Source organism: Megalops cyprinoides, chromosome 4 (genome assembly GCF_013368585.1).
Source record: "Megalops cyprinoides isolate fMegCyp1 chromosome 4, fMegCyp1.pri, whole genome shotgun sequence".
Lineage (NCBI taxonomy): Eukaryota > Metazoa > Chordata > Actinopteri > Elopiformes > Megalopidae > Megalops > Megalops cyprinoides.
The window spans coordinates 5,155,179-5,224,714 of NC_050586.1; the positions used below are offsets into that span (position 1 = coordinate 5,155,179).

The 69,536-nt window shown below is 47.5% G+C and overlaps 4 protein-coding genes across 6 annotated transcripts; 1 reads left to right on the forward strand and 3 right to left on the reverse strand.

Annotated features, from left to right (window-relative positions):
* Positions 1-20,380: 20,380 nt before the first annotated feature.
* Positions 20,381-24,782, reverse strand: asb6 (ankyrin repeat and SOCS box containing 6). The gene is made up of 7 exons (XM_036527534.1): positions 24,767-24,782; positions 23,682-23,827; positions 23,190-23,371; positions 22,632-22,738; positions 22,373-22,481; positions 21,714-21,800; positions 20,381-21,621 (listed from the first exon to the last, which is right to left on the reverse strand). Exons 2-7 carry the CDS (start codon positions 23,786-23,788, stop codon positions 20,879-20,881), a joined length of 1,335 nt encoding a protein of 444 aa, XP_036383427.1. The 5' UTR covers positions 23,789-23,827; positions 24,767-24,782; the 3' UTR covers positions 20,381-20,878.
* Positions 24,783-25,806: 1,024 nt separating this feature from the next.
* On the reverse strand, positions 25,807-32,831 carry ndor1 (NADPH dependent diflavin oxidoreductase 1). Its single transcript, XM_036527373.1, has 15 exons — positions 32,564-32,831; positions 31,989-32,124; positions 31,612-31,689; positions 31,327-31,424; positions 30,818-30,916; positions 30,503-30,604; positions 30,080-30,289; positions 29,316-29,443; positions 28,820-29,031; positions 28,067-28,174; positions 27,708-27,822; positions 27,233-27,379; positions 26,843-26,961; positions 26,506-26,600; positions 25,807-26,099 (listed from the first exon to the last, which is right to left on the reverse strand). The coding sequence occupies exons 2-15, from the start codon at positions 32,121-32,123 to the stop codon at positions 25,955-25,957; spliced, it is 1,791 nt and encodes a 596-aa protein (XP_036383266.1). The 5' UTR covers position 32,124; positions 32,564-32,831; the 3' UTR covers positions 25,807-25,954.
* A 74-nt stretch (positions 32,832-32,905) lies between these two features.
* LOC118776423 (FK506-binding protein 15-like) lies at positions 32,906-51,012 on the forward strand. Of its 2 annotated transcripts, XM_036526770.1 has the most exons (30): positions 32,906-33,133; positions 36,290-36,396; positions 36,555-36,633; positions 36,934-37,003; positions 38,245-38,319; positions 38,470-38,568; positions 38,703-38,852; positions 39,318-39,386; positions 39,853-39,996; positions 40,251-40,393; positions 40,704-40,752; positions 40,888-41,007; positions 41,200-41,290; positions 41,612-41,724; positions 42,113-42,200; positions 42,646-42,749; positions 42,837-42,935; positions 43,111-43,205; positions 43,875-43,977; positions 45,322-45,354; positions 45,648-45,819; positions 45,925-46,061; positions 46,406-46,561; positions 47,828-47,980; positions 48,387-48,479; positions 49,122-49,232; positions 49,345-49,452; positions 49,832-50,439; positions 50,627-50,747; positions 50,932-51,012. In XM_036526770.1, the coding sequence occupies exons 1-30, from the start codon at positions 33,084-33,086 to the stop codon at positions 51,010-51,012; spliced, it is 3,621 nt and encodes a 1,206-aa protein (XP_036382663.1). In that variant the 5' UTR covers positions 32,906-33,083. The 2 variants fall into 2 exon arrangements, with proteins under 2 accessions (XP_036382663.1, XP_036382664.1); XM_036526771.1 differs by lacking the exon at positions 45,322-45,354.
* A 3,745-nt stretch (positions 51,013-54,757) lies between these two features.
* Positions 54,758-58,301, reverse strand: LOC118777060 (DNA polymerase epsilon subunit 3-like). 2 transcript variants are annotated; one of them, XM_036527779.1, is made up of 5 exons: positions 58,235-58,301; positions 57,605-57,681; positions 56,797-56,882; positions 56,550-56,668; positions 54,758-56,230 (listed from the first exon to the last, which is right to left on the reverse strand). In XM_036527779.1, exons 2-5 carry the CDS (start codon positions 57,668-57,670, stop codon positions 56,037-56,039), a joined length of 465 nt encoding a protein of 154 aa, XP_036383672.1. In that variant the 5' UTR covers positions 57,671-57,681; positions 58,235-58,301; the 3' UTR covers positions 54,758-56,036. The 2 variants fall into 2 exon arrangements, with proteins under 2 accessions (XP_036383672.1, XP_036383671.1); XM_036527778.1 differs by having other exon boundaries at positions 58,140-58,295.
* Between the last annotated feature and the right edge of the window lie 11,235 nt (positions 58,302-69,536).

Consider the following 69,536-nt stretch of genomic DNA (forward strand, 5'->3'; position numbering starts at 1 on the left):
CAGTGTAAACGGTCCCCCCCCTCCAGCCCTCGCCTCTTATCTCTGCCGGGGCTGTGGAGATGCAAACAGTTTGCCATCTCCCCCGTTCCCTCCCCACGCCAGGCTGACAAACACATGAAAGGGAAGGGGGGAGGGGCGGAGGACAGGGGAACAGGAGTCGGTGGGGGGGGGGGGGGGGGGGGGGGGGGGGGGGTGGGGCGGGGTGGTATTTAAATTCCAGCTTTGTTCCCTGAACCCCCCACCACCACCACCACCACCACCCAGCCAGCCCCACCCCACCCCCCACCCCCCACTCCCAATGCCCCCTCCCTCCAAATCCTGTGAGAGGGAGACACAAGCAGGCGCACGACTGAGGCAGTGTGTGTATCTGTGTGTGTGTGTGTGTGTGTGTGTGTGTGTATGTGAGTGAGTGAGTGTGTGTGTGTGTGAGTGTGTGTGAGTGTGTGTGTGTGAGTGTGTGTGAGTGTGTGTGAGTGTGTGTATCTGTGTGTGTGCGCGTGTGTCTGTGTGTGAGTGTGTGTGTACGCATGTGTGAGTGTGTAAGTGTATGTGTGTGCGCATGTCTGTGTGTGTGTGTGTGTGTATGTGTGTGTGCGTGTGGGGCTGACTTCAGGCTCCTGTCCGGCACTATAATGTGTCTCCTCTTCCTCTCTTTCGCTCATATCCTCTCCAGCACCGCAGCTTGAGTTCTTCTGAGCTTGTTTATGACCAGCACCAGTACCAGTACTGTCCTCTGCATGTCCAGACTAGAGTCGGTCACCTCGAGTGGCTTTAGGAGTCATCCACTGGGACGTCCGTCCGTTGGCCCCACGGCACTGATTGGATTTCAACCCTGGTGACGTAAAAATTGCCAAGCAACAGAGACAGAAATCAAACTACCCTGAACGGTAGAGTGGTGGGGAGAAAGCCGCATGGTTGCGGTGGGGGCCTGTGTGGGAGACGCCATTCACTAGAAGGGAACTCTATAGTTTTATTTCTTGTAATCCAAAGAAAATAGCACCTTGCTGTGGAAGACGTTTCAGACTACCAGCCTCGTCACAACACACCACTAATTTCCCACATTGCCTTCTGAGTGTCAGCCACTGTCAGAGATTATTTTCCAGGCATGAACGACACTAGCATAATCTGTCTGTACTGTGCTCTGCTTCTGCACTGGTGTGCATGAGATGCGTTCAGCGATAGCAAGATGTTTATTGTGCACGCAGCGCAAGGGGGGACGATTCTGGCAATATTTTGATCAACATGTCACACTGGTCAGATGACTCACTTAATTAAATGTTACCCATACTTTTATAATAGAATCCAATTACGCTGTCTGTCAGCGAGGAAGTGAGGGCTGATGGGTAATTAAGCTGCCTCCTCCTGAAGTCTTCCTGGGAACTCAAGATGGCGTTGACGCTTTTTGCCGAGCTCCGTGTTGGTTGCCGCTGGCCGTCATTCGGAGTGTTTCCCCGCGCCCGTAACTCTGCCACCTCGAGGCCTGATCCACGCGTGTTCGCCGGGGCCGTCCGTCACGCAGCCACGGAGAGGAATGCCACACTAACGCTGAGCACCTCTATTCTCTCCGTGATACACTGTATCTGTGTTTATTCCTCTGAGCAGAACATAACAAACGGTAATCTCTCCCCGTGTGACGTGACTGTCGGAGATTAACATTACTGGCAACGGGTTCTCGCTCTCTCTCTCTCCCTCACACGCAGACACACACACACACACACACACACACACACACACACACACACACACACACACACGCACACACACACACACACACATTTATGTTCCACACTGAAAGTGTATCGGTAATAATTGATAAAAAAAAAATGATCAATGACAAGGCACTTATTGGCAATGGATTCTGTCTCCCTGTCTTGTTCCCTCTTTCTTTCCCTCTCTCCCACACACACACACACACACACACACACACACATTGTCTTAGTCTGTTTTCCTCCCTGAAAAATTTGAAATAATAGGAAGAAAAGCTGGTGGTGGTTTTCGGGAAGGGGGGAGTGCTTGGCAGAAGCGCTGTTTTTCTGCAGGAGTCAGAACCCAGTGAGTCACAGTGAGCGAAGACTCACAAAGACTCACAGCTCCGTGGTATTCACACTCCAACCCACTCTGGACAGAAAAAAATAACCATTTGCAGTCAAAATCAGTTTGTGACCTCAGATAAAACACTCCTGTGAGCCATCGGTCTGAATCTGGGAGTTGAGCGCTTGGCACAGCTTAACCATGTTCAGAGCGGTTGCTATATTGGTGCATTAATGTTGACTGATAAAGTCGGGAAGATAAACTTCGCCTCTGATTGAGTCAGTCGTGCTTACACTTCTCCCCGTGGTCGAAAAACAGCTGGCTGAACTCTGAGCTCACCTGCCACATTGGTCACACGGTGGTCACATGATCCAGCCAAGATGATATTTGCGAAAAACAGTTAAGTCATTCATGTTAAGTAAACCATCCCAGCTGATTGGTGCAGATATGATGACGGTTGTACAGTCCCTTATCTATATTGCAGACAAGTTTTCTCTTCAAAGAGAGAAAACAAAAACGGCCACCACAAGCCACCACCCTCATTGCACCTCTCATGTTCCCCGCCATTTTTAATGTCTTTTTTCCCCATTCACGCAAGCCTAATTTGGATTGTGTATATTATACTTGTGTCACCATGACGACCTCTGCATTTGCACAGGAAGGAGCGCAGAGGCATGACGAATGGAATCACACGCATTCGCACGCACTACAGCGGAGCGGGCGCTCATTGGACGACAGCAGTGACTTCGCTGACGTCATCTAAGCGAGATGAGGGGACCCTGGCGGTGCCCACCCCCTGTACCAGGCAGAACAAAGCCAGTTTGTTCCGCTGCCTTGGTCTCCTGGTAACCATCAGCTGCAGGCACAGTTGAGATCAGACCAGGGCCACTGAGCTCAGCTTGTACCCAAGGTGAGCGCCTTAACCAGTGAGGCACTCACAGGCCCATTTTGCTCCATTTTTAAAAACAGTAAACAACCACCACAGACCAATCAAATTTCAGCAAAAGTGAACACTTTTGAAAAATACATGAAAATGCATTTTGGCTATAAAATGGCTCAGTTGTGATTTGGCTGTTAAATGTTAACAAACACAGCACCTTCCTATACACAATATACAGCATGCCTATGGTGAACTGCCTGGTTCTGCATCTTCATGACTTTTTCTGCTGTCTGACTTTTCCTGCTCTGTCTTAAAAAAAAACCCGCCTGTCGCACCAAAACGCCATTCTTGCACATGCGTAGCTAATGGAGGAAATAGAAAGAATTCCTGACCGTACCCCAGCATAGCTGTTCCTGCCAACCCACATGAATGGAATAGCTACAAAGGTAAACATTTAATTCTAACAATGGAAAATGGCTGTAAGTCTGTTGCACAGACTGCAGCCTGCTGTTATGTTGGTTGTGCTGAGCTTTGGAAGGACACCATGAAATTTTTTTTTTTCAGCGTTTCAGTTTTTAAAAAAATCACAGGAACCCCAAAACACAAGCAGGGTAATTATTAAACTGTCAACCTGTTGGAGAAATTCATGCTGGTTTCAGCTTGTTCATTTTCTGTTTTATCCTGCACTTGGAATCTTACTGTACATAAAACTACGTAACACCCAGAACTGCACTCAAAACATTTCCAACTCTAACATTTAATGCTGAGAGAAGCAGGACCTCTTGGCAGGCTATGTCCTTACATGTATCCAGCTGTTATTGAATGCAAGTAACAATAAACAAACCTATTATTTTACAGATAAAATGTTCAATGCGCTAAGATTTGAGAGAAAAAAGCAGAGGGAAACTTATTTTTCACCATTAGCTTACATAAGCTCTTTAACACTCTGTGTAGCTTAGTCACCTGTTGCATAGTGACACCTGGTGGCTCTTAGTGGTACAACCATCAAAAACACAGAAGAGAGGGCCATTGCCTCCTAAGATTACGACGCACTTGAAAGCTGGGATATTGTGGCAAAAACCCAACAGAAAATCCCTGATGCACTACATCAGTTCTCATCTTAACACATGTTGTGTTGCTTTTGCACTGTGGCCAACGTGAACGTGTTTATGTTTTAAAGTGTGGTTCATGGAGGAATTATCAGTGCATGGTTTTGTGGGTTAGCGCAGAATGAGATTGCACATGACCGAGGAACGTCAATATTTGCTGTTGATTCTGAAAATTAATGGTATTTTTCCACCTCCAACTTTTACGTAGGCGGGACACTAATGGGATTGTGTGATATGAAACAGAAGCAGAAATATTACTTTTAGAAATTACCACTGAAAGGGGACAGAGACAGGTCTGCAGTAGCCTGGGGGGGGGGGGTTACAAACAGGTATTTTTACAGGTGTGGACATCTCTGCATGGATCCATCTGGCTGTCTGTGTGTGGGTGTGTGGTATTCTGAGCGCATGGGTGTTTTCATGAATGTGTGCATGCAGGCATGGATGTGCGAGTGTTTGTGTTGGTGTGAGTGTGTGCATGCATCTGTGTGTGTGTGTCTGTATCTGTGCATGTGTGTGAAGGTGTACATGTGTGTGTGCATCTGTGTCTGTGAGCATGCATGTGTGAGTGTTTGTGTGTGCATGAGCGTGCAGGAATAAGTGTGTGCGGCATGGATACATAAGTGTGTGTGCGTGTGCATCCGTGTTTGTGAGTCCAGCACATGCGTGCATTTACACATGCATGTGTTTGTGTGCATCTGTGAGCATGCATGCATGCGTGCGCATGTATGTGTGTGTGTTTATGGGATGCTATAAAAATGTGAGTGAGGCCATGATAGCAGGGAATATCTCTGACTCCCTGCTCCAATTACTGCTGCATTTATCCAGCAGCCTCTCCTCCCAGCCTTTTGGCCCTTCAGCCACTTTGAGTTATAGCAGCTGTTTGTGGGAGGCTGGAGTGATGCGGCCGAGAGAGAGGGATGGAGGGAGAGAGAGAGAGAGAGAGGGGGACAGAAAGAAGGAGAGAGAGTGAGGGAGGGGGAGAAAGGGAGAGAGGGAGAGAGGGATGGAGAGAGGGAGGGGGACAGAAGAGGGATGAGGCAGAGAGAATGGCAGGGGGAATAAGTAGACAGAGGGATAGAGAGAAGAAGGGGAGGAAGGGTTGGAACAGGAGGTGGGAGAGGGAATTGAGAGGGACATTGACGGTAAAAATGAGAGAGGAAGAGAGGAGGAGAGAGGGAGGGGGGGGAAGGAGGGATAAGGGAAAACAAAGAGGGAATGGGGCGAAACAGTGTAAGATCGAAAGAGGAGAGAAGAGGTGAAGCCAGAAAATGGTTGCTGAGGGGAAGACAGAGCTTAAAAGAATGAGACAGAGAGAGAGAGAGAGAGAGAGAGAGAGCGAGCGAAGGAAAGAGAGAGAGAACAAATGAAAGAGAGAGAGAGAATCAGCAGAAGGGTTTTGCAGTCCCAGAGCTTGGGGGAGAGATCAATAACTAATTTCAGTGCTGAGCTGCAGCCGGACTGTTTTTCCAATAAGCGCTGGACATAACGAGTTAGCTTGAATAGCAGTACCCCCCTACTCTCCCTCCCTTGCTCCCTCCATCCCTCTCTCTGTCTCCCTTTCTCTCTCTCACCCTCTCTCCATCTCTCAGGACCCGGTCTACGGATGGCTGGATCAATACAAACACAGACCTGGGTCTGAAATGAGAATCTGGCTCTCCCAGATCGGTCCTGTCACATGGTAAGAGCCCAGGTACAGCGTTGCCAGCCCACGCTTAGAATACGGGCACAGATTTAAAGTACAGTAGCCCGTTTTCTCGAACGTTACCGTTAGCTGTCGTGTCAGGGTGTCGGTCAGCAGCAGTCCTGCCAGGAAGAGGCGTCTCTGTGAGATCTCAGCATCAGACACGCCTCTTTCTCGGTGTGTGGAGCCAAACTGGCTCTCCCGCGGTCCCCAGTCCTTTTGTGTCACGGGCCAAGCACGGTTCATTAGCACTGCAGACGCTGAAATTAGCGTGGAGAAACCAACTGAGGATGATTCGAGCTTCTTAAACAATCTGTAAGATTGAGCTGAGCTCAGTTTACAGAATCCCCATTTTTGTCTCCAGTTGACACAAGAACATGCCCAGTCCATACACGTAACCGTATGTCATTTTTAATTGTTACTGTTTATTAACATGCCAGGTATATAACTACATTATTTTAATATAATCATATTATTATGATGCATTATTCTTATTTGAACCACATTATATATGATTAAAGACGAAAGTGTGTGTTTTTGTGTATTCCTTGTGAGTGTGTCCATGAGGGTGTGCGTGTGTGTTTGTGGGTGTTTGTGTGTGCGCGCGCATGTGTGTGTGTGTGTGTATGTGTTTATATATGTGTGTCCATGTTTGTGTATTGTCTGTGTGTGAGGATGTATGTGCGTGTGTGCATGATTCAGTGAGTGCCTATAACCTCGGGGCAACATGAATTGGGGGAGGACAGGTGGAAGCAGAGCCGTGATTGGCTGGCATGTTGGCGGTTCCACGGCACCACGCTGGGGCAGGGTCGCTCTCCCTCTCTCCCTGGCAGCCCCGAACTGCGGGGCCTCAAACCAGCCACTCCGTCTCTCTCTCACACTTGAGCACTCGCCCGCCACGCGCCACCGTCCCCCCCGGCTGCCCTCTCCGCAGCCCCCGGGGTTGGGGTTGGGGGTGGGGGGGGGGGGGGGGGGGGGGGTGCAGGGATGGGCGCCAAGGTCCGCCAGCGGGAACCAGACCTGGTCTCAGGGGCTGAGGCAGTGCCAGCTGGGACGCTTGGCGCTTGGCACAGGAGTCCGAGACGCGGCCAGGGTTGTCTGCCCAGGGCTGTGTACCCACAGTAAGACTCCCATTGGTCCTGAGCCAGGCTCTCGTACCCCCCGTCTCTCTCTCTCCCCAACCCTTCCCCTCTTTAAACACAGACACCTGCTGCTGGTATTAGCCCAGTGTTCAACCTGATACGAGGGGTGTGGTGCTTCCTCGAGGATCAGCTGACTGTCGCCGCGGTAACTGCAGTTATTCCTCCTGCTGCAGGAAAGAGAAGATCCAGCGCAGTGTTTGAGACGCTGAGGTGTAAAAAGTCCCTCGCTGGTGGAAGAAAGGACCATGCGCCAGTAACCAAACCTCCGGCAGCACGGTTCCTTACAAACTTCCCGAAACCATTAGGCTTCTCAATGCGTCTCCAGTCCCTTAACAACCCTGAAGGATGCCGGATGAGGCGGGAGCCGGAGCCCAAGCTGTGGTGGCAACGCTCTTTCATCACGCGAACAAACGAGGGCACCGTTCGCTTGCGCCCGTGTCATGTTTTCCATGGGCCGCTTAACGAGGAGAGTGAAAAGGGGATCTTTGTGAGAGCGCCCTCCACCAGCCAACGTAAACTCTCCGGAGCCGGCCTCGCCCCTCCCGCTGCAGCGCCCACGGCGCCTTCAGAGAAACAGCTCCGTGTCTGTGGTTCAGCTGCCCGCCCGCGCTTCCTCTCTCTGGCCAGCAGGGGGAGCCAATGAGCAGGGGACCGTTGTTCTCCAGCCCCGGTGCCAAGCTCTGCCAGGATGCTGGATAAAGCAGGGCAGACAGAGGCAGCGCCAGTATCTCCGGGCTCTCTCTGTCTGTCTGGGCTGCCTCCATGTAGTACATTTACGATACAAAACGCTCTATGGCAAAGGGGATGGCGAAGGAAGATGCCAGGAATTTCAATTAGACCAAGGGGGGGAGGGAGGGTGGGGGGGGGGGGGCGCTGTACTTCCATTCAGACGAGGGTACTGACACCAGTGGTTAATAATCGCGCTCACGGCTTGTGGTCTACAGAAAATAATGCGGTTTAAATTGGCCTTTTGGAAATAAAAGCATACAGCAAACGGGCTAAAGAAAGAGCCTTTGTGGGCTTGCAGAAAAAAGGCCAACGAGGAGAAAGACAAACGGCCACGCAGAGACAGATGTTGAGGTGGTCGGCGGGGTACGCATCGCAGACACAAAAGGAGAAGTCTTTTGTGTTAAAAGTTGCCCCCTTTTCTGTGCACGGTTGCATTACAGCTTTTAGTTTAAAAAAAAAAACCGGGGGATAAAAAAAGAGCGCTGCAGAGAGCCTCTGCCAGGCAGAGCTGTGGTGAGGGAGTTTGCCGCCCCTGAAATATTAATGAGAAAATGGGCTATGCATTTTTAACCGAGTGCCAGTCATCGGGGTCCCGGCACCCTTCCCCTCACAAAGCCTCCACCTTGTAATTGGGATTTAATGCGGCCCACCGATCCTCCTGGTAAACAGGCCGTTTGCCCGGGGACAAGCGATCATTAAGAGCGCTGACATCCTGGCAATGGAGAGACGTCAGAGCAATCCAGGCTTTCTCCCTTTCTCTCCCCCTCTGTCTCTTCCATTTCTCCCTTTCTCTCTCTGTCCCCCCCTCACTGACCACTTCTCCTTTTTGATCCTCTTGTTCATCCTCCTTTTGTTTTTCTATTTTTCTGTCCATTTCTCTCTCTCTGTCTTCCATTCATCTCTTTCTATCCGTCTCTCTGTCCTTCCCTCATCAACCCCTCCCGACATCTTTTTGATCCTCTCGTTTATCCTCCTTTTATCTTTCCATTTATCTATCTCTCTCCATCTCTCTCTCTCTCTCTCTCCCTCCATCCCTTTGTGTATAAAATAGCCAGGTTTCTATCGTCACAGGAGTGGTAAATGTTAGAGAAAACGAACCACAACAATGAAACCAAACTATCTGCACTGACCTTCCGACAACCGCCGTGAAACTGAGGCAGCGTGACGTCGAGCGCAAAGCGGGGCAGACGCAAACGCCGCCACGCCCTCCCTGAACTCCGGGCAGAAGGGCGGCGTTTGCATCAGCCGTCCGAAAGGCGACCGTTGAGAGGAGACAGCAAAGCAGCCCTCGGCCTGCGATGGCGGGGGCTGGTGAGGCCGGTAATATCTGCCAGCAAAGGGACACGGGCGGGTCCACAGACAGAGGAGACTCTCTCTGGGGATTTTTCGGGGGTGGGTGTTGTGTGTGATAACAGATGACTGGGCCGCTAGCTCGGCTCAGGGTGACGTCACGTTGGATTTCCTCAGCGGGGTCACTGCTAGCCCCCCCGGCTGTCCCCGCAGGAGGGTAGGGGGAAGGGGGTCCCGGGGAATGGGCTTATCTACCTGGGTGTGAAGGGATTGCTCCCCTGCCAGCAGCGTCCAGAAGCTTCCCTTGACTCGTTCCTTCCCAAAGATAATATCCCTCACTCCCTCTCTTTCTCCCTCTTTATTTATTCCTCCCTCTTTCTCTGTTTTGCTTTCCCTGCTCACTTCTCCTCCCTCTCCCTCCTTTCTCTCCTCCTTAACTTTCTCTTCCCTCTATATGTTTTTGCTCTCGTCTTCTTTTCTTATTTCTCTTACACATTCTCTGTGGCTTTCTCTCTATGCCTGTTCTTCCGTGTCGCTTTCTATCCTCTCCCCTCTTCCGTCTCTCCCTCCTTTTTATTCACTCCCCCTTTCTCTCTCTCTGCCTCTTCTCTTTCCTTTCCCACCCATTCTGTTTTTCTTTCTCCCTCTCCTTTTCCTCTCTCTCTTCATCCTCTTTTCCTCCTTCTCTCCCTCTCTCCCACTCCCTTCTCTTTCTTCTTCCTTTCCCTCCTCTCCTTCTATCTCTATTCTTCCTCCTTCCCTCCATCTGTCCCTCTTCTCCTTCTCTCTCCCTTCACCGTATTTCCCTCCCTCTTTCCCTCCTTCTCCCTCCCTCTCTCTCTCTCTCTCTCTCTTTCCCTCTCTCCCCCTCTCCCTCTCTCTCTCTCTCTCTCTCTCTTTCCCTCTCTCCCCCTCTCCCTCTCCCTCCCTCTCTCTCCCTCTCCCTCCCTCTCCCTCTCTCTCCCTCTCTCTCCCTCTCTCTTTCCCTCTCTCCCCCTCTCCCTCTCTCTCCCTCTCTCCCTCTCTCCCCCTCTCTCTCCCTCTCTCTCCCTCTCCCTCCCTCTCCCTCCCTCTCTCTCCCCCTCTCTCCCCCTCTCTCCCCCTCTCTACCTCTCTCTACCTCTCTCCCCCTCTCTCTCCCTCTCTCCCTCTCTCCCTCTCTCCCCCTCTCTCCCCCTCTCTCTCCCTCTCTCCCTCTCTCCCTCTCTCCCCCTCTCTCTCCCTCTCTCTCCCTCTCTCTCCCTCTCTCTCCCCCTCTCCCTCTCTCTCCCTCTCTCCCTCTCTCTCCCCCTCTCTCCCCCTCTCCCTCTCTCTCCCTCTCTCTCCCTCTCTCTCCCTCTCTCTCCCTCTCTCTCCCTCTCTCTCCCCCTCTCTCCCCCTCTCTCCCCCTCTCTCCCCTCCTCTGTGGCGGGGGTTTTAATCAGAGACAGATTAGGACAGACAGGAAAGTGGGGCGTGTGCTCGCTGATGCCGCTGTTGTCTTGACTGCCGAGGCTGTGACCTAGAAAAGAGGAGTGCGGAGCCGGCGAGCGGGGAGAGGCAGCTGGGCCCGGGCCAGCAATGCCACGGGGGTGGGGTGGGTTAGGCGAGGGGGACGTTGTGTAACACACTGTCCTATTTAGTTCCGTAAACACACACTTGCTCGCAAGGCCTCACACTCACAGCGCTCAGCCACGAGGAGTACGAGCGATGTGGCCCCTGCTGCATTCTGCGTTTCCCTTTAGAGACACAACAGTGCAGTCAGCAAACATCCCACCACTAACTTTTTTTAAAACGTGCTATTTATACACACAGCTGAATAATTACCCAAGCATTTCAGGTGGAGCACCTTGGTTATATATACTACAGCAGCGTCACTCTTACAAATCAAACCTGCACCTTCCTTCTGGCTAAATGTCTGGTTCCTTAACCATAGTGCCACCCTGGTAACAGTTTCTAGTACAGAGGTACAAGGGCTGATCTCCCTCTGGGAATCAAACACAGCCCTCCCTGTGGGTCCTGTGAGACAGGATGTCTTCATTTGCCGACTGATTCGTTTCTCTGCACTGTTCATTGAGTGCCATCCACGAGGACGGCCTGGGATTGGTTCCTTTCTGCGTGATGTCACAGTTGATGGAGTGAGGGGGACAGAGCTCTTTTTCCCTCCTCTCATTCCAGAAAGAACAGGCTGGGGTTCGTCTGGGTCTTTTGGCAGAACATATGTCTGACTGTCTGTCTGCCTGTCTAGTAGTGTACTCCCCCACATCACAAGAGAATGACTGCATCTGATCTATTGATTTTTTTACTCGTGAGAAACGCATGCGCGCACACACACACACACACACACACACACAATAGTCAACTGTTGAAATGGTGAGAAGGCCAGTCTCTTTCTGGCGGCAGAAGTGGGACTGTGTCTTCACTTAATGTCCTGTGATTCCAGCCGAGACACTGCGCACCCTCACAGATATGGCGAGGGGGAAAAAAAAAAAACAATAACAATATCCATCGACACAACAGACTTATGGGATCAGTCCCTGATGAAGCACGCAGCTCATTGGATATGACACTTCATAAAGTATGTGTGTTTGTTTCAGATTTGGCTCTTTCTGGTGCAATATGTACATAGACTCATCTCACATCTCCCTTGCTGTCTGAGACCTCGGGCAGCTGGCTGGAGCGTGACCGTTTCATACGCCGATGTTTCACATGTTCCCTTGTCTGTACCATACAGAAGATTCACGAGTTATATGGGAATGCACCATCATACTGGAAGCAAAACAGATTCTACGTAGCCATATTCATATAAACCACATAAAGACATAAAGAGAGACCTTCCAGACTTTATTTTAGACACATTTTCTCCTCCACAGCTCCGCTAGACCTGTATGTATAATTGCATCACCTTATTTTATCGACCTGAAGGCAATACACTCAACTGGATACAGTTACATTAGACTATCTCGCAATGTGCTAGGTAAATTTCACTTGTTGTGCAGGTGTCTTATGTGCTATGTAGATCGATTCCATCTACCGGCGGTGATACGGTCCTCATTTCGGGAGCCAAGGTTAAAGATGTGCCCTGCATAACTGTGACTGAAGTTGAAGGTGAACGTCAATAATAAACGTCAATATTACTGTATCAACGCAACAGTGCTGCTGAAATAGTGAATATGGGCATCTAAAATGGAGATCTGGGATATGGGCTGGGGCCTCTAATAATCTATGTGATCAACATCCAGTTCATTTAATCAATTAACAAATTCATTTGGGTTTTGTGCAGCAGAATTCCCCACCACCGGGGGTTATATCTGACAGAAAAAAAGAATGTCATTTTGCACGCTCCGATCATTTTAATTCATATCGATTCATTTTATTTTTATTTTTATCTTTATTTAATGACAATTGACAATTGATTTAATGACAACATTTCAGCATGCTGCATGTCCTTGTCAGGGCGCAAAATTGCACACAAGTCAGGCAATCGTTTTAAAGGAAATCCTGGGTGTGAATAATTCCATCGGTCGATAGTCAACACACCAGTCCATCAAGAAAACAACAGTGTGCATGATCACAGTATATTACTGACCCACAGCATCTTTCTAGAGGATCCCAATTACTGAGGATACCAAGGTTTCGTCCACCAGAAGGTCCCCATTACTTGAGTGCTTAAAAGCTGCACCTTGAGATCTCCGGCTATAACCAGTCCTTGCTATTGATTCAGAGTTTTAGAGCTGCACTTGAGATCTCCTGTTATAACCAGTCTTTGCTAAATCCACTGATTTCTGAATGATGGAATGATGCACTTTTGAGACCTGAAGTTGACCTCCTTCCTCAGATGATCACAGATAAATAATAAAACGTCCTCCAGTCCTTTCTTTTACAATCCCTGGCCCTTTCCATACATCTGTCATTTGTCCTGTTCCTCTCTACTCTGCAATATCCTCTTATATGGGTGGGTGGGTGTGTGTGTGTGTGTGTGTGTGTGTGTGTGTGTGTGCGTGTGTGCGTGCGCGTGTGTGTGTCTGTGTGTGCGTGTGCGTGTGCGTGTGCGTGTGCGTGTGCGTGTGCGTGTGCGTGTGCGTGTGCGTGTGCGTGCGTGCGTACGCAGGGTGTTTGTAGGAGAGGCAGCCCAGCCCACAGTGTAAACTCTCAGTAACCTTTCCACACCAGTTGCCTTCACTGCTTCAGTCTTTCACTCACACATACGCCACTCAGAGCAGACCCAATACACCAAACCCAACATTACTGCTGACACGCAACCAAGCAGTCCCTGCTCTCAAAGCCGCTCAGCAGCTGCCTGTGACACGGCCTGCAACGTATGCGCTCACAGTGTGGCAGTGGAACCCAGTGTAGTCAAAAACGCTCTCAAAAAGTCACAGAGATGCACTTCTTCATCGTGAAGGCAGTAATGTTGCAGTTCCATCCAAATCTGTCCATATTTGTTGTCTTAAATTATGGATGAATATAGACCTGGGTTATAGGTTCAACCAGCCCTGACTTGTCCTACTTCGTCATGCTCAAGCTGAATCCTGGCTGGTCTTGTCCAGCAGAACGTGAGACTACTCACCCTTTTCGCAATGAACTAACTCTCCCATAGCTGTGCTCCCCGTGGCACTGCTGTTTGAAGAGCAGGTCTGCCATCTGCCACGTTACAGGTTGGCAGGGTATATCCCATACCTGTACAGCTCAGAGAAGTAGGACCTCAGAAACATCCTATAGAAAAAAAAACACACAAATGACCCTGAGGTTCGACCCCTTTTAACATTTACTTCTGCACCAACTACTTAATTTGACCAAACAGAATTCAGACCTATCTTCACACAGCCAAAACATGCACCATTCTATACTTTCTTCTTCTGCATTTCATGTGTGCGCATCTTCCAGTAGGTTTAATAATACTTTTACTGTTACAATTAACCTGTCCTGTCTGGATAGCATATTTCATCATATGCTGTCCATAGCCATTATAGCTGGTTGCAAAGCACTGTGGGTAATACATACTACAGGCACAGCCGCAGAGGATGTGATCTATATCAAAAGGCCAAGTTATGCACATCTACGAATCTTATACATACACTTTTCCTAAAGCGGTTTTCCACTCAAAGTTTTATATCTCTAACACAAACACAAGCACAAGCACAAGCACTACACGGTGGCCCTGTTATGCGTTTGTGAGTGCAAATCAGTGAGCTGTTACCTGGCGTTGTGTTGATATCAGTATCTTGTGTGGCAAAGCAATATTGTCAAATGTAATGTAATGATGTGTGGATAATATCGTTTGCTACGTGTGCGCGTTAGGTTCCATACAAGTAAAGCATACTCATAATATATAAATTTAAGCTTCTTCTCTTACCTTCCTCTGCTAAAGAGACGTGGATTTGACGACTCCTCTAAAAATAATAATTTAAAACTCTACATAAAAACTGAGAGTTTCAAACTCGAAACTTTGCCTAAGTAAAATTGCACATATAGAACACAGTGCGCCCGTCAGGTACGTTTTTACCGAAATGAAGAACGTACCAATTTCCTCAAATTCGTTATTCAGAGTTAAGAACAAAGCGCCACAGCGGTTGCATTGAACGGCCCAATTAGTAATCCAGCATCTTCTGAAGTGTCTGTGCCTCACACCTTTCAGAAATCTTCCTGTTAGATTGATTGTACCCGCAGGTGCGGCTGGATTGGGCTACGCATGCAACGCTGCCATCATCAGGCTTCACCGTTACCTGGAATTCCTATTAAATGCGCATAAAATGCACGTCGTGCCACTCACAACAGGCCCTTCAAAACGGGGCAGCGACACAGAATGTTTGTTACGCTGTTTACATTCTCTTGATTCAAGTAATGGGGCGTTTGAAGGCCCATGCGTGTGCTTGCATGGGCTCCTACCAAACCAACGGTTAAACTTTAAATAGCCCATTTAAAAATGCAAGCCTAGATCCGAAAATACCAAGAGAGAAATTCTGATTACGCTCCAAAAATGTTTTATAGCTAAATATACGATGAAAGTAAGGGGATTCAGTAACCTCCGACATCTGTCGTAATTGGATGGTTATGTGGAGCTCTTTTAGCCACTTTATGCATATTTAAGAGATTAATACGTTAGAGGAGAAGGAGCTGCTTGTTTTTTTATATATAAATAAAAGTTCGAACTGATTTTTCTCTGCTGGAAACTGAGTGGGTTTAAAAGTACAACATTGCCACCTTGTGGTACTGTTCACTATTACTATTATTATGAAACGTGGGCTGAAACGATGCGTCCCCCTCGCAGTGAGAGTAAATAATGCACATTTCCTACAACGTCAAAATGTGTTCATAAACAAACATATTTTGTTTGTATGCTGGTGCAGGTCTGTGACTAATGTTTCACATTTAGTTTGTTTCTGCGTTGAAGTAGTACGTTGCCCACGGCACTCTCTGTCCCACTCCGTAAAAACCTCAAATACACGCATTCCTGATGGAAACCCTTCCGTCACACGTGAACGATCCCATCACACATGACCCGTGTTCCGTGCCGTGTGCTCACTCCTCTACCGTCACCTCCCATAATACGTCACGAACATGTATATTCATTTGAAATCTCCGGTTAATAAACAGTTTTATCTTTGCAGGCTTCACTGGTTATGTTGTAAAAAGCCAGGCACACAGCACTACTGTAGCTGTTAAAACTGTGGGACAAATTTTTAAATAATTACTTACCGATAAAAAAATAAATGCTGATGCGTATTTTGAAAGATCAGTAAGTTTGTGGTGGAGGCATCACATAAGCAATAATGTATTTTCAAATGTGTCTTGTTTTTATATCACCTGTTCCATTTGGTCGGAGGAAGCGCTACGGTGCGTACTGATTGGTTCTCGTTTCCCTCCTCTCTCATACTGTTTGATCATCCTGGACTCGGAGGGATTGATGTTTCTGTTTGTTTATTTTGGTCAGGTAACAGCATGATTGGTGATTTTCACGTGGGAGAGAAATATCACGTTTGTTGACAAAGCTCACTCCTTAAAGTAAGACTTCGTTGTGCATGTTATCCAGGAATGAAGACACAGACTGAGATCACATAACTGAATAATTGATAGAGCTCTTTATATAGCAGATGCACAGAATGGATCTGGAGAGGCCTGGTAATCCTCACATTCCTCTTTTGTACATAGTGTTCATGCATGAATCCATGTGGTACATGAGTGGTATAGACATTGTTGAACATGTTGAAATTGCACATGTTCCGTGGGAGATGAAGGTTGAAGTTGAAGTGGTTGGTACGACTGCCCCAGACTGACCTTAATGCTAGCCCCTTTCCCCCACAACCTTGATGTCATTGCATAGACACATTAAGGTCCCTTGGACTTTGGGAATGCAGTCCCACAAAAACGCTGTGATACTGGTCAATGCTGGGTCTTTGCAGAACTGTAGGTAAACAGAAGAGATAATAGTCATATCTGTTAGTGGTGGAGTTATGGTTGGAATCATAAGTCAGGTTGATACATCATGCATCTCGAGCCTCTTGTTCGGTGTGTATATTCATACCACATCACACACAACACAATAAGTGTTGATTGTGTGGTCGGATTTGTGGGGGTTTTGTGCTTTTTCCTCCTCATTGCACCTGTATTTGGTTGGTGTTCTTCCGTACATCTTCACCTGTTTCTATCCACTGCTTCCGGGAGAAAACGAACTGATATTGAACACGCGGTGGGAAAAGTAAAGGGAAAGAGCTGCGAGATCATGGTCTCTGCTGCTCTTCTCCTGCCTGAGCCTCCCGGCCCCTGAGCTAAGCTGCAGTTTTGGTTAGACTGCACCCACCCTGGCACAGAGCACAGGACACAGGACACAGGACACAGGGCACAGGACACAGGACACAGGGCACAGGACACAGGACACAGGACACAGGGCACAGGACACAGGGCGTTGCTGCTGCGGGCGGCTGTCCGAGGCTGCGGCTGGCCTGGGACGCTGTGGGGTGCGGGGCTGCCTGCGCAACGATCTTTTCACCAGATCCAGAGACGTGTTAGTGCCAGTGAATGGCATTTTCAACCATGAACTGAGGAATCGCCAGACATCAGACATTAATTCTGTTTTTTTTCCATTTACATTACATACATTTCCATTCTGCAATGAGCACAAGATAGTTAAGGACTAGCAAAGGCTTTTTGATCGCCCCTAGAAGAATAATAATATACAGCTTCTTTAATATAACATCTGTTCATCACACCAAAGCGCTCAATAGGAGTGCAGAAAACGCAGAGAAATTAAGGCACATTTTCATTTCAATATCCCCAGACTGTGCATCACGCAACTTCTGTCATCGAAGTGCAGCTTCTGGAGACTTTCCGGTGCCTCTCTGCTCTGAAGAGCTGACAGTGCTGTTGCTGCGATTCCACAGGTGATGGAGGTAACGGTGATAGCCTGGTTCTGTTTCTGTCCACGTCAACAGAAAAAAAAATCAGAGTAAAGAGGCCGACCATTGCGTTCCACTGTAGTTGATGGTGTTTTTGTACACCGGCCCTGCTGTCTCCATGTGACATTTTCCCCCTCTGGTTCATTGCTCTAGGCTGGTGTAATTTCTGCGGCTCCACTTGCTGTTTTCTGCCCTATCCGGGTATGAATTTGTTCCGCAGCCACACAGACCAGCTCACAGACACACCACCCTCGCAAGTATGTGGGTGCTTGACTGTTTGGCCTGCTTGTGAGCTATGAGTTTGGGATTCAGCTGGTCAGGAAAGCTGTCTAGCTGGGACCTATAAAGAAGAACTGTGACAGAGGTTTAACAGGTCTATCCTTAACCCAGATCCTTGAATAGGACAAAGGTGTTGGTGTATTGCTGGTAGAGTGTTTGCTGAAGGCCGTAGAGACCCTTCCTCCTGCAGCTCAGAATATTATCTGTTCCAAGCAATGCCATTTTCACCCCGTCAGCTCCGATCTTGCTCCTTCTTCAGCAACCTTCACTTCACAAATTCAGATTTACTGGAGAGGTGTTTGTATAGCGCAGGACATTCCAATGAACCCACTCATAGATGTTTCATTTAATAATTTAAATGTGCCTGCAACCAGAAACAAGGGATCGAGGAGATTGGTCTGAATGGAGAGAGCTACAGCAGGAAAGCCAGGAGAGAAAATACAAAATAACATGGCCAAGAAGATACAGGGAGGGAGGAACGGCACAAGGGAGAGAAAATGAGCGAAGATACTCAGAGAGCAAACAAGAAGGAACGAAAGAACGAAAGACAGGTTTTCTCTCCACTGGTGCTGAGTAAGGGCTATTTGAAACGTGTTGCTTTCCACTCTGTTTCTTCAGCTGTTTTGAAATTCTAATGAGTGGGAGTATTTCAGGCGGAGGGAGGGGAAGACAGGAGGGAGAGAGGGAGAGGCAGCTAGAGGGAGGAAGAGAGAAAGAAAGAGAGAGAGAGAGATCAGATTAGATATCGACTGACTAGATTCAGGCCATCTGGCACAGGCAAATATTATACTGAATCATCAGTGAGTACTGCCAAAGTGAACAAGAAGGGAGAGAGAGTGAGGGGGGGGGGGGGAGAGAAAGCTTTTTTTAATAACCTTGGCTCATTTATGTAATTACTTAATCGATAGTTTAGCATTTGTTATGATGACAGAAATCACATATAATCAAGATTACTCTGCAAAAAGTTTTCAATAATGCACTTGTCAGATTTAGCACTAATTTTTATGGAATCTTTTTTAAATTTTCCACTCAGGTTTAAGAATAAATGCATCACGTTGAATAACTCCAGGTAATGAAACAATACTCATGTAATGTTTTGATGTACAGATTACTTATTGTGAAAAAGTATCTTACTACCCAAAAAATTTTGTAATTCTGTCGCTTTGCAAAATTTTGTGTGTAATGTAATTTTGAACAGACACGGCCCGGCTTTTCTGGAGGCTCTGGAGTCGATTCGGAGCTGACAGCTCTGCGGACAGAGGCCATTTCATGTCTCCTTGGTTTCACAGCGGCAGGTAAAATGAAAAGCTACAGAGGCCATAGTCTGTGCCCATTCCATTCACCTACCCGCGATGCAGAAGACAGAAGAAAACCAGTTTGAGATGATGGTGGATGGAAGGAGGGATCGACTGCGGGGAGAAAGAAGAAAGGACTGGAGAGACAGAGGAAAAGAGGAGAGTGAGGGACTGTGCCAGAGGAAGGAAAAGAGAAGACACGCATGCCCTCGAGCGGAGTGAGAAAGAGCAAAAAGGAAGCAGCGGCGATAATGCTGAGTGAAGATTATTTAAAATAAGCTGGACAAAAAAGGTCTGGATCTGTGTGTGTGTGTGAGGGAAACCTATGTGCTGTTGCGCATTTCTGCTCTTACAAAAGCTAAGGAAATTTTGCAAATGGCTGCAGTCATTCATGATGGACTCAAAAAGACCGGCTATCCCACACGTCATAAAATAAAAGTGGCCCTATGCTTGTGCACTGCTTCACTGCACACATTGGCGTGAACTCGAAATGGAAAACTTCCTATGGGAGTTCCACTGATGTCAAGCCTATTAAAGACTTCTGTACTCATCCCTTCATTGAAAATGCATAAGCTGCATTTACAATGAAGTGTTGAGTTCATTCGTTAAAAGAAACTTAACCAGCATAGGAGTACAGGATTGAAGATGTTTTCAAAACCTTGGCTACGATCAGATTGTTTTGTAACGCTAGCAAACAGAAGAACTACTTCAGAGCTTTTATTCTAAGTCCTCTGGGACAAAGCCCGTGGAAAATACCCATAGCACTTACAGACAGGATACATGAACCGTACTTCCAATTAATTAAAGAGTTCAGTAACTTAACAGGCTGCAAGAGGCTAAAACAAAATAAAAGCTTCACCGCTGTTATTTCTAAGAAATCTAAGAACCTACAAAAGACAGCATACATACAGCTGTCAATTTCCAGTGCATGTTCAACAGCTGAATAGCCATAAAAGGGATGTTTAAAGCCTTTGATGTTCAAGCCTTTGATGTTTCAAAATACAATCAATTCCACCTTAACTTCAAATCTGGCCACCTGATCATCCCCTGGTTCTAAAGGCTTAGTAAACTTTTGCCTCTCCTTCTCAGCTGTGTATTGGATGTTCTTCTTCAAACTAGCAGTCATGCATCAACCAGGCGGGAGCCACACATCTGTGGTGCTAAAGTGCTTCCACTTTGAAGCCCCTTGAGACTTTACAGAGATCCTTCACAGCGGTGAACGCTGCTATGTGATATATTGCATTATTGTCATTTACCAGATGCGCTTATCCAAAGTGACCTCCATCAGTTATAATTTCTATCTATTTATACAGCTGGATATTTACTGAGGCAATTGAAGGTTAAATACCTTGCCCAAGGGTACAACAGCAATGTCCCATCAGGGAATTGAACTGGCAACCTTTTGGTTATAAGCCCTGTTCTTATCACCACACCACACTGCTGCATTCATTGAACAGAACTATATCTGACAAAAGTCCACACGAAAATTGCCAATTTCATGGTCACAGCCAATATGTATGGAAAAATATGTGCGCAAAAATGTAACAAATGTCACTGGGATAGGTGGTCCTCTGTCAGGTTTATTATGATGAAATGTACATATGCATAACACAGTTATTTACCACTCTTTTCAGAATAGATTATCTTGACAAACAATCTGTTTATTTTTCACCTTTAATTCTTAGCTTGTGCAGTTTAAGGGATTGCCATTTTCAGCAGGGCTACCCCTACACCATAAATGCTGGAAGATCACACATTTCAGAACATCAGTAATCCACATCACATAGTCAGTAAGGTCAGACACACTTCACCTTAAAAGTATGCGTAAACCTTAAGCTGAATTGGCACAGTCCACATCGATATGCATTTTAGCAACGCAGTGTTACCCTTGGAAGGCCTCAGAGGCTAAAAGCAGAGATGTTTTTCAGTGTCACTGACTGACTGCCACTCTGGCAATGGAACCAATGCACTATACACTTCACTGGTGAGGAGGGCTGAAGCCTCACACTGGCCCACTTCCTGCAACAGTCAATCTGCCCAACATCGCCCCCTGCTGGTGAAGGTCTCTCAGCGCAGGGTGCGGTGTGGTTTGAAGCAGTCCTGGCCTGGCCTGGGGCTGTATGTGAGTTCGGGGAGCAGGTACTCCTTCATTCTGTCTGGCAGGGGGAGGGCCTTCACCTTGCTCTCCAGGGGCCAGGGCTGCAGGCGGCGGCGTATGAAGGCCCGGCAGAGGCAGCGCAGGGGGGCCGGGCTGGCCTCCTGCTCCCGGACCCGCCGGTGCAGGTCCAGTAGCACCTGCGCATGCGGGTGTTCGTCCAGCAGGGGGAGCTCTAGCCTGTGGGCCAGCGGGAGAGAGGGGGAGGACACCCGGGCCAGCTCCAGGAGGAACTCCGCCTTGGCCAGGCTCTCGCTCCGGGCTGCCGCGTCGGGGGTCTCCCGGAGGGCGGAGGACAGCCGCTGGAAGATCAGTCCCTGCCCCGTCCAGCAGGGGGCGCCGTGGCGGGAGCAGAGGAAGGCGCAGCCGCTCTGCAGCAGCAGCACGGCCAGGGGGAAGAGCAGGTCGAAGTACTCCAGGCAGGTCTGCGTCAGGGAGGGCTCGCCGTCCTCCTCGCCGGCCCCCCCGCCGCCGCCGGCAGACAGACAGCAGCTGGGATCGGCGCCATGGGCCAGCAGCAGCCTCGTCGTGCCCAGGCAGAAGCGGCCGATCTCGCTGGCGTCCTCCGCGCTGCCCTCCAGCGCCTCCCTCACCAGGAACACCAGCGAGGACACGGCCGTCTCGCCCTCCTGGGTGGCGGCGTTAACATCGGCACCTGGGGGGGGGGCAGACGTTCCCAACATGAGCCCTGAGCAGCCTGGCTCTTACTGGGAGATTCTGCAACATGGAGCGTGTCCAGGGGCCTACCTTTCTCCAGCAGAAGCTGAATGTTGTCAGTGTTGTGGACAGTGAGCCCGTCACTGCTGGCCAAAGCATGAAGCAATGCTGTCTTTCCTGTCAGGAAAAAAAAAATCAACATATTTTGGGGTGGCAGTGTAGCACAGTGGTAAGGAGCAATGCTCATAACCAAAAGGTTGCTGGTTTGATTCTCCGCTGCGGCACTGCTGTTGTACCCTTGGGCCAGGTACCTAACCAATACCTGCCTCAGTAAATATCCAAATATCCAGTATAAATGGATAACATGTATTAACTGTAACCAAGAGTGTCTACTAAATGCTGATAATGTAATGTAATGTAATATGTTCTCCTCGGTTTGATAGCTCCATGGGTAGCAGAGCTGAAATTAGTATCTTTTGTGAGTCCTGAGTAAAGCCAGCTGGGTAGCAGGTAGCAGAGAGGTGACATCACTCCCTGAGACTTAATTAGCTAGCATTGCTGCCGACGGAGCTAGGGGCAAATCGCCTTTAGCTCAACTGGTAATGACGCTGGCCATTAGAATTTAGCTGAGTGAAGAGAACATTGTTTCGAATCCCGCTGGCGGATCTAGTTCACATTCGTTACACATTTGTATCATCTCCCCTGCTGTGCTAGGTGTGTGAGTGACAGCTGTGTCAGCTCCGCGGTACCGTTCTTGTCCCGGGCGTTGACGTCGGCCCCCAGATCGAGCAGCACCTGCAGGCAGGGCAGCCTCTCCGCCTCCTCGCTGGCCAGGTCTAACGGGCTGCTCTCGTGGATCTGCGGGAGAGACGGGACGCCGCGTCACACACACGCATTCACACACGCACGCACACACACAGACACCCTCAGAGATACGAAGGCGCACCGGCGCTAAAGGAGAAATGACCACGGTGGGAATTCTACGGGCCGGTCGAACCTGCGACTCACCCGGTCTCGCTTGTCGATGTCGGCCCCCTGACGCACCAGGCACTGCACCATCCTGGGGCGGTTCCGCAGCACGGCGATGTGGAGAGGGTTGTAGTAGGACACGGGGTCTGAGGAAAACATGCTTTTTAAGGCTCAGAAACAATGCACCCAAGTCTGCCTTCATTTATCATTCATCTCTCTCCTTATCAGCTGTGTATTCAATGGTCGTCCTCTAACCAGCTGCCTTACAACACACTGGTGAGAGCTACACATGGGCGGTGCGTAAGGAGTTCCCTTCCACTATGAAACTGCTTGGGACTTTACTGAGTTGCCGTACAAATGCATTCACTGAACAGAATTACATCTGACATAATTCCACAAGCACACTGCCAATTTTACGTTTGCAGCCGATATGTATGAAGATTAAGTATGTGACAAATGTCATATCTGGGATGGGTTATGATCCTTGTGTCAGGTTTATTATGATGAAATGTACACGTGCATGGATAACACCCAGTCTCCCTTGCCCCCCCCCCCCCCCCCTCCCCCCGAGAAACCGTTCCTTTCCCGCCTGCTCACCCTCAAAATTCAGGTCTGCCCCGTAGCGCAGAAGAACCTCGGCCGCTCTGACCAATCCCCGCTCGGCGACTTTGAACAGGGCGTAGCTTATTCCCTCCTCGAACACCGGCGACTGGGACTCCTTCTCCAGCAGTTCCGCCAGCGACTGGCATATCGCTCCTTCACTCTCTGTGGTACTGTTTCTGCCAGAAAAAAAAAAAAAAAAAACGCAGCTTTAGGAACCTGGTCATGTCTGTGAAAAGGGTATTTATGCCAGCGAAACCCAAGGAAAGAAGTCGGTTGGACTTATAAAAGCATCAGCTTCATTTGTTATTAGCACACACAACCTAATACTTTCCATGGGGTTCATTTCGGTATTACTGACCACTGTAAACATTAATGTTTTCAGGGAACAGCCCTAAATACCTTCTATGTTTTTCACAAACAGGGCTGCAGTGTTAGGTCACACTGTGTCGTAATCACCAACATTTTTATACGTGAGTTAAACCTCACCTATCATGAGTGTCTGTGGCCTCCTCTAGCCCCACAACGCACAGCACCGCGTCCACCAAAGGCTGGTACTCGTACACGATCCTGCGAAAGCCGTGTAGAAAAGGCATGCTCTCGTTCGCTCTGCCCCCTGCCGTCGACCGGGGAAACTACACACACAGCGTCAAAGAAGAGCAAGAGAGTCAGTACATTATCTATTGAAACACAACTTAACGGTCGCTTTATATGATCGATGCCAGTTCAAGCACAACACTTAGACATGCATCTGTACTTGTAGATTTGCAAATAAGTGCCATGAACTAATTTCCTAAGGCTGACAAAAGCGTTAACGTTTGAAATTCTGAACATCAAATGCTTTTGCGGATAAATTAGCCGGCTACAGCTTATCAAAAACCACGAAAGCTGCATTCGTGTAATGTTTATATTCTAAGTGATACGTCTCGGCCATTTGCTATAACAGTATCAAAGGTGACGAAGCAGTCCATGTGCAACGTGCACTTCCAAGCGTTCACAGGGAAGAGGAGAACGCGGTATTCTCTGGAGGGGTGCGCCTGTTGTTTAACAGCATTTCTGGAAACATTTAGAGATGGATAATTTCTACACTGACTGCCGATATTGCTTGTTTTTTATTGCCATATGAAATCCATTTACCGTTAACATCTAATATATCGTTAGTTTTGTAGCTAACTAGAAAAAGCTGGTCCGATGATTTAGATAAAACTCCGAACTTCTGGACAATCGTATTATGATCTTGAGACACACTCTTCTTTGTCGGGTGACACAGACCGCGATATATTTCATTATTTGTAACTAGCTAGTCAAAAACATATCCACCCCCTGACTACCCTGGCAATTAGCTAAACAAGCAAGCAGACTTCATGTGCAAAACTAGCTAGCAGCTAGCCAGCTATATCGGAATATTTCCGAAAGGCTTACGCCGCCTCCTTATGTAAACAATCATTTCATAACATTCATTTCAATATTAAAGGCCGCTGCATTAACAAGCATTTCTCAAGACAGTTTAGTATTTCTATTTTAAAAAAAAAAAAAACATGCACAGCTAGCCACCTAGCCATACAACAACTCACCAAGCACGGAACCGGAAGTGCATGTGGGCTGCTGCTTTTCAGATTGGTTCAAACCGGGTTTACAGGGCGGACGCTCCCGATTTACTCGCTGCCACGGCGGTCAACGAAATTAGCAAGCGTCTGCTAACCATGTTTTGGAGCTCCACCTCACAGAAAAACAAATTTTATAGCTGTATAATTTACTGCCACAGTTGTAGCAAGTTTAATACGTTTACCCATGGAAACTGGGTTTAACTCCTCCGAGGAGGTGAATGGATTAATTAACTCAGATTAGGCTCTGTCAAGGCTGCATGATTTCTGTTGATTTTTGAGAATAAATTAATGTTTTCCCTATTCCCTCTGTGTATTTGCACTGCATTGACCAGCGCCATGACACAGTAGTTGTTTCTTTTACCTTTCTAATGCCAAGTTTACCATTGTGCTCCTGTAACTGATGTAAATCACCCTGGATAAGAGCATCTGCTAAATGCAAATAATGTAAATGTAATGTGTTCCATACTTAGTTTCTGTGATGGGCTCAAAGCCCTGCAGTTACATTCACACCATGGTGAGAATGCCACAAACACGCCCACTTTAAAGGACTGCAAAGCAAAACCGTTGAACTTCTTCCCAAACCATTCTTACAGCTGGGTTTACACCTGAGACAAAACCACATCCTTTGTTTTACTTTGGTCATTTTATTCCAGATATATCTTGTTTTGTACAGTAACAAATGGTTTTATATTATATGAACCACTTCAAAAATAACGTTTATCCATCATGCAGTTCTGCCTTGGGATAAATGTGACAGACTGGAATGAGCTGAGAGGTTATAGTCATATGTGCCCTCCAAGTGCATGACCAAAAAAACTGCATCACAGGATCCATTATTTCAAGTACAAGTTCCACACGGTTTGATTTTGCTGACGCACCACCACAGAACCCCTCCATCTCTCATTGAGGCAGAAGCTGTCCCTAAGTGCAGATCCAGAGACCAGATTCCCCAACCACCATCCTATCTTACTAGGCTTACTTACTTATCTTACTAATTATCCTAATAATTACTAAAGCTAAACTAAACAACTGTTACTAAGACAAAGAGCAAAACTGGTCTGTGATTAGCATTTACAGACAACCTCTGCCTGGAGGATTTCTGTGAGGTGGCCTGCGGAGCATCACTGTGGTCCAGCCCGGGGTTTGAGCGTGGGATCAGGCCCAGGTTTCGCTCTGGAAACGGCCTGACCGCTCCATGGTGGCGAATGTGTCCTCTGCCTGGGCGGCAGACATGCCCCCCTCACTCTGGAACACCCCCTTCAGAGCGTCACACACGGCTGCTGGCATCTGCTTGGCATTGCTGAGGAGGGGAGGCAGATCAAAGGGAGAGAGGAAGGAGGGAGTGGGAGGGAGAGGGAGAGAAACGGGGAGGGAGGGAAGGAGGGAAAAGGGGAGAGAGAACGAGGGAGTGGGAAAATTTGGGAGATCAGACTAGCTGTTACTAGACACTGTTCTTGAGGGTTGCAATTCCTCCTGTTTTGAAGAAGCAGTAACCAGTTTAAGACTGAGAGTTATAAGAGGTAACTGATTCAGATTTGGAGTCATTCAGTTCTGAGGCAGGACAAAGCACATAAAATTTGACACAGAGATGCGTTTGCAGATTTACTCGTTACTGTTTAAAGAAGGTGCTCTTAGACTGAGGGGGACTCAGATACAATGCTATACAATGTCCTGTTAGCACCCTATGTCAATGACAGCGGACTCACCCAGCAATGTAGAAATGTCCATTCTTATTGCCGATGAGTTCCCACAGCAGCGCGGCCTGCTCCTTCACGAGATGCTGCACATAGATCTTGTCCTCCTGCAAGCACAGGCACAGGACTCAATTACCCACAATGCACAGCGATGGCCTGCAGTATTTCCTAGCATGTGGTGTCAGTTTGAGTCTGGTGGTCAGACTGTTGTAGTGTGTTATAAGCAAGGGAATGTTTTGTGTGTGTGTGTGTGTGTGTGTGTGTGTGTGTGTGTGTGTGTGTGTGTGTGTATGGGGTGGGGTTTGTTTGTTCAAACATGGACTCTGTGTGGGTGTGTGCACTAGCTGACCTGGTCCCGGGAAAATGCGGTGAAGAGAGTTAGTTGCCCCGCCCGCTCCATCTCTTCCCACTCCAGACGGCAGTAGAAGTCCTTGGACTCAGAACGGCATCCAAAAAATAGCACATTGCCTAAAGGAGAGTGGTAAATAATGCCTGAGAATTGGAAATCTAATTTCAACAAACTAAATGTATCAGGCTGACACGCAATAGTCAATGAATAGCAGCTGCTGCTCCTGTGTATTATAATGGTTATTTAAAAGAGCTACTACAAATGGAACAAATTGTTTATTAACACTTACTCATTTTACTGTTGGGGACACAATGATGTCCTGGAGGAAATGCCTCCAGCCACATACTGCCAGCTACTAAAATTCTTTCATATAACGCAAAGACACCTCACCGTTCCTGCCCTGGGCGATCCTCTCCTGTACTGCAGATCTGAAGGGGGCCACCCCTGTTCCAGGCCCTACCATTATAACAGCTGATTCAGGGTCACTGGGGAACTTTAGGCCTCCCTTCTTAACCCACAATGGGACACAGACCTCCCCTGCAAAGTGGTACATTCCAATATTTCAGAGACAGGGAAACTGGAGTCATAATACAGAAAATGAGCATACTGTGCTGGAAAGACAGTGACAAAGAGCCAATGGTATGGTGATCTCCATCATCTTGGTCTACTCTTATGATTTGAATGACTTGGTAAAAGCCTACACTATTGACATACATGGAAAGGTTTTGATTTCAAAAACAGCTAAATTAACTTTTTTAGTGCAATCAATATGTCCATGGTGATGTCATAAAAGGCTGCATTCACACAAGCCAATCACAGTAAACAGGAAACTGGGTATTCCGGAGCTCCATTCTTGCTAGTTTACCCTGTGTGGGGTCCAGTGAGGCCAACCAAGATGAACAGAGGCCCTTGCGAGGTTTGTGCAGTCTGGTTTTGTACTTCACCACGGCTACGAGGATCTGGATCCTGTTGGGGTGCGCCTGGAGGACAGCACACAGATTGCACGGTTCATAGTGGGGGGGGGGGCTTGGGTTGGGGAATTCATAAGCTGGCGTCTTCATGAGACTTATGCTTTTCTTATGGAAGGGCCAGGCCCCACGTTCACAATTCCACTGCCCTGAAGACACAAGTCCTCACATCTCTTTCCACTCAGTTCAATCTGTCACTGTGGTTGCAGAGTGTTTGCCTGGGGCTAGCTAGCTACGTGCGTTTCAATCACTATACCAGCAGCGAGGAGGCGATGGAGAAGGAGCGTGGCTGGATTTCAGGGAACAGATCCAGCAGGTAGTCCGCGGTGAGGTCAGCCGTGGTGTGTGGGAAATCGGTCAGGACCTGCAGATAGAAAAGCACACCAAGACAGCTGTGTCCATGGCACATCAAGAAAAACTTCTCAGGCTGTTGATCTTTGATTTAATATGGACAAAACCATAATGAGCTACATTGTTCCAGCTAATATTATATTTTTCATGTTTATTCTCTTCTGATGCAGGTGTTGTGATATGACTTGCTGTAAAGACCCTGTTTTTCCAGTAGGTGGATGCACCAGCTTTTCAGTCAACTGCAGTCATTACACCACTATTGTCATTTAGCAGATGCCCTTATTCAGAACAACTTACATAGGTTACAATTTTATCCATTTAAACAGGCATTTGTATTTTTGCATTAATAAGTCAGAATACAGTTTCTAAATTCAGAAATATTAAAATGTTCCAGCCTGAATGCTATATTCAGCTGCTGATTGGCTCTCCCGATCCCCCTTCCTCTCTGTCTGCAGTACGCCAGCTCTAATTTCATTTCAAACCTTACTGAAACAGCATCTCAGCCCAATCTCAGCCCGACTGCTGTTGGCTGAGATTAATCAGACGCGTGTAGTCCTCTGTGCAGAAGCTTGTTTACTATGTCCTATTGATCTCCCCATCGGCGTTAATTCCTCCCGTCGCGGTTATTGACATCCCGCCACCCTCCCCCCGCCCTCACCTCCAGCGCGGTACGCCGCTGTCGGTTGCAGTAGCTGTACAGTTCCTCCTGGCCTGCCGCCGAGCTGAACTCCAGCAGTTTCTCCCGCTCCAGCTCGTTCGTGGCGAAGCCCGCCAGCAGCTCGAAGAACGAGCGCCGCGGCACACTGGCGATGTCAAGGAAGCTCTCTAGGAGGCGTCTGACGGTGCAGGGCTGGGGCAAACGTGCAGGCACTGTTTTGGAGGGGGGGTGGGCGGGGCAGGTGGGATGGGGGTCACAGGTTGGTATTCGACAAAAACATGTTAACATGACATTCCAAGTGAGAGTTGGTGTCAATTCCAGTTCAATCATACATAAAGTAATCTGATTCTTGAACTGAAAATCGGTCAGAATTTTCTATGAAGATTTTTCAATTAATCAACTAAATTTCAGCTCATTTCCTGAACGGACTGCACTGAAATGGAACTGACCCTGACTCTGACACACTGGCTGGTTCTCCCTCACACGCTGCCCTGACCTGTCTCGCCCTCTGCTGGGCTCAGGGTGAACTGCCGCTCAGGATCCAGTCTCAGCAGCTGGCAGAGCTGCTCCACATCTTCAGAGGAGTTCCTGGGACGCATCATCACCACGTCTCCCGCACTGAATCTGACAGCAATCACAGCAGCACCAACATTACCCAGAATTCAACAGCATGAGAGTTTCCCTCCCACTCCATTAAATCCCCATTACCATGTCTGAGGAACCAGACACATACCTTAAATACTTGAACAAAAAGACACACCAGACACCACACTCTGACAGCAATGCTTGACTCTTACAGAGACACAGTCTACAAACGATTCCAAATAAAATGATAAAAGCACCTAAACATCTAAACCCTTAGAGGCATGAGAAAAGTTTGGTTCCAAGCTTGTGTCTATTACTGCATGAGGGAGGGTCACCCATAGCAGCACCAACATTCCCCAGCATTAAACAGTAACAGCAGAATTTCCCTCCAACTCCATTAAATCCCAATTATCATGGCTCATGAACTAGACACGACTTAAATAATATAACAAAAAGAAACGTCAAACACCTCATTCATGGTTGACTCTTACAGTCCACAAAAGATTTAATATAAAATGAAATAAGCATCTAGCATGCCCTGTTATATTAACACCCTCAAAGACACAGGAAGGGGATCTTTTTGCTTTCTTCCAAGCTTGTGCCCAGCACTACAGCACACATACAGCCCGCATACAGATGCCACGCTGCTGTTCACGGGTCAGTAGGGTCACTCACTCTATGTTTGACCCCGTGATGTCAAACTCAATGAGACGCACGTCCTGAAAGTGGGAGGCGTGTGTCACTCTCTGGTTGGACACCATCCGTGCCAGGAAGGGATGGGCCTGGGAGGCGGGCCTGGGACGATCGGTGTCCGAGGCCTCTGATAGGGTGGGGGGATTCTCTGTGACATCATCCAGGAAGTGAAACACATACCTTGGTGGGAGTCTGTAAAATAAGCAGTAAGTAAGACAGTGTGATTTTTTTTGGTTTATTGCATCTTTTAAAAAGGCTCCTATCTTGAGGTAAAGAGACAGAAAAGTAGAAAAGAGGAAAGTGTGTGTAAAGGCAGTGTGGGTACATAGTGAGGATTGTTGAAAAGCAAAAACTGGGGGGAAAAAAAACAGAAAAAAACTCTGACTACAGTCAGTTTAAACCTACAGCTCATCTTCACCAAGGGGGGTCAGTCCAGCAGGTGGTGGATATAGAGCCAGGGCTCTTTCCCAGAATGCCCTGAGCCAGGGGTCAATCACTCCATCTGGCCTACAGCACACAAGACAGAAAGTATGTGAATGAAACAGGAACGTGACTTTTTCATAACCTTAAAATCCATTCAATTTCGAAGTTTAACGATCCATCATCGACTACAGTGTAGGACTACAGTCATGTGTCTGTCTTGTTGTCCTGTTTTTAGCCTTTCTCCTCCCTCCAGCCCGCTACACCTTCAGCAGCATATCTCCCTGCTCGGCCTCTCACCCCAAGTCATGCTGGTCATCTGCAAGCCCCACCGGTAGGAGAGCACTGGCTCCCAGCTGCAGTAGGCGCTTGTGAAGTTTCTTGGCAACAAAGTTAAACCTGAAACAAAGACAACAACAATGTTTTCATGTGTGTTGAGTTTCATCCCACACTCACAGATCTGGGAGTGTTGTTAGCCTGGTCTGACACTGTTACTCATTCAACTTGAATGGATACACTTCTGTTCTTTTATGCTGGCAGTCACTCTGCATAAGAGCGTCTGCCAAATGAATGTAATGTAATGTAATATTTTTAAAACAAAAATTAATGGTACACTGTATGTCTCTGAGTAAGTTCTCTCATTAGCACAAAAAGTGTTTCCACACATGCATTTCTACATGTGCCTTCGACTCATGGGAAATAATCACCCAGCACTCAAAGAGGCTTACACTGGTAACCAGTTCAGCATCCTGTATATCATGCCTAGTTACTACTGTACAGGCAGTCTGTGTGAATAGCACGATTCTCACTTAGGATAGGAAGAATCCCCCAAACCCAAAACGGCACAATCCAGTCGACACAAGGACCCCGCTGGCAGGGACTTCCGAAAGAGAAACCTCCAGAAATTCTGCAAGGGAAACAAAAGTAAAAAAAAAAAAAATTCAAGGGATTTTAAAATAAAATTTGCATGACAATGTGCCATACAGTTCTGTAGATCTATTGCTACACTGAATCTAAGACGCTTAGTCATCATGATTAAGCAGTCAATAGCCCCATGAACTGCAGTGCTTATGCAGTGCTTATCTGCTCCATACCTTCATGTTGTCTGGGGGGTCCCCTTGGCCAGTTGTGGAGCACACAAACACAACGAGGGACTCAGAGATAAGGTTTGCCTGTAAAGGAAACCCATACTCCTCAGTGTAGCAAAGCTTGTTAGAGACGCACTATCAATTCAACCGTAAGACATACACATGTATGTGTAGTTTTCAGAAAGGAGCTCCACAAAGAAGATTTGTCTTACTCTTCATTGGTCAAAATTATCATCCATAAGGTGTGCGAAAACAGTTTCTCTCTCTATTTATTGCAAAATTGACACTTCCAACACGCATTGCTTTATTTTCCCTTCCACGTGACAATCCCACCGCCACCCACGGACAAACACGCGCACACAGCCTCCGCAGCTTCCACTGACCACATTGTAGCTGTCCAATGCCTCCACCCTGACTTTGAACCACCTCCTCTTGGCCTGTCGTCCGATCCTCTCCGCTGTATCCTGCGCTGTCCCGGTCTGGCTACCGTACAGGACCAACAGGCTTGGGACAGACATGCTGTTGAGAGATGATTTATCATGAATAGGCTAGCTGTCTGTCAAATACATGAGATTATTACTACTTGGGGTTGCTGGAGCAGGGAGCTGGGGGTGATTCTTACAGTAACATACATTACAGATGTTCATCTTGTCCGTGAATAAATACTACTTAGACTATCTACATCGCAAGATGTTCTGCAACAGTTCCACTAAGACCGCTGACTCTGCCAAACACTCACGCTATTTCATATTTCACGATCCGGTCACTACCGAATCACATAACTAGCTATTGATATCTAGCTGGGCTAGAGTTGGATTTAGCTTGCTCTTATCTTGGGCATACTACTACTGCCGGGTGTAAGATATCTTAAGTACAAAATGACAGGACGAATGGTAACAGAAATGGCCAACAGAAACTTAAACTTAACAGCTTCATAAAAAGAACCCATAAAACAAACCTGAAGACGATATTTCGTGGCTGTCGACGATGCCGAAGGGCAACTGCTGGATGATCGAGTCCATTAAGGACACAGTATGAGACACGAAACTACACGCTCCCGTTCAGTTACATCTCACTACGCTTTACGGCTGTTGCTCTTTCATTCTCTGAATAGAGTTCGCGCATAGATCCAGATTAAGACAATTGAACCCCGCCTTTATCCACATCTTTGGTGCAAAAAGCGCAAATCCCCATGCCTGAACTTGCAGTACTTGAACCTTAGAGACGTTTTGGGATTGTTTGGGCTGAGGTTTTTGCGACAGCAGGTGACGGGTCAGCTGATCTCTTCCAGAAACAGGAAGGGAAATCAGAAGTTGAGCGACCCTATGCCGATTCGGTTTAAGTACTGTGTTTTTGCTTAGACCGGGGTTGCGAATGATCGTGCATTGACCGCACAGGTCACGCAAAATATAAAACAGATATTATTCCTCCCATCTGAGTCTGTTTGCGAAGGGGGAGGAAATCAGAAAGCAGGAGACATGTTTGCCGCAGACGATGAAGACGGGGATTTTCTGTCGCCTACCGGAGGGTGAGTTAGCCGACCGGCTAGCAGGCTAACGTTAGCCGCACAAAATCTGCTGAGTTGTTGCTAGTTAGTTAGCTGCCAATATTAAGTGACTATTTACATTGCAGTCCGACTTTGGCGCTTTGATTAATTTAACACTTCAAGTGATTTTGTGGCGTCAGTGCCCATTCAGTTATTTCTAGCTGGCGAGTTAAAGGTAATCAAAGGAAAATTTCCTTGTTATTGAATGTAGCCTCCTAGCAAGTAAGCTAATGAATTTAGTGAGGAGTTTGATGTTGCTCATTCCCACAGTGGCGTATAACTGTCTGCCTGTAGTGCAGAAAAGTGGCTAAATGGCTAGATTAGCAGGAAAGCGGGCTTGGTGCAGCCGTGCGTGGAAAGTCCATGTTTGTCAGTCTGAAATGAACTGCACCACGGAGGAAGTTCTGCTTTCCTCAAATGAATTAGCTAACAGTTAGCCGCTCAGAAATTCATCTGACCGCTTGCCTTCTTGGAAAAATCTATGCAGAACAGGACTGTAAGTAGCTAGCGTTAAAGAAGTCAAATTTCTGTCAAAATATATGCGGTGAGTTCAAGTTGAAATCACGAGGGATCGATCAGGTACTGGAGGGGGCTCGTACGTTGACAGTGATATACCGTAAATAACCGTCAATACTCGTTTCGAAAACGTAATTAAATTATTTAATTGCTCACACGTGATGTTGCTACTTTGGATACTTACCAAAGCTGCCGTTTGCTGCCAACGGCTGGATGCGCTGTAGCTAGATGCGCAATCCCGGCGTTGAGATTTGCACTATGCCCCTGAAATTCCTGCAGCGCAAAAACCAGACAAGTAATGCTGAGAGAACCGGTTTTTAATATGAATTGAAAGTGATAATACAATGTCAGAAGTAACAGTCAGGTACCGATTAAAACACTAATTTATTTGCTTTTAAGCATACCTAATAAATGGGTGTGTTTATTCGTTTTACAGATAACAGACAATTGAGTCTTGAATTCTGACATTGTATTTTGAGTGTGGAGTTGCTTGTACAGTAATACCGAACAATTTGGTGACAATATATTGGTGCCCTCAAAACAAGACATGGTATATTGCTGCAAATGAATGTTTACTCTTTTGTATCTGAGATATAGCAATATGTTCCCACTTCTTTTGTAATGCCTTGATGCCCTTGAGATATTCAATTACATGCCAATCTGCTGGAGTTTTTGCTTTCTAATGTTTCCTGGTGCATGGTTTTTGTTAAAAATAACTTAATCTGATAAAGAAAGGGGCAAGGCAGTGAAGACAGGCAAGGGTGGGGGGGGGGCGGTCCGTCGGCAGGGGTGTGGACTCAGTAGCCTGTAATTCCGCTCACATGCTAGTCGTTACTGGAGCGGGGTCGGGGGGTGCTCCTCTGAGCATGAGAGGATGTCTGCAGTACTGGGGCAGGGGCAACACGGCCATCCGCATCGGTCTCTCCGTCCTGGCTCCGGCTCACCCCGCGCCTCCCTGTGATTGGGTGCTGAATCTGCCATCGGGGTGTGATGTGGGTGTGGTAAGCCGGGGGAGGAAGGAGGTGGGGGGAGAGAGGAAGAGGAACGACAGAAGACAGGAGGAGGAGGAGGAGGAGGCGGTGGACTCGGCGCTCGGGGGAAGAGCTCCAGGCTCTGTGCGGTAGACGGCCCTCGCTGGCTGGCCATTGAGGCGAACATCCCGCACCGAACACTCCTACACACAGAGCGGCGAGTGGTGTAGGAGGGGCGGCAGGCTCAAGCTGACCCCATGGCAGCAGTTTGGGACAATGACTACCTGTGGAGGGAAGTCCAAGGGTCTGTATCTGAGCCTCTGCATGCTTGACGGGGAAGGGATGTGTGGGGAGACGAAATCAGGAATGGTCACCTCCATAAGCTTTACTGAGACATTTGTATTCCAGTCATCCATTACACAAGACAGCAGTGGCAGTGGACAACATCACCACGGCGCAGATATGAGAGAAATAAGCGCGTTTTGGCTGCCAGCTGATGATAACACGATAGCACTGGAGACTGGAAGTGGGGTGTTGGAATGCTGACTCACTGGAAGCGCTCAGCCACAGAGCTGGGTAGCGTTTGGAGTTTTTTTTGCACAGCTTATAATGACATTAGACGGCCCATCGGCTTCTTCTCATGTGCCGTGTATGTTCCCTGAAGCACGCTGGCTTTAAATGTATCTTATTGCGTTAGCTTGGTCAAGGCTGCCTGTGTCCCTTTAAATACTTTAGTGGAAGGAAAAGGGACGTTGCTTGGCGAGGATGTGGTAACGTATACAACTGCGCTCCTTCATTGCATCACTCTCCTAGGTTTTTTTGTTGTTGCTGCTAAGTGGGGTTAATTCAGGTCTTAGTCTCTGTGGTCCATGTATGTTTGTTTTCCTAAGTCAGCGTCTTGTCACTGCTACCTGACAGCAAAGATTGGAGGAGTTTGTCATTCGTTTTGACATTGCTCTTGCTACTCCGAAACACCGTGGCTAACCCTAAATGCCGATGATGCCATGTGCTTCATGCTTGTGTGCTTCAGGTTCAGTTTTGTACGTTGCCTCGGGATTGTAATTCAGTCAAACTTCCGGCCGTCACACAGGCCTGTGGTTTTATAAAGGTAGATGTGGGTCAAGGTTTACTCTGTGCAGTTTTATGACAGAAGGATCATTCTGGAATAGGGATGGGCAGTGTCAGGCCTTTGAAAGGTGGACTCCTGCATCTTTTGGAGTTGAGTTTCAGTTCACAGTTGAGTTACACCTGAAGCTCTGCGTGAGATGATCTCCTGTTCAAATGGGTGACCTCCATAAGCTGTTGAACACTGAATCGCTGGTAACTGTGGTAGACTCACCCAAGGGGTAGCAACTGTCTGAAGCTGATATCGAAATTGGTCAGGCAAGTCTCTCTGTGAAAAATGTGATTTCTGACTCCTTGGATCACCCAGTAGTAGCTGGTTTTGGATGTGAACATTACCTGCTCTTGGTGATCTAGATATTTGTGGAAGGCTTCTGGGCTGAATAATGCTTCTGGTGCCGTGGGAAGCCTGCAGTTTCGCACAAGCCTAAAGACGCACAGAGCGAACCTTGTAATAGGACAGCTTGTCCCGGTAGTCTGCAAACCGTGTTGAGGTGGTTAACTTTGTTTTGCGTACATGCGATTGCAGGGCGAAGCTGGCCTCCCTCTTCGGGCTCGACCAGGCTGCGAGTCAGGGCAACGAGTCCTTCCAGTACACTGCCCCGAAACAGCCCAAAAAGAGCTCCGCCAACGCAGGTGAGGGCGGGAGGACTCCGTCAGCTCCACCCCTCTGAGAGAGATGAGAAGTGACTGCACAGGGTGTAGTGTTTTTTAATGTAACAGCAGTCTCCCTTAGATGAATATGCAGCGTAAATGTGCTGCTTTGGCTAATTGATCACGACGTCTTTTTACAGCCCCAGCAACCCAGAAGGCTGCCCCACCATCTGGAGCTCCCACAGTCCTGTATGCCACCGCTGTCCATGCGTACCGATAGTGAGTATTAAACTTTGTAAGATCGGTCAGAACATGCATATCTATACGTATGCTTGTGTATGTGCTGTACGTGGATTTAGATGAATTCCTGTTCCCAACCTGTGGGTATTTACGAAGTTCTGTAAAACCAAATAAAACAGATGGGCTTTATTTAAAAAAAAAAAAAAGACAGTTCAGCTGCAAACCTCAACCTAATGCTTCCTCTGGAGGGTTTTCAAATGAGATGTTATGAAGCTGACCGTTTGCCACGTGTGTTTGGACTCACAGTGAACAAATCCGTGTCTTAATGTGTGTTCATAGCGTGAATGGACAATACCTGAAGCAAGGCAAGCTGGGAGCTGCGGTCCTGGGCAGCCACGCAAACCGAGAGGTGGGTGCAGGGCTTCCCTCCCAAATCTTTTTAGCTTGTTTTGGCGATTTTGTTATCTCTCATAATCTCATGCTTAGTGGTCACAAGACAGTGCAGTTTTTACTGCCCTCTCCTCTGAGCTGGCCCTCTGAAGCCCTCTTAGAGACAGCGGAAAACCTCAGCCTTCAACTCAATCTGTTTGTCTCGTGTTAGAACATCACTGATTGTTTTAAGAGTAGGTTTTTAATGAAGAGATCTGTATGTTTTTAAGGTAGAATATCGGGGACAATATGCAGCGTGCAATCATGCGGTAATCCGAGTTTACCAGAGTTCACACTACCACTGTTCTCATGTGACATAATCTCAGACAGATCCCCCCGGGAAAACACATGTTTCCTCCTTCAGCACAAGTAAAGGATTGTACAGCTGTCTAACAAGTCTTGCCCCCCAGTTTTCCTCCAACCCCCTTTGTGCCTGTTGAATCTGTGTTGGCATCCTTTATAAAATTAAAAATCCTTCCTCTCAACAGAAAACTATGCACAGACTGAGGGTTTTCTTCCTTGTAAGTGCCAGAGTCACCACATAGCGAGCTGTTGAGTGTACTACATTATTTATTTGGTTAGCAGATGACACTATCCAAGGAACCCTTCGATCCTTACGGTTTAAGCCAGTACATGTTCTGTCACATGCGTGTACAGATAGAAATTACGAGAGCGAGTCAGGTAATACGCTGGAAGTTGCTCTGGATAAGAGCGTCTGCTAAATGAATGTAATGTAATGTACTGTACCTTACTGCACTGTACCGTACTGGACTGTGTTTGTGGATGCTACAGTAGTGTCCTGCTATGAATTTTACCCTTCGACCTCAGTGTCATAGTTGGGTTTTTTGATCACATTGGGTTGGGTATTTTGTTTAGTGCATGTTGCAGTCTACAAATCTAAATGCCTTCTAAATTCCCTCTTTCTTCGTTCAGATGTATCTTTATACTAGCAGTAGGGCTTTTATGTTTCATTTGAACACTTTTTAAAATACTGGTTTCATTTATTTTTATGTTGATGAAACGCCATCTTAGAGCAACATGCCCTTGACATATGAAAAGAGCAATTATTTTTGTAGCAGTGTAGTTTAGTAGATGTGGTGTCTCACATGCAAAGGTGCTGCTTCCTGTATGGCAGTAATACCACATTGAGTCGTTTGTTACAGAAGACATACAGCGGTTATTCTGACACTCTGCTCTCTCCCTCTCCATGTGCTTTTGCAGTACAAGATTCTAATATATGCCAGCCAACAGAAGCAGGTCACTGCGGCCAGGATCCACCCTGGGTTTCTCTTCACGGTGAGTTTGGGTCGAATGCGTCCCATTGCATGGCATCATGTCGCATTGTTTTGAGTCACATCGAGTTGCGTCACATGACGAGAGCAAGCTCGTTTTTTTCCCCTCAGGCTGTACTGAGAAAAGCGTCACCTCTCCCAATCTCTGCCACAGGTTCAGCCCAGTAACTACTGCACTTTCTACGATGACCAGCGGCAGAACTGGTCTGTGATGTTTGAGTCGGAGAAGGCCGTGATGGACTTCTGCAAAGAGGTGACAGGGAACACGAGGGTTTTAAACCACTAAAATGCTAAAAAGCTGTGTGGCGCCGTGAGTTTCGCTTTATATGCTGTCATATGTACCTGTTTGCTGTTGATCCAAACGTGTGAGGCCTGTCACTCTGTCAGGTGTGCGTGGCTAAGGGAAACAGCGCCCCCTCCCTGGACGTGGTGGTGGTGCAGGACCTGGTGCTGGGGGAGGGGCAGGCTGTAGAAAATGGAGACACCCTGGAGGTGGCATACACAGGATGGCTTCTGCACAACCACAGCATTGGACAGGTACAAAGAAGCTCAAGTTACCTCTCTCAATTCCTAGGTCCACTGACTAAAATGGTTGTCAGGGTAGAATCTTCATGAACCACAGAGTGGGTGGAGCTACCGTGTGTTGGCAATCACAGACTCAGGAACCAATCAGAAGACTCTGGCTGATTCAGAGCCCTAAGTTATCGATGGCACATGATGATACCATCTTTTGTGGATCTTGAACCCTGCCTTTCCCTTCATTACAATCCCAATACCGAATCTTGCTCTTCGTATACTGCATTAAAGCAGGGTTTGGCTTCATCGACCCCCCCCCCAGTTAATGCTGCTCTTGCCCCAGTTTACCTAAATTAACATCATGAGGTTATTGCCGTGTTGGCAGGTCTCCTGAATCTAAGCCTCGGGTTCTGGTACTCCCCTTGTGTACCTCCGGAAGGCTCAGGGCTGATTCTGTGTGTCCTCTCTCTCTCTCTCTGTCCTCAGATGTTTGACTCAAATCTGAACAAAGAGAAGCTTCTGAGGGTGAAACTGGGGGCTGGAAAAGTGATCAAGGTGAGGACGGCGCAAAACAGCCTTCACTCAGTGGGGGCCAATGTGCCTTTCTTAGTTTCCAAGGGTATCCCTCTCTCTCACAGTTCAAAATTCACAGACATAAAACATAACACAACATTACCAAAGCATTAACAAACCACTACAACATAACATATATACACGTAAAGTGTAAAAACAATTAGACATGAACTCACTTAAAAAACTTGTATGGGTTTCAAGGAGTGTAGCATTGTTATGTATGAACTTTCACAGGGGTATGGTGTGAAAAATGTGTCACCTCTGTCTTACCTTGTCACACATTCTTTGGCCAGTGTCTCAGGGGTGACTGGGCCTCTGGCTGAGACAGGCAGCCGTGCACTTCACTGCCAGCATAAAGCTCATCTAATCCCCCAGGAGGGTGGGCAGGTTTTCTGAACTGCTCCAATTGAGAGAGAGCGATTTGTCTCGATTTCTCTCTGTGCTGCAGGGCTGGGAGGAGGGGATGCAGGGAATGAAGAAAGGGGGGAGAAGGCTGCTGATGGTGCCCCCCAACCTGGGGTACGGGTCCCAGGGAGTCCCCAACCGCGTGCCTTCAGACAGTACGCTGATATTCGAGACAGAGATTCGCCGGGTAAGGAACAAATCGTGAATGTATACACATCTTATGTTGTTGTGGTGCTGAGCAAAGGATATTATGAATGAAAAAAATTTTTGTATTCATTTAAAAAAAAAAATTTAAAAGGCCCATGAACTCTTAACTTAACAGGAATATAGATCAAACATGGATCAGAAAGTTGTCATTTTCATGAATGAACGTGTTTATCAGGACGTAGAATCGCTTTTTTTCCACCCTCGTGGTTTTGCATGTGTCCTCCTCCCTCACAGGTGAAGTTTGCGAAGGACAGTGGCTCGGATCGCATCAGCGGAGGGTCCCGGGACTCGGCGGCCTCCTCGCCGGCCCCCAGCGTGGAGAACCCGGGCCCCGACGCCTCCGCACAGCCCCCCACCGCTGTCCCTCCTAAACCAGGGTACGAGCACCGAGTCGCTGTCCCACACAGAGGCCTGTTTCCATACTGTTCCCTGCTCTTTTTCTGTTTGTCTGTAACCAGTGCTGGGCATTCCTGAATTCCACAGCATCAGATGCTCAAAAGATGTTCAAAATGACATATCCACGATGTAAACAAACCCGGTTGTTGTTGTGTCTCACTCATCTGATTTATTGACCTGTGTGTACTCAGCAGGAAGTGAGTTTATTCTTCACATTGTTTCACATTGTATGCCTCTCTCTCTTTCTTTCTTTCTTTCTTTCTTTCTTTCCTTCTTTTCTTTTTCCCCCAGGGATCTGCCATTGCGAGCAAAGTCTAATTCCCTGAGCGAACAGTTCATTGTGAGTGATTTGTTTGTTTTTTCTCTCCTGCCCATCAGACATTTACTTTGGGAACGTGTGGCTCCCATTGTTTGGGTTAGGGGTCTTTGGGCGCCCGAACTTCAGTGTGACGCCTGTCTTGTGTCTCTGTTGCAGAACCCCGATGCCACCAAGGCCAAGCTGATCTCGCGCATGGCCAAAATGGGCCAGCCCATGCTGCCCTTCCTGGCGGGGGCCGTGTCCTCCCAGCCAGACTCCAGCGACTCCGAGATGGAGGTTAGCCGGGGTTGCAGGGGTTTGGGGTTACTTTGGGAAGCGGTACACACATGCCCTGCTGCTCAATGCTGGGCCTCAGAGCCTGGAGCCAGGATTTGTGTTTCTTTCTCTGTTTTTTTTTTTTGATGGTACCTGATTTTCAGGGAGTCATTTGTTGCTTCTGTGTCGCCCCTGTCATCCGCCTCCCTGTAGGACCCCAGTGTGTCCCGATTGAGAGAGAACCCTGCCGCCCCCTCTCCCCAGCCTGTGCAGATTTCAGCAGCCCCCCCGGTCTCTGCACAAGGTGAGCCCCAACATGACCCCACCCGCCCACAGACCTTTTAGGCGCTGCTAGACATCATGCCATCTTCACTGTCTGGTTCTCTTTGTATCTCATCAGCTTTTACCCAGAAGATGCCCACCTAAGCATCATGAATGATTTATTACTAGAGACGTGGATTTATGGCTTATCAGTTCAGGCAAATTTACCAGTGGCCAGTGTAGTGAGAACTGATCGGCTACTAATGCTGGTTCTTGCTCCCATAATGGTTCATCACACACGCTCATTGGCTGCTCTGACGGTTGGCTGTGCTCCTCATTGGTCCTTTGGCCGTCTTTCTTACAGCTCCATCATACCCTCTTGCTGGGGTACCCGTGCCCTCTGCCGCCCTGCTCCCGGTCTCCATGGCAACTGCCAACTCGCAATCAGTCGTGCCAGGCTCCGCCCACGCCTTCCAGGTAAGACAAGAACAGCAGTGACACTTCTGAATAGTGTTGGAATATACGTGACAAAGAGTGAAAGTAGTGTTGTGTAGTGTTAAGGAGCAGGGCTTGTAACTGAAAGTTTGCTGGTTTGATTCCCTGCTAGGGCACTGCTGTTGTACCCTTGCGCAAGGTACTTAACCCACACTTACATCAGTAAATATCCAGCTGTTAAAATTGTGACCGACTGCATGTTAGTGGCTCTGGACAAGAGCGTCTGCTCAATGACAGTAATGTGATGGAAAGATCCACTTGCAGCCAGAGCACCCTCCGTTACTGATATTGGTGTGGTGATATGGTTAGGTAATATAGTTTGTTCAGTCACTGCGGGTCTCACTCTCCTGTGTCTGGTTTGTTTCCTCAGCCATACTCGTACACACAGTCCAGCATAGCTCCAGCCCAGCTGCAGCCTGTGGGACAGATGTACCCCTCTCAGACCGTGTCGTATCAGGGTAAGGGTGCACCGCCTTCGCCAACAACATGGCTAACACTAGTGATGGGGAGGTGAAGCTTCATGGACCCCGAGACAGGAGGTGTGATCATGTGTCTCTGCTGTATCAAATCTCTGATTTAAACCAATCAGAGTGTTTTGCTATGGAGTGCAAACTCATTTGACTGGTTCATCTGAGTGAATGATCGGTGGCAAATGTTGGATCCACCCTTTATTTAGTTTATGAAGCCCCAGTATCCCATCTCCAATTATTTTAAATTATTTTTTATTAACCTTTGTTTTTTTTTTTTACCATGATATGATCCCATTGAGACTCTCTTTTACAAGGAAGCCCTGGACAAGACAATAGTATTTGGTATACATGTACTATTCTTAGAAACACAAGATGGAAACTTAAAGACAAGCAATCCTTTGCACATCTTGTGCTGTTCTCCCCCTGGCGCCAGGTGATGTCACTTCCTTCTTGATGACGGAGGCGCGGCAGCACAACACTGAAATCAGACTGGCAGTGGGGAAGGTGGCCGACAAAGTGGACCAGCTGGCTTCAAAGGTCAGCAGATGGTCCTTCTGTGTGTCTCTGGACCGTCTTCGGTCTCTGGTTGGTTTGACCACGTTTCTGTGTCCTGTTGATTGACAGGTGGATGACCTTCAGAAACAGGGGGGCCTCTCTCTGGGCCTGTCAAACGTATCCATGGAGACTGCCATGATCATGCACAACATCCAGAGAATCATTCAGGTGAGTGTCCATATTAATTAATATATATATTGTATATTAATATATATATTATATATTAGTGTATACAATTCTCTGTGCACCCTTGAAAATCTGCATCCGTAAAGACACTTTTCGTGCTCATTTTAATCATCTTGAGTTTGTCATCTGGATGTTGGTTTTCCTCTGTGTCATGCAGGAAAACGAATGCCTAAAGAAGGAAGTGTTTGAAAAGAGCTCGCGAATCGAGGAGCAGAACCGCAAGATTGGAGAGCTGATCAATCAGAACCAGAGGTGAGGCTCCCGCTGACACGCTAAACGGTAAATTAAACGAACGGTGCAGTAATCAGACGTTCTGTTATGATCAGATACCCAGCTCCTGCAGTCCTTCCCTCCTCTGTCTTAAGAGCTTCTTCTGCTTGGTAATGGGAGGTTCTGTTACTGTTCTGGTGCTGTTGTCTGTGTTCCTATGGGTGTTTTGCTGTAGACCACGCCCCTTCAAGAACGTTCATAATACGCTGGCAAATCAGAACACTTGTATTTTGAACAATAGAGGAGACAGAATTTTAGTGGTGGAATACTCTGAGAAGCCATTTGGTCCAGGAGATCTGTAACTGCCGTCACTATGGCTACAGCCATGTTGTTCTGCCCAAATGCCTGCTTCATTTAAGAGCAAATATGACAGTAAATGTGTTATATGCAAATGTAACATAGAAGTGTTGAAGACACCTTGCATGGCTTTTAGACAAAGAAAACCAGGGTGAAGTATTTGATGTGATTTTCCAAAAAAGACAACATTCAATTCAGGCTCCAAAAATAGATGTTACATGTTAAGTGATCATTTTAAGGTACCTATCATTTAATCAGAGAACAGACCAACGTGTCCTTTGCAGTAAATGCTATCCGTCTTCTGTCTGTTTGGCAGTGCATTGCTCTCATGTGTGTGCTGTCATTGTCTGTCAGGTACATGGAGCAGAGTAACCTGCTGATGGAGCAGAGGAATGACTCCCTGAAGTCCACCAGCGAGCACAACCAGACCCGCATGCTGCAGGCGGAGCAGGACAAGGTATACGAGCGCCGCACAGAACGGCACGGCACAGCGTGGCACGGCACGGCACAGCGTGGCACGGCACGGCACAGCGTGGCACGGCACAGCACAGCGTGGCACGGCACAGCACAGCGCGGCACGGCACGGCACAGCGCGGCACGGCACTGCACACACAGGTGTCCGCTGGCTGCATGCAAATACAGGCGCTGCTTATAAAAGATGTGTCTGTGGCAGCTGCATTTTATTTATTTATTTTTTTTTTTTTTGGGTTGGGGTGGGGTTCAGTTCTGGTACCTAGAGCTGTGTTGGTGCTCAAAGGTGCTCCAAACTTTCCACATGAACAGTTGGTCTCATATATCCTGCGTACTTCCACTTTCCTCTCGTTATGTTTCTCGAATGGTAATGCGTTGGTCATGTGTTTGGCAGTTCTGCCGTTTTTAGTTTCGTTTTGCGTCTTTTGGAAGCATTCATGCTTGTACTTTAGGTTTTCAGGTTGCCTTAATGGGTTGACATTGAGCAGACACAAAATCGGGAATATCCAACAGAACCAGGGAATGTGTTGAGGTTATGTGCCCTTCAGCTGAAAAAGTTTGAAATTTAAATGAAGTCAAAGCAGGGATAGACTCATAAACTCTCAAAGAAAAATATGTACATCCAAGAGCATTTTTTCTGTTATTAACACTGTGTTGCACTACCTGTTCACCTTGTAGACTGACACAGCAATCATATTTTAACATACACTATGGTATTGTGTGTATGAAAATCTTCTAAAGCATGAAAGTGAATGAGAGACTTTGTGTTCATTAATTTGGATGCCTGTTTTTGTTCTTATCGCATGTTTTGCGCTTAGAGCATTTCCTCAAAATGTTGCGTTCAAGTGATTTTGTGTAATTGATCTCCTCTTTCATACCACACCCTCACTTGCACGTAAAGGAAAAAGAATGCCAATTAAAGAAGCATTTTTGATTTTCAGCTATCTGTATGTTCACTCTGTGTTGAAGATCTGCAGTGTGTAACTGACATTCACACTGATGTATCACATGCCTGGCTTCCGCACGTGACTCGTTCAGTGGTGTGCTGCGGCAGTTAGGGACCTGCGCTTGTACCCAGAAGGCTGTGCTGCTTTTGTGCCTGGCAAACAGCCACAGTACCCAGGGCAGTTAAGGGTTCATACCGCTTTGTAAAAGATGAAAGGAAGCACACAATGATCTCTAACTTCAGCTGCTGTGTCTGGGGGGGGCTCTTTGCTCCTACAAGCAGAAATTTGTACCGCTCCTCACTTTTTACCTTCTGTTCTTCCTGGCTGTTTGTCCTGCTCGGTTGGTCTGAGGGCCTCTATTAGTGACTGCTTTCTCTTCCCAGCATGCACTGCCACAGGACCTGGGGGGGGACCAGGTGAGGCTCTTTGCAATCTGTCTTTCGCTCAACACTGTCCCGTCCTCCCATACTAATTTTATCTCTTTCTTTTTCTTCATTTATTTATTTTTTTTTCCTCATTCAGCCATTGTCCATCTCCGTTTCATTTTTCCTCCCACAGGGTTTTGCTGTGTCCCCCCCCCCCCCCATACGGCACTGTCTTCACTGTCACCAGCAGTCCATCACCGCCGTTCTGTCCCGTCGTCTGTCTGTCTCTCGAATGCTCCGTGGGCGGGGCCTCACGCAGCGTCTCTCCCCCCCACCCCCCTCAGGTGCGGCTGACGGAGGAGCTGGCCTCGTCCACGGCACGCGTGTCGCAGCTGCAGCTGGAGGCCACGGCCCACCAGCAGAAGGCCATGGAGCTGCAGGCCAAGCTGAGCGCCGCCCTGCAGGAGGGAGAGAGGCACTGCGCCCAGGCGTCCTCCCTGCAGACGCAGCTGGAAGGTAAGCGTAGCTGTGGCGATTGTGGGTGGGGTTTCCGCGTGGCCCCTCGGCAGTGCGCGCAGGTGCGTGACAGGTGAATGAGCGCACCCGTGTGGCCGTGTACAGAGCTGAAGGAGGGGGCGGAGCGGAAGCAGGCGCAGTACCGCGCGGAGAAGCAGAAGCGCAAAGAGACCGAGCTGAAGCTTAGCAACACGGAGGAGGAGCTGCAGGACCTGAGGACCGAGAAGGACAACCTGGAGCGCGTGAGTGTCTGAGTGTGCCATAGTGTGTGTGTGTGCGCGTGCGTGCGTGCGTGCGTGCGTGCGTGCGTGCGTGCGTGCGTGCGTGTATGTGTGTGTGCGCGTGTGTGTGTGTGTGTGCGTGTGTGTATGTGTGTGTGTCTTTTTCTGTTGCTGTGTGCCTGTGTGTGTGAATTATTGGGGTCCTCTGTCTTTGTGTCTGCATGTGCCTGTGTGTAGTTTTTCTTGGTTGCTGTGTGTATGTGTCTGTATGCGTGTGGATTTTCTTGTTTGCCGTGTCTCATGTCGCACTGCCGTTCCTGCACCGGTGCCTGGTTGTGACGGCCTCCCTGTAACCCCGCCCCCAGACGCTGGCGGACAGGAAGAGGAAGTGGCAGGCGGAGCGCGAGCGGTGTGACGAGGAGCTGGAGGAGGTGCGCAGGAGCAGCCAGCAGGAGCTGGACGCCCTGAGGGCCCAGCTGCGGCGGGCCAGAACTAGCACAGACCAGGCTGCGGCCGAGCAGGTACGGGCCCACCTGAGAATCACCTGAGAATCACCTGTCCATCACGAGGTGGGCGTTATAGAGGGACTCCATTCCCCCTCCATCAGCCTGGCCTCTGCCTCAGGCTACGAGCCAATCACAGCGGCCACAGATCCGATCAAACGAAGAGATGCCCACGAAATCTCAGAGATTCCAAATACACACGTCAAATTTTGATCATGGCATAAAAAAGGAAGTCACTTGATTAATTTCAAATGAAAACAGCATTTAAAAACGGCAGAAACAGGCTTGCATCTCTTGCTTTGTGCTGGAGTGCTGTGCCAACAACATTACTGCATTTTGTGGACTGCGCGGAGAGGTGCGTGCGCTGAGCTGCTAAAAATGTTTTAAAAACATGCTGTCACCAATTAGCTAAGTGGCTAACGGTATTCCCAGAAGGGGCGTCTCTGCCAAACACTCAAAGGGAACATCTGATGAAAGTGGCTGTTTGACGTTCTCAACACCATGTGATGTTCCTATAGATTACGAGGAAGATGTAAGTTGCAACAGAGAAGGTCTTTGCGTAAACAAGCTTGCTAATTGGGTGACGTCTCTGAGTGAACGACCGAAAAGCTAATCCCTAAAGAAGTCTTATGAAAACACATGAAGTATGTAATAAATGTCAAACAGTATTAATAAGTGTGCAATCCATGAGACCATATTATGGAAACCATATCATGTCAGTAGAAGGGGAAGAAAAGGTTGGTTCATCGGCCATGAGTACATTTCTGTTTATTTTTTATTGTACAGGGACTGAAATGCCAGAGAACAGCACTGATTGAATATTTCACTGGGTGGGCCAGTGTTCCTTCATTAATTGTATTACATGGGTTAACTGGTCATTTTCAGCTCAGATTAAATTTACCCAAGATTTTCCGCTCAGTATGCTGTATTATTTTTCAATAAGACATTAGATAACAGATATCAGATGCTTGTTTTTTTGTTTATTTTTGAAATTACAGAGATTGGTTATGCGTGAGTACTTCTGAAAAAAATATTCTGAAAGATTCTGAAGGATTAAAGGATTCTGAATATCTTTCCCTTTTGTGTCCATGTGTTTGTGTTTTTCTAACTGTGACTGTGTGCTTGTGTGTGCGTGCGTGTGTGTGTATGTGCGCGTGTGTCTGTGCGTGTGTGTGCCTGTGTGCGTGTGTGTGCCTGTGTGCATGTGTGCGCCTGTGTGTGTGCCTGTGTGCGTGTGTGCGTGCGTGTGTGCGCCTGTGTGCGTGTATGCATATGCTTTTGCAGCTGGCGCAGCTGCAGGCGGAGCTGGAGGCGGAGTGGAAGGGGAAGTGTGAGCAGGCTCTCTCTCAGGCCCGTGAGCAGCAGGCCCGGGAGCTGGCAGAGCTTTCTGAGCAGAGAGACACGCTGGAGCACAGGCTGGCACAGTTGCAAGAGAAGGTGACCAATCAGGCGGCCTCGCGCCGAACACACACACGCACGCACGCACACACACCTCGGCTGTATCAAAACAGGAGAAGGTGACCAATCAGGCGGCCTCGCGCCGAACACACACGCGCACACACACACACACACACACACACACACGCATGCACAGACACACACACACACCTCTGCTGTATCGGAACAGGAGAAAGTGACCAATCAGGTGGCCTCACAACAAACACGTACATCTGCTGTGTTGAAACGTGGTCAGGTTGAGCTCTGTGTGGTGACAGTGAGCAGGTTTTCTCAGTAAGTCTCGTAACGCAGTGTTGAGTTTTGCGTGATGTGTTGAGCCGTATGGACTGTGTGTTGTTGTGGCTGTGCAGTTGTGAGGGTCGCTCTCTCTCTCTCGTCCCGTCAGTTCTCTGCACTCAAGCAGTCCCGTGATTCCGAGGAGCAGCGGTTACTAGAGCAACAGGAGCAGGGGGAGGAGCTTCAGGCCCTCAAAGAGAAGGTGGGACCCCAGTGGTGTTTGGCTAAAGGGATGGACACTGATGGCTCTGCCTGTTATCTTTAAACACTTTCTCTCTCTTCCTCTGCCTTCTCTTACTCTCTCACACTCCCCTCTCTTTCTGCCTGTCATTTTAATGCACTTTCATGTTATCTCTCTCTCTTCCCCTCCCTCTCTCTCTCCCTCTCTCTCTCTCTAATTCAAATTCGAACCTTTTTTGGCATGGCCACACAGATGTACAGTACTGCCAAAGCAATTTTCACATGAATATACAAACAAAATGATTATTAACCTTAAAGTAATGATAATTTCTCTCTCTCTCTCTCTCTCTCTCTCCCTCTCTCTCATTCCCCTCCTCCCTCCTTCCCCTCTCTCTCCCTCCCCCGCCCTCTCTCTCCCTCCCCCTATCCACCCCCTCCCCTCTCTCTCCCTCCCCCTCTCCCCCCCCTCTCTCCCTCTCCCTCTCTCTCATTCCCCTCCTCCCCCCTTCCCCTCTTTCCCCCTCTTTCCCTCTCCCTCTCCCTCCTTCTCTCTCCCTTCCCCTCCTCCTCTCTCTCCCCCTCCCTCCCCCTCTCTCTCTCCCTCTCCCCCTCCCCCTCTCTCTCCCTCCCACTGCCCCCCCCCCCCCCCCCGGTGTCCCATCAGCATGCAGCGCTGCAGGAGCGGGCAGCGGCAGTGAAGCAGCAGCTGGAGGCGCATGTGGCGGAGCTGGAGAGACGGCTGGCGGAGCAGGAGCAGGCGGACACCGCTGGGGAGGTGAGGGAAAAATGAACCACCGTCACGGGCGAGTCACACACACCTGAGTTACCTGAGTTCACCCACACCTGCCTCGGCCAAAAGATGAGCGCTGTCTGTGCTTTGCCCGCAGGTGAAGCGTGTGATGAACGGAGTGTTCCACTCTCTGCGGGGGGAGTTCGACCTGCAGGAGACCTACACCGGCCAAGCTGTGCTTGGGGTTCTCGTCAACACCATCAAGGTAGAACACCCCCCTGCTACTGAGAATCATTGGTCTGAACCACTGTTGAGTTTTAATTTGTTGTGAATGAAGCATCTGTTATAGAATTAGACATATCAAGACGTCATATTACAGTAGTGTGGCATAGCCGTAAGGACTCCTAACTGAAAGGTTGCTGGTTCAATTCACTGGGGCACTGCTGTTGTACCCTTGGAAAAGGTACTTAACCCACAATTGCCTCAGTAAATATCCAGCTGTATAAATGAATAACATGTAAGAGTTGTAACCTATATAAGTCGCTCTGGATGAGAGCGTCTGCTGAATGACAACAGCGTAATGTAATGTAATATTGAGTTGTGGTTTGTCTGAATGTGGGCGTCTTTAACTCCGTCTCATACAGAACGTCACCCTGCAGCTGCTGACCCGGGCGGACCGGACACCCTCACAGAGGAGCGACACCGACGGGCAGGAGGAAGAGGAGGAGGAAGATGATAGCGCGAGAGCGAGGGAGGAGACGTCCCTTCCAGAAGCGCAGCAGAACGGCAAGGAAGAAGAGGAGGTCGAGAAGGAGGAGAGGACATGCTCTGTGCGGGTGGTGGAGGAGGACATGAGTGCGAAGGGGGGACACAACCACCAGCCAGAGCGAGAAGAGCTCAAACAGGAAGTAGCCACGGCTGAGGAGGAGGCAACGCAACAGGAAGTGAGAGCGGAGGCCAGCCAGGAGTCCGGACAGGAAGCGCCCGTCACAGGAGCATCCCCCAGCTGTCCCGCGGAGGCCGCGGGAACGAACGGCGTGAAACCCGCAGGGAGCCCAACCCCCGACCCGGAAGCGGAAACAGAGACTGAGGCCGAGGCGATGGAACAGGAGACGGACAGAGCGTCTGTGAATGACGATGGTCCCCTCAAGGACCTGGAGGTGACAGACACGGCTCCGGTGGGCCCCCCCACTGAGCCCCCGCCTCCACCCACCCCCCCACAGGAGAGCGCGGAGACGGCGAAGCCAGCCAGGTGAGTCCCGCACCTGGGCGGCCGACAGCACCCAGCACAGCATGTTTCAGGTGCCCATGAGTCGGCCATTCCCTGCTAATAAGCCTGCATTGTGTGTGATTCCCTCTGCCTGTCTGTCTCTCTGTCGTGTCCGTCTGTCTGTCCTCTCCGGACGCTGTCCCATCCCTCCTGTGTCCTACTCTCTCAGTTTGACTGAGGGATTAGAAGGGGAAAATGGAGAGGCGCCATTTTTCCAGAATGCAGCCCCAACCAAGCCCCCCCCGCCGCCTACCACCACCACCACCACCGAGGAGGAGGAGGAAGAGCTGGTGAGCACGGATTTGCAGAGCCTTCTCCCGCCCGAGCTCTCAGATCTGCACATCCTCAACCCGCTTCAGCTCCATGTCTCTGTCAGACCGATCTGTGACTTTCTGATACGGAAAACTAGAAACCGTGCTGTACTCCTGAGCTGCACATTTTGCTAATGTTGTCTTGTTTGTGGTTCGTTCACAGAGCCTGAAGGGCAGGCCGCCCCCAGCCCCGCTCTTCGGTGACGACGACGACGACGACGACGACCTTGATTGGCTGGGATGAGGATGAAAGGAAGTGTGTGTGTGTGTGTGTGTGTGTGTGTGTGTGTGTACGTACATTAGTAATTGTGTGTGTGTTTGTGTGTGTGAGTGTGTGAGAGAGATCTTGTGGGTGTGTATGCGTGTCCCAGGAGGACAAGAAGGACAATTGGTCTGGGAGATGTGATCATTTCTGCCCTTAAAAGACCTAGACTGGAGTGACACAGTGATGGAAACTCTCTTCAAGAATCCACAGTACTCCCCACTGCCTTGGAGGAGGAGATTCAGCCCAAAAAGAGTCTCTTCTTGCTTAACAAATTCTGCCATGGGTTTGGACTACAGCCAGTCTGACAGCTTCATCAACACTAGTGGTTTAAAATGGTTCTCTTTTGACCTGTAGGGGGAGCTGGGGAGCTGTTCTGGCTGCTGCTGCTGCCTGAAAATGCATTTTAATAACTGAAAAAAGAGCACCTCATTCAAAACTTAATCGAACTTTTGCAAAGTGTCAAATTAAAACCTCTCGCATATTTAATTGTGAATCGTGAGGATTATTGTTGTCTTTGACCCAGAAAAGGATCAAATCACACTAACCCATGCATTTTTTTAATTCAATTTTCCGAAGGTCAGATTGAGAGGCGAAGCTCCTATGTATAACCCACTAGAGTTACAGGAATAATAGCTCACTGCTGCAGGACCTCCAAAGAGAATTTTTTCATTTTTCTCTAACATAGTCTTTGTTGTTCTTCCAGATTAATAAAAATACTGCATTTTCATAAAACTGAACCCCATTTGTCAGCTAGTTTTCATTTCTATGCACAAAGCGTGATCGGTTGTTGGAAAACGGGCATCACAAACCTTGTTTTTCAGGTTGGTTATGCACTGTTGCCAGGACTGTGAATTCCCCTCCAATGCAACGCATTCAATAAGAAACATCCAAGGGGCCACCCAAGCGGGGGAAAAAAATGACAGTGAATGCTGTAACTTGTATGATTACACTTTGAGGCACTTGGGAAAATGCATTATGGTACCTAATATCATAATTTCATATGTTATAATTTCACACGTTTCATACAGTTACTGGCTCTCATTGAAAGACAGAATGAACCTCTCACAGCTACAGTAGGGTCCAGGGTGGACTGAGTCACATTGGGAAGTGTCAGCGGTCTCGGGCCAAAAGATGGAGATGGCACGGCCTTGCACGGTCTTCTGGGAGGAAGCTGGCTGTTGGGGGGGTGAGTGAGAGGTGAAAGCCCTTGAGGAATTCCTGTGATGTAGTTCACTGGGTCAGCAGTGGCTGGTGCGGGCTTCTTAATGTCTCAGGAGTGCAGCCATAAGCCGAGACTGTCCGTCAGCCTATCCCTTTTGCCGTAGAGTCCCTGTAATTCCCCCCACCCAAGACATGCCTGCAGTTTGCCAGCGCTCTGCTTGTTCACAGTAGTTTAAATTGCTCACTATCCACCAGCCTTTGTGTTAGAATCGAACTGTTGGTGTCTACCTCCAGCCTGTCTGGCTGAAATAAAGTTCAGTGGATCTACACAGCTGCTGCTCTCAGCTGATGCCCATGAACAAGCAGCCTGTTTACCTCCAACTTTACAGAGAGAATTATAGAGGGGTTGATACGTCTCTCTGTTATGTGGTGTATATTACATATCAGTGTATGTTCTTCATGCAGCCACAGACCGTTACAGAAGTTACAACCTCCTCGTTATGATGTCCTCATAAAACGTGACATGTCATGTCAATTCACAAATAGAGTAAATTAGATTCTCTGCCTTTTTGTTGCCCCTGGTACAAAACAATGTGGATCTGTTTCAAGACCGATGTGCATCAAAGCATTATGGCATCAAAGTGTCTCTGCGTGGAAATGCTTTGAAGAAGGTACAATCAGAACAGAACATTTTGCTTCAAAGTAACTTGATAATGTAGAGCTGTTAAGCCTATTAAAAGGACAGGGCATGTGACTTTCAACCATCCATGATATAGCTCCATCACAGAATACTTCAGAGTGAGGACATATATGAAGACAGCTTCTGGTTGGGGAGGAGAGCCGGCCCTCTGGAATGTTGAAGACCACAGCTTGAACACAAATAGCCAGCTCATGGTGCTGTTCTGTCATTTGACCAAGAGAGGGCGCTAGAGATCCATGGCCAATTCATATGGCTGCTATGATGAACGTGCAGGATTTCTTTGGCTTCTCAGCGTTCTCATTGGAGAGGAGTTGTGGCATTTTACAGACTTTTGTCTTGCTAATGAGATGTGGTGAGGTTTCGGTTCACAAGAGGAGAGAGGAATCAATGGATCAAAAAAATAGCGCCAAACAAATAAGTCGATGATAGCTCTAGGAGGACAGTGCCTTCTCTCAAAGGCTGCATGATGATCATCTGGGCCAAATCCTGATATCTGCTCCATGTACAACTGATGTAGGTGTCCCCATAGCTGTTTTTCTGTGGATGATATGGATGGCCATTCTCACTGGTGGATCTGCACTAGCTCCCAACCTAATGTCTCTCTACTGCTGCAAGGGCAATGTGCAAACCTTGGACTGGCCTTCCCATTACATTTTTGTCATTTAGCAGATGCTCTAGTCCAGAATGACTCACACAGGTTACAATTTTTGCATGTTATCAATGCATATAGCTGGATACTTACTGAGGCAACTGTGGGTTAAGTACTTTGCCCAAGGGTACAGCAGCAGTGCCCCAGTAGGGAATCAAACCAGCAACCCTTCAGTTACAAGCCCCACTCGTTTTCCTTTTAAATGCTCCCATGTGCCTGTACATACCCGTACCTGTATCACTGGGCTTTTTACTACATGCTGTCAGTTGTTAAATGAGTAGTGCTGTAGTCAGTGCTGCTGAGGGGGAGTGTAGGTCACATGACCTGTTGCATCACAGTGTGTCAGTGTTCCAGTGAGCTGGGCAGCTGGGACTCATAGCATGGGATCAGCAGCTTGACTGACACTAAGGGAGACGTGCGGCTAAAGGTACAGTCTGTCCATGACAACATGACAGCTGATCTCAGATCAGCCGATCCAGGCCAGTTGCTAAGTCAGACGTTTGTGTTTATGTACGTTTCTCTGCTCTCCCAGCCTACACTCGAATTTCAACTTCCTCTGCTGTCTCAGCTCCTGACTTTGAGAGCTTGGCTACACATATCAGCAGGAAGGCTTAAAAAGTCTGCCCAAAGCAAGCTCCATGCATGGAGCTGCTCTGAGCGCAGAGACATGTGAACCCCATAGACTGCTCACATTTGAAGGTGTTTTCCTTTATGTTTTGAGTATACAAACACCTGGCTTTGTTTCTTCTGCTGTGCAATTTCTCCAAGGCGCCCAGCAAAACCAATGGTTACCTCTTTCTCCAAATCTTACTCGGGTCCAGTGATCTAGCCTTGTACGATTCTCCTGTTTATCCTGGTAGTGTGCCTTTTGCAGTTTACTTGAAGTCTGGCCAGCGACAATGAGCCGGAAGATTAAAGCCACATTTTGGGGTTATTTTGAGAAATCGCAACATTTGTTCGCTCCCACAGAAAAGTAGCTCTAAGATCTACAAGGAAATTGAAATGCTAATTAATTATAATACCAGTACTCCATCAACATGATTAGTTGGGAGCTCTTGTTTAACCATTTATATGCACTACTAAACAGAATAAAGACACACACTTTTATATAAACAAATGTTTATTACAAAACGTAGTCAAAACATGAAGTAGAAAAACATTCTGAAGGCCGTCCAACAGTCTAAAACTGAGAATGGCTTCCACTGGCCCCACAAACAAATGGCCTCAGTGCAAACAGTGGGAGTTTGCCAAGACAAGGGGATTAGCATCTATGGCAGTGGCATTTCCGAAACAGGACACAGCTGCACCGACGTGCACTTTAAGTCCACGCTTTTACACTGCAGTGCAAACAGACATCACAGAGTGATAATTCTGCGAATTCTGCCACATTGCCTTCAAGTTGCCTTCACTGTTTTCACTTGCTTTAGACTTAAGTCCTCAACCTGACAGACAAGGATCGCATGCTGGTTATGGGCAGAACATCCCACTGTTTCTGAGCTATTTAATGTTAGCTGCCAAATATGCGCCCATGACAAAGAAGCATGAAGCTAAAACGCATTTTCCAAAATGCTGAGGTTTCTCTTTGATTTTCATTTTCACATAGCTGGTTATATACAGTACTGACAAAGTTCAGGTTTGGTGCCTTGCTGTAAGGTAAAATGGCAGTGGCCTATCTGGTGACTGAACCCCCAACCTTGCAACTCTTCCGTTTTAGTCTAATACTGAAGATAAACACTCACTTTTCTTGAATGTCTGAAGTCATATGGAAGAGGCTTGACAATTGAATACGTCTTGACCAACATTGACAAAAAGGCATTCAAATGGTCCATAGGTATCAGGCTGCCATTGGCTGTTGTGTCAGACCACAACCAATCAGTAATATTCCTTGGGCAGTGCTACATTTTAGTGGACTTCTATACATACAGTAACATCAAACCAAACACATTCTATAGGCCATTTCAAATGTCTCAGCTACATCAAACTGATTTTCAGGTTACATCCAACTGCTTAACACTATTAACCAACTCTGTATGTCACAGCTGCCCGTAAGTATAAACTGACAGATTTCATTCTTTCATCAAAAGAATTGGAAACACAAATTATTATTTCAGTAGCTTCAGTATGTCACTAGGTATTCATAGCATAAAAAGAACCACACAAAAATTGTTCATAAAAGGGCTTGGAGGCTGGGGTTGAGTCAATAAAACACTGTGGTACTGTAGTTTTGTTCCCGAAAACATTGCATTATCTTTGATCATTATTATACTGATACACAATCTCCATGTACCAATAATATTTAAAAAAATCTTAAGAGACGAAAACCTCACTGGGTTAATTCTGTCATTAAGAACAAGTGCACAACTAGTGCTTTCTTACAGGCAGCCAAATCCAGTAAGTTTGATTGACATTTTGATCAGTTTGATTGACGTGAGCCCTTAATGCACATCTCTCCTGGACCTGGATTGGCTGTCAGTGCACTTTTGGGAAAGAAGTTCAATTTCCTGAGGAGCGGCACACCAGCGCTTGGTTTTCTCCCTCCTCCTCCTCTGCCTCGTTCTCTCCTTCCTGCTCTTCCTCCATGCGCTCCTCCTCTTCCTCTTCATTCTCTTCTGCATCTGTTTTCTTTTCTTTGTCTTTGCGTTTCTGCTCAGACGCCTCCTTCTTTCCCTTCTGCCCCTTCTTGTAAGCTACCAAAAAAAAAAAAAAAACAAAAAACAAGGCTGTACTTTCACCGCGTCTAGTGCAGACGCTAACTCACAAAAAAAAAAAAAAAAACGATTGTTTTCCCAGACAGTTTTAACAGATTGTATATTCTCCTTCTGCTACTAGGCCCCACTCTAGACTGAGTTATGTTAACCTACATTCAATAACCCCAGTCTAGACTAAGTAATGTTAACCTACATTCAGTGGCACCACTCTGCTTCTTGTAACGTTAACCCGTGTTCAATGACCCCATACTACATTATGTAACATTAACCCGTGATCGATGACTCCCCCCAGACTAACCCTCCAAGGCCTCTCTCAGCGGCTGCAGGAAGCGCTCGAACTCCATCTCCTCCATGGCTGCCAACACATCCCCTGCATTCAGCGTCTTCCTCTTGGCCTTCATGGCAAAGTTGTTTGCACTGTGGCCAATTTGAAAGAGGGGAAAAGAAAGAACTTCACATGGAACCAACATTGTTTTTGGAAAGGATATAGGGTTGACGGATCTAATTTGTTCCATGAAGCTAAATTATTTCAGCTCGTTTCTTACCATGATGTAGCGTATAGGACGAACACGCTGGCAGCCTGAGATATGGCCCTCCTTGCTTCTTTGGATACATTCACTCCCTCTGGCAGCTGGCAGGGGACCCAACAGGGAAAGTCGTCAAATAGTCTATGGCACACATGCTCGACAGAACTGAATGACACTTTGACAAATGCATCACTAAGCTTCCCTTGGAACAACTCAGAACACCAAATATCTCGTTTCTGTGACAACTACAGCTCTTTAGGCATTTTCAAATTTTGCAACCGTTGCTGGAATACTGGAATAACACCTGTCAGCGGCTAACATGTTTAGCACGCTCACACTCAGTGTGCCAAAGACGTGTTGGCCAGGTGAAGGCTAGGTGTGAATAGTGGGAAAATGTGTCGATATCTCCGCAAACAACATCGAGCGCAGGCAAACGCTGAGAACAGCTGAGATCGGGGAACGGTTAACATTGCGGTAGGCTGCAACGGGGATTTAAACGTGAGTCAGTGAAATACGTCAATAAATGCGTAATACTAGGGAGGAGACGCGGAGATCAAATACTAATACTATAGGGATTTTAACATGTATCAACGGCTGGAAAATTCAGCCGACTCGTATTGTCTTCAGAGAGCTTTCAAAGGGAAACAGCTACTGACTGGACAGGTCATACAGGCCTACTGGTAGACTGGGAAGACGCGTGTCAGAGCGCATTGTTACTCAATGGAGGATGTCTGCCGAACCAAACATACGGACCGTTTAATGAATTTAATTTGATTTTAATAGGAAAACTGTCACTGTCGAAAGTAATATGAGCGGACTTTCTCACCGCCTCCTTGATGATCCGCGTAATGACAGCGTTGGGAAGATTCAGGTCTTCAGGTCTCTCTGCCATGTTTTTTCTTTCTAGAAGACAAAGTAACAGTCAGCCCCTGGGACAAAGTTTTGAATATAACTTATCTAGCATGTTAGAAATCAGCCAAACACAACGTAGCCCCTTATGTTCTAAGAAATGCATATGCAGCTAACACCGGTGAGCAAATAAAAAATCACCCAGTGTCGGATTTCTTGTAGGCTATGTGACTAATGTTAACGTTGGCTACGACGTCGGATAACGTTAAGATTATCTAGACTACGTCCCGTAGCTAGCTAGTTAGCTACATAGGGACCCAACTTGAACAGCAAACACCTTTTCCAGCACTAATTCACAACTTTATCTTTGGGTTGTGTGCATACATGTGCAGCTTTATTGATTAATAAGTGTACTGATATATTATTATAATAATGGCACCAGCCAGTGCCCGCTCAAATCTTACACTCCTGTTGGCTTAGCCGGCCAGCTAGCTGGCTAACTTTCAACTCACCCTGTCACAACATCGAACACAATAAAAAATAAAATCCCACTGGTGTGTTGGTGTTTTGCAATGTTCTGTGTTCTACAATACAGCTTACTGGTTACCTGAATATTATGAGCTAATAAAATACCGCTAACATGTCAACAGCAAGGTGGCATTAACATGGGGAAGTAATCCCAGAATGCATTGTTAACGTGGGTTTTACTGCGCATGCTCGAGCTAAAGCGTCTAGTTGCTCGGCAACGAAGTTTCCTTGATTGCTCTTGCTAGGGAAGTTGCCAAGGTTTAGGTAATAGATAAGTGGCTTACTTGTGATTGTTTGTTAGCGCTCATAAATGAGGTAAAACTTTAACCGTTTACACACTTATATTGCATTTAGTCAAACTGCTTTGTCGGGAATATTGCTGTGGTCGACTTTCAACAACATTTTTACTGAATGTTTGAGCTAGTCAGCGTGCTCTCAACGGAGCTAACGTTGGCTAGCCGACATCTAGCTACGCATCTGTTTATTTCTTTTGTTCTTGGCTGTCGTTAATAACTGAAGCCTTTTGAAATCCACACAGGTGTAGTGTACCCAGCATGGGCAGCTGTCCAAATGAGTGTTTAGATGAGACCCACTGTTTTTGGGTCATGTGCCCCCATCCCTGTTGCTGGGAGGCCGAGCAGCGCGTGGCTCGAGGCGTCGCACGGCACGTGCAATTCAGAGCGTCTGATAGGAATTGCAGGGTTCCTTTAGAGGGTATGTCCTTCACCTGTGCTGTAACTTGCTGCAAAATTATTGCGTAGGGTATTGATGGGGTGGTGGTATTTTTGGGGTGAAAGCGTGTATCAGAAAAACAGCTTGAATACACAGCCTTCTGCTTTTAAGGAGTCAAATGTACCCTCTCCTTTTTTTCTTCTCCTTTAAATCCAGAGGTCTTTCCAACCCTTAACGTTGTGAATGTGTCAGAGTGGGCCGATCCCAGAAAGGCTCCCAAAGGGAAATTGTTCTGTAGAGCATTTAGCTCGGAAAGCTGTCAGTCAGTGGCCTCACAATCACAGCTCTCCAGCCATTCCCTGAAGGACTCCAAAGTAACATTTGGGAGGTGAGTGACTGAATTGCTGAGATTGATAAAAACAGATAATTACTGAGTTCCAAAGCTTTTATTTCTGTAGTAAAGGGCTCAGGTGAATTGCATCATTAACCAGATCTCTTGCTAATACATTTTCATTATCTGATGTTATGTAATGGAAATGAATATTTGCAATTTGAGGAATGACACAAATAAATAAGACATCCTCTAAAGGATCCTGAATTGTTATGGTAATGATGCTGTGGGCCTGCAGTGTGATGGATCTCCACTTCCCTGGGCTTAACTGTGGTGCTCAGAGTCCTCGTTGCACCAGGCAGAGCAAGGATGTTAAGGTGATTCTCAAATGGATGTTCACCTGTTCTCACTGATTTACTCACTCTTTTACTCAACGCAACTATATTCTCTCTCCTTCTCTCTCTTTCTCTCTCTCTGTCTCTTTCTCTCACACTCACATGCACACACACACACACACATGCACAAACATACCTGGCTCTATCATACGACACATCACTAGGTGTAATATCCACCATCTACTTTGTTTGTCCCTGTTGTGCTTCTGTGGCTAAAGAGAGAGAGACTTCCTGGACTCAAAATGTTTCAGTAATCACCTTAATAAAGCCTGCGTGTCCATTGCCTTGGCAGCTGAAGCAGGCTCAGATCAGCCCTATAGACTGCTGCTCCGGAGTCTCGTTTGGCAGTGACTCCGTGGTGACATGGGTGCCCAACCCACATCGTGTACCCCGAAACCCGTGTAACCCCCAACACAGGTGACACGCCCCTTATTCTGGACTCTGTGTGACACATTTACATGAAGTCAGTCTTTATGAATGTATTGAAGAAGCAGTATTGTCCTTGTTTTGGTCATGGTCCTGCACAAAGGCACGTTATTTAAGATAATAAATGTATATATCACTGTGATGATTTCTTTTATTAGTCATCATAACTGTTCCAATTTAAATTATTTGTGCTGCTTATTGTGGAGGTAAATTAATGTATGATTCATGTTTCTTGTATTATTCATATCTCTTTGCGATGTACCCTTTTGTACTTTAGATGGATGTCTCCTCATGTAACTGTGAAGGATCTTGCTTGCATTCCTTCCTCCCAGTTGTACAAGACACCAAAGAAAGTGAGAGAAAAACAACTTTATTCCAAACAATGCTGAGTGTGTGGGAACTTTTCTGTGATCATATTTACTTCCTGTTAATAGCTTGTGTTTGAATCTTTCAAGCTGTTTTAGGGAATGCACCTTTGCCTGTTCTTAACTGAAATACCGTATTGTGACTGTCATGAAGACTGTAATGTGACTATCATGAAGGGCACAAAAGCTTTTCAGATTCTTACCCGGAAGGTGCGCGGCAAAGAAGTTTCAGTAAACATGGTTCTCTTCATGTTATAGAGCAGAAAGAAGTCCAGAGACGTTAAGAAGATGGAACACCTCCAGCTGACCAGTGAACAGTTTGTGTCGCCAAGAGGGAAGCCACATGCTACCAGTCAAGTGGTGTTACAGGGAACCACCTGGACAGTGGAGTCTCTCCCCGCAAGACCCGGGAGAGAAATCACCAATGGAGCTCAAGTGGAGGTCAGCACCGCTCATAACCACGGGATCCGGCGTTCGTATCTCCGACCAGAACCACAGAGCGGCCTGACACGTCCATTAGTGCCCAGGCAGCCTAGTGCGGCCTGCCTCAGGAACAAGCCTGCAGTCTTCCACAGCGCGAGTGGGGCAAGGCTGAGGAGAGGGCCCCCACTGCACCCCCCAGCCTCCCAGTACAAACTAGACAGCATGGTAAGGAGGCTATGCCCCGCTCACCATTTTTTTTTTTAAATCTTCATTACAGCTGCTACTGCTTCCTGCTTGTGGAAAAGTTAAGGCCTGAGGACTCTAAGGCAGAGCCTGTGCAGGAGCTTTGAAAAACCCTGCATCGATCATGTCACGACTCACGACCCAGAATGCACTGCTGCATTTGAACGCCCGCAGCAGTGCGGCTGCTGAGTGTGCTGTATCGTGCTCTCCCATCGTGTGAAAGAAAGCGATTTTGCTCTGGCACCGTGTGCAAATTGGGAGACGGGGGGGGGGAAAAATCCGTTACGGGAAAGTGGAGTTAGTTCAGATGAGGGACATTGGTGTTTTTGATGCAGGCTCCGATAACAATCTATTAAGCCAAATCTCCCTCCAGCTTAACAGGGCCGTGTTTATTTTCTTAGGCGAAAGGCCTCATTTAGCGAATGCTCGGCGCTCACGTACGATGTTGATTAGTCGCGCTACAGTCCAGGAAGAATGCAGTTTGGATAGCGAGCATTCCTAGACGGCTGTGTATAAATAAATGAATCAAAGAATGTAAACCGATGTACCATGATTGCCAAGCACCGTATAGCAAAGAGGGCTGGATTGTGCCATGAATCGACAGCAGTATTCTCTCCTAATGATCTGTTGAAGCTCACATATTTGTGGATCAGAAGAAATAAATGTTTTTTTTTTTTCATAATCCGCCTGGTAATGCACATCTTGCTGGCTAATTGAGAAAAGCAAAAGCGTTCCGTCCTTTTCAGATGGGCGTAACAGTGGAGTGCCTTCATGGAATCTGTTAAGATTTGTTTTTCTTTTGTCTCTTCTGTGTCCGGTGGCTCAAAAGGGAGGGGAGGGGGCGGACTGGACGAGGCTGAGGAGTCAGACGTACCTCTGGAAGAACCATGGCCTCCGTCAGAGCCGGGACAAAGACATGCCCCCCGGCCGAGGTGCTGGCACCCGGCCCCCTCCTCTCCAGGAATGGGGCGACCCCCATTCTTGCTCTGTTCCCAAGGCTTCCCTGCACCTCAATCCCAGGACTGCAGTGGCAATAGGTGCAGCAAAATTCCCTTCTGCGTCAGTCACTGTGACTGTGAGCTACAGTACCAGTCAAAAGTTTGGACACATCTTAAGATAATGGGAAACATTCATTCAAAGCCTATTCGTTCTAAAGACCTATGCCTAAATACCTGTTTAAATGTGTTTCTTAGACACATAAATAGTGAAGCTGATGCCTATGTATGAATTTGTTTCCCTCTCGGACATTTTAATTTCAAAAAATATTGGCTACTAAGAATCTAAAATATAAGAGTATTGATTTGTTTAACATTTTTTTGGTCACTGCATAATTCCATTTGTGTTAGTTCATAATTTTGATGTCTTCTCTATTATTCTAAAATGTGGAAAATAGTAAAAATAAAGAAAAGCCCTTCTATGAGTAAGCGTGTCCAAACTTGTGACTGGTGTACGTGTCTCACAGTGATGACATCACCTATGCATTTCACACCATCCAAGCATGTTAAGACAAAGGCTGCAGCAGGCTGTAGTTAATGGGTGGGAATTGCCCTGATCTTATTACAGTTTTTGCATCACCGTGTATCCAGATTGCCCCTGATGGTAGTTTAATAGATTTGACTTTTCCATTAACACACATGCAAATTAAATAAGGCTCACCCATTAGCGGCTCATTCCTCGCTTGATTGCATCTAATGTGTTTGCTTGGCCATTGTGCCCTTCACGCAAAGCCATTTCGGTTGTAATGAAAAGACGTCCCATTGGTTTTATGTTCAAAACAATTTTCTGATCTCCTCTTTGCAATCACAAATTACTCGGCGCAAAATACATAAAAGTAATTCACACTAAAAAGGGGCAAATTTAAGATTAATCTTAAAGAACACTTTCAACAACCATCATCAGTGTAAAAGCTCCTCTCCTCCCCAGTTTGTACTCCCTATACTGATTTTTAAATTGCACTGCAGACATTATATTGCTGTAATCCCACTTGTTATGACAGCAGTTAGAGAAAAGCATTATTTCGGAGCATTACTGCGACTACTTACAGATCAGTGTTAGGAGTCTGCCTGTGCTGTGAGTTGTACTGCTCGCCTGTGTCTCCACTGAGTCTCTCTGTACCGCCCTCTGCAGCTTACAGCTCCCCTGTGTCTCAGGCTGTGATGTCACTGTGGAACTCTGGTTGTCCCTGTCCTCAGGGCCTGCTGTGTGGAGCTGTGTGGAGTTTGTGGAGGGGGCGTGGCGCTGCGGAGGCTACAGCTTGGTGGGCTCCCAGCTCAGACGCTCTGACACCGGGGCTCTGAGGGGCTTCCGAAAGCTCTGTCTGGGGTCCAGCCTCACACGTCAGATCCCTCTGCACCGGGTAAGTCTCTGGAGGCAACACAACCTCACACAGTGTGCTGCAGTATGTCACATACACACGCTCAATCGTGTTGTCTTATTATTAATTATTATTACAACTGTTTTATGATTATTTTTAGTGTTTAAAAGCTATGTGCAATCCCTTTGCATGAAATATGCTTGAGTATAGATTCCTGCAAATGTGTGACAACCACAACATGACATGTCAAACTGTATTGCTAAGCTACCTAATTTGAAGGAGTGCGCTGGAGTGACTAATGACTACAAAAACAAAAAAGATCATCATGGCAGCTGTTCGAAATAAATATAAGCCACTAAGAAATAAGAGGTAAGCAGGCATCTTGAAAGCTGTGTGGCTGTGTTTTATAAGCCCTCGGGTAGAGATGATGTCAGTTCCAGGGAGCCGAAAGCTGAGGAGCCCACTGCCCCAGACAGCTCTGTGCTAGCCCTGCCTGATGCAACATTACAGGAGAGCTTGGGTAAGATGCCTCCCAGAGGAAATATGATTATTAATATTACCAAGACCTTACGCTGTATATGCCCTTTCTTTGAGCTGAAAAATGTTTTATGTATGACTATAAATTTCATAGTTTTTTTAACAGTATTTTTATTATTTTTTTTCCCTGTTCTTGCATCATCATTACATCTCTCTATCTTCACAGAGGCAGAAGGAGGGACATCTGTCGGTCAGGTGAACATTGGCGTGAGTCCAGAACAAGTTCTCGAGATGAACTATACCCGAGGCACGGAGGAAGTGAGACAGTCTGACCCGAGGCAAACAGGAAGTGACATAAGGGAGAGGCACTCTGGAAGCTCGGCGTCTCAGCCACCCCCGCCTCCCCCCAGCCTCAGGTCAGACACCCCGAATGAGGAGTGACGATAGCAGAGTGGGGCCGCCCTGAGCTCGGGCCGTCCGCTGAGGCAGTACACCCCCGAGGCAGAAGAGACCGCCTCTGCACAGCGGAGAGCAAGCACATTCAGCTCTTACTCACGTTTCCCAGAACAATCTACAGAAACAGTCAGGATCACAAGTTGCACAAGTTAACCCGTGGTGGGGCTTGAAGAGTGTTATGCTCACACTCACTGGTCTGGGAGTGTTGTTAGCCTGGTCTGACACTATTGCTTGTTTAAAATTGAATGGATACACTTATGTTCTATTGTGACAGAAGTCGCTCAGGATAAGAGCGTCTGCTAATTGCATGTAATGTTATGTGATGCAATGGTCACATACCTTGCAACTCGAAAACAACTGTCGTCATACTAAGACAAGCCACTTCGCTGGTTTGTTTTATTAATCAATCAGTCAATCAGCCAAATTTCATTTGATATAAAGCATTTTTACAATGGAAATTGTTATAAAGCACTAAATGTAAAGCACACAGCATTTGGGAAAATGAGGGGATTGAAGACCCAGAGGCCCAGGTGTTTGTGGTTTGGTTAAATGAACAGTATATATGAGGAAAATGGCACCTCTAAGAGTACTGCACAACACCATGCATATTTCAGTGTAACATGATATCCATGATTGCTGTGACTATAGTTTTGAGTCAACTATAATGGAAAACATATTTTCATTTTTTTCTTCCTGGCTGATGTTGGGGAATTCAACGTCAAGTTATAACCATAAATTATTGAATGCACATGTATGTAGAATGTTTTACAAGTACAGACTCAGTGGCTGGTCTTGGCAGGTCACATTGCTGTGTGGTGTTATTTGTTCCTCTGTTAAACAGCAGGTGTCACTATAGAGTCTTGCATGTGACATTCCAGGTACATTATCCAGTTTACATTCACATCTGGTCTGTTGCATAATACTTTTATTATTTTAATTATTATTATTATTTTTTTTTACTTAAAACAAAGTACTGAAACCTCTCCGAAACCAGACCACAGGGCTGGTCAATGGTTATATTTGGTAGTAGAAAAGTAGTAGATACTTTTCTAATATCTTGAAAATGTTGAGTCTGTCCAGAAAATTCCCTTGGAATATGAAAATGTAAATATTAATAAACAGACTGACATCTTTTGTGTATCTCTAATTTGTGTGAGGTCAGGAGATTATTTCAATTAGACGTTATACATATGAGATAAAACTGAAAGACCCAGTTGTCGTGTGCACATACACATACATATATACTGGTGAAGCAAAGCTTGAGAGATAATTCTTTACACAAAAAGTGAGCCCATAACCAGCCAGATCAGAGAAAGGGGAGGAAGAGACAGCAAAAAAGAAAAAGGAACGTGCGGGTGTATGGTGTGTGTGTGTGTGTGTGTGTGTGCTGTGTACATATAACTATGGATATGTCAGCGTAGAGAAGAATAGTAGGGGTGTGTGCGTGCGTGCATGCGTGTGTGTGTGTGTGGTGTCTGTGTGTAGCTATCGATATGTCAGCGTAGAGAAGAATAGTAGGGGTGTGTGCGTGCGTGCGTCCGTGCGTGTGTGTGTGTGGTGTCTGTGTGTAGCTATGGATATGTCAGCGTGTGTATGATCCATTGCGTGTGGGAGGATGGGACAGGGTGGGCCGAACAGAACAGAGTGAGGTTCCAGTAAAACCCAATCCATCAGATGTGCTGTCTGACTTTTGGGCGTTTCGAGGGAAAAGGCCTGTATTTTTTAATAGGCTAATCCACTTGTGGAATGTTCGTGAGACAGGGTGTCAGAGATGAAACCCCAAAATGTATTCATTTTTGGACAGGACAAGAAGATGTGACACAACATGTCAAGGTCTTTGTGGCCATTGATCATGCATGTTGTCCAGAGGTTAGAGGTTGGAAAGTAGATGGAAAGTAAGCTGACCATGTAAAACTGAAAAGCAACATGACATGACTTCTGTTACTTGCTGCTTTTCTACTTGTACTATTTCCGTGAGTTTTTGATATTATGTGACTTGTAGGCATTTTATGTGATTATGGTGTTGTATGTACAACTTCAGAGACAACTTTCTAGGTTGTCTTAGTTGCAGATTAGCACAAGTTAACTTGTATTGATGCTTGAATGGTGTTGTGCATGCATTTGCTGGTCTGGGAGTGTTGTTAACCTGGTCTGACACTGTTGCTCATATAACATGGATGGCCACATGGATATGGATAAAATTATAACCTATTTAAGTCACTCTGAATAAAAGTGTCTGCTAAGGGACAGTAATGTATTGTAATGTAATGACTGACGCTCAGTAGTGAAGCACTTCTGAAGTGCTGTTGTCTTTAGTTCTCTCAACAGACGTGTAGAAATGGCGCTGGGGCAGGAGGCCTTTTTCTTGAGCCTTCGCAGGGTCAGATGAAGGAGAGGATGCAGGATGAAGAAGTCTGTGTGCTGTTTCAGTCAGTGCCATTTCAGTCAGTCGTCTCAGTGCTGTTTCAGTCAGTGTCATCTCAGTCAGTGCTGTTTCAGTCAGTGCCATTTCAGTCAGTGCCGTTCGTCAGTGCTGTTTCAGCCAGTGTTGTTTCAGCCAGTGTTGTTTCAGTCAGTGTCATCTCAGCCAGTGTTGTTTCAGTCAGTGCCATTTCAGTCAGTGTCATCTTAGTCAGTGCTGTTTCAGCCAGTGCCGTTTCAGTCAGTGCCGTTTGTCAGTGCCATTTCAGTCAGTGCCATTTCAGTGCTCCGGCCCAGGTCAGTTGGACAGTTTCCCATGGGTGGTACTGTTGCGAAAGGCGGGGGCGTGATCCTCTGGCCTCTCCGCTGCGTGAGCATGTGTTTGCTTGGCCGTCGTCCCCACATTTTAATGCCTCATAAACCGAGCCCTAAACAGCGTTCCAGTAAAAACCGTGGCTCCCGCTTCTCCCGTCTCCATCTCCTCCTCTGCTGCAATAACAGCCAGGGTGGATGAAGTAAACTCCCCCCCCCACCCTCTGTGGGGCTCTCGCCTCGGGACCGCACTGGGTGGGGTGAAACGAGCCCTTTCACTAATCCCGTCTCCCCCAGCGCCGCCGCCGGCCCTTCCTCCTTTTTTTCCCGCCGTTGTGACCGCTGGTTAACACCGCTGTTGTGTCTTCGAGCACCTGGTGCTTCGAGTGGCAGAAGGAAAGGGCCGTGTCCAAGAAGCCACATTTTCGGGCACGGCCCTTGTTTATTTCCCCATTAGGAAGCGCTAGCAGATGGGCAGCATAATATTTGTGGGAGTTATTTACGATGCAGTTTACAATATAGCTCTTTACTGCTGTCTTTACAACGGCTCAATTATCTCCAGGGGGTCCTTCCAGCACTGTCTGTCTTTAAGGTAAACAAAACTGAAATATATTCCCGTCCAGTACAAGAGGCAGACTTGCTCAATTGTGTTACATGAACAATAACACATTAAAGTAGGGGACTTTGAAAGGAACTGACCTGTGAAATCTCTCGGTGTCAGCACACAGGGAAAAAGTGTCTCTTATCCTGCTGCCTGCAGGAAAGAGTCGTCATTTTCCACAGTGGGTGAATGTGTTAGCAGAGGCTCCGCTTGGAGCAGCTGTTTCACGCTCCTGACCAGGTTTCACACCGTGGGTTTCTGCAGGTTCACCTGTGCACAGGTGCATTGGGCCGGCCCGTCAGCGAGACGGAATTCCCCAAGGCGTGGCTCAGAACACTGGGAGCTATGTTCCGGGGGCACATGGGCCCGTCCAGGTCTGCACAACTGGGGACTACGGGGTCCATGGGGGATCGCACTGCATGACGGGCAGGCGCGGGCACTTGTTCAGACCAGGCAGGTTGTGTGTGCGTGTGTGTACATGTGTCTGTGTGCATATGTGTGTGAAGGCAGGATGAGGAAATTGATGGTAGTCTGCATGGCGAACTGTTTTTTCCTCACTGCATCATACAGCTCTCATTTGAGTCTTACATTACATTACATTACATCTTATCCAGAACGACTTACACTGGTTAAAATCTTACATACATCTGGGGTATTTACTGAGACAATTGTGGGTTAAGTACTTTGCCCAAGAGTACAGCAGCAGTGCCCCAGTGGGGAATTGAACCCGCAACCTCTCAGCTACAAGCCCTGCTCCTAACCACTATGCTACACTGCCGCCCTTGCTTGTTGTTCCTGTGTGACCGTCGCCCTCCCCAGACAGGGAACCCCCCCCCACGTCTCCAGGCCTCAGATCTCCTCCTGCAGTCAGCGTGGGAAGGACTCCTCGCACCTCAGGCGTGCAGGTCGCTGCTTTGAAGAAGAATCCGCCCTGCCGGTGGCTGCAGGCTCGGCGTCAGAGCAGGGGCACAGCTGCACGCAGGGCCGGATCGGGCTCCGTGCTGCAGGGGAACATCCAGCACTCTTCCCACACCCCGCGCCCCGCTTTCGGGGGGCAGCGTGCCAGCACCGGCAGCGTCTGGGTTGGGGGGGGGGGGGGGGTTTGGGGAACACAACAAAAACAATTCCACCCGTTTTTCCACGAGCGTCAGGCAAGCGCGGAATGCAGCGGTCAGGCTCTCCCTCTCCCACGGCTCTCCGCTTCCGCTGCGGGGGGAATATTTCCAGAGCCGGTGCCCAGAGGGCGTTTCCTGCACTGCTGCCAGGTGCCTCTGTGAAGGCCAGGCTCACCCTGCGCTCCCTCACAGCGCTGACCTCACAGGAGGCTGTCCACTGTCCGCCGGAGGGGGGGGGGGGGGGGGCCGGCCCGGCCAGCTGTCACAGGCAAAAGGCTAGCCCTGCTTGCTTTTGCACACGTTTTGGGCTACATTACTTTTTGCCTACCAGATGCCATTATGTAGAGCCAGCTGTGGTTGTGCAAGTCAGTGTAGGCACGCATTTGTGCTTGGAGCACTATGTTTGCCACTAACCCTTGTTCATGTGTTGGTTAGTGGTGTCCTGTTTGTGCAACGTTTCATGCCACTTTATTAGATGCACCGTGTAAGTTGCTCTGGATAAGAACGTCTTCCAAACAACAACAATGCAATGTGATGTATACATATCACCTGTGCATACAGCTGGATTGCATTACATTACATTATTGTCATTTTGCATACTCTCTTATCCAGAGCAAAATACATAGGTTACAATAGTTTTTTTTAATATGTTATCCATTTATACAGCTGGATATTTACTCCGGCAGTTGTGGGTTCAGTGCCTTGCCCAAGGATACAACAGCAGTGCCCCAGTGGGCAATCGAACTAGCAAACTTTCGGTTAGCTGCCCTGCTCCTTACCACTACGCCTGCCCCAATGTGTTCTTGAAACAATTCAGCTTAAGCACCTTG

Coding starts and splice junctions, on each gene's coding strand:
- ndor1 (XM_036527373.1), bottom strand. CDS start 32,123: ATGTCTGTCCCAAGCCTGTTGGTCCTGTACGGTAGCCAGACCGGGACA. Junction 28,175..28,819: donor AGCGGCGTACCGCGCTGGAG/GTGAGGGCGGGG, acceptor TTCTATCTGCAG/GTCCTGACCGATTTCCCACA. Junction 26,962..27,232: donor GATCGCCCAGGGCAGGAACG/GTGAGGTGTCTT, acceptor ACTCTCCTTTAG/GCAATGTGCTATTTTTTGGA.
- LOC118777060 (XM_036527779.1), bottom strand. CDS start 57,670: ATGGCAGAGAGACCTGAAGACCTGAATCTTCCCAACGCTGTCATTACG. Junction 56,669..56,796: donor GTCCTATACGCTACATCATG/GTAAGAAACGAG, acceptor AATTGGCCACAG/TGCAAACAACTTTGCCATGA. Junction 56,231..56,549: donor GCTGAGAGAGGCCTTGGAGG/GTTAGTCTGGGG, acceptor TTTTTTTGGTAG/CTTACAAGAAGGGGCAGAAG.
- LOC118776423 (XM_036526770.1), top strand. CDS start 33,084: ATGTTTGCCGCAGACGATGAAGACGGGGATTTTCTGTCGCCTACCGGA. Junction 33,134..36,289: donor TTTCTGTCGCCTACCGGAGG/GTGAGTTAGCCG, acceptor ATGCGATTGCAG/GGCGAAGCTGGCCTCCCTCT. Junction 36,397..36,554: donor AAAGAGCTCCGCCAACGCAG/GTGAGGGCGGGA, acceptor GTCTTTTTACAG/CCCCAGCAACCCAGAAGGCT.
- asb6 (XM_036527534.1), bottom strand. CDS start 23,788: ATGCCTTTTCTACACGGCTTTCGCAGGATCGTGTACGAGTACCAGCCT. Junction 23,372..23,681: donor GCCACAGACACTCATGATAG/GTGAGGTTTAAC, acceptor TTTTTCTGGCAG/AAACAGTACCACAGAGAGTG. Junction 22,482..22,631: donor ACATCGACAAGCGAGACCGG/GTGAGTCGCAGG, acceptor TCTCTCCCGCAG/ATCCACGAGAGCAGCCCGTT.